At 42.5% G+C, this 72,089-nt stretch overlaps 2 pseudogenes; both read right to left on the bottom strand.

Annotated features, from left to right (window-relative positions):
- Positions 1-49,617: 49,617 nt before the first annotated feature.
- LOC148509364 (5S ribosomal RNA) lies at positions 49,618-49,735 on the bottom strand (annotated as a pseudogene).
- A 5,252-nt stretch (positions 49,736-54,987) lies between these two features.
- On the bottom strand, positions 54,988-55,105 carry LOC148509363 (5S ribosomal RNA; annotated as a pseudogene).
- Between the last annotated feature and the right edge of the window lie 16,984 nt (positions 55,106-72,089).

The raw sequence follows: 72,089 nt of genomic DNA, 5'->3' as shown, positions 1-72,089 counted from the left end.
CACTGTAGCTGTCCTGACATGCAGAGAGCTCTCATACTTTGAATGCAATCTCTATGGCTAATTTATGCATGTTGGCTGGGTCCTCAGACTCCTCATTAATCCGGTTTTAGTCACCTGTAGGAGGGGGACCTTGTGTGATATCAGGGCCGGGTTAGACCAAGTAGAGCCCAGGGTGAAAATTCCTTTTGGTGCCCCACTTAAAAGGACAAAAAAATCAATACTGTATTTGTGTGTACTAAATAAAAACTCACCTTACCTATATGGTGGTTTCTCAGCAATGGGGAACCTCTGAAGAAATTGATCCTCCGTGGGCAGACAATGTCTCAATCAGTAGTCACTGTTCACGTTGAAGATCACATGGTCCGGAGGATGCCTGTTTGTGTAGGAATATAACCAATGTCATCATCGTACAACAGAAGTTCAACCAAAAATGTGCCCCGTGTCCCCTCCAGCCTCCTGCCCCATGTTCCTACCAGCTTCCACCCCTCTATGTCCCCTCCAGTCCCCTGTCATTCCAGCCTCCAGTCCTCTGTGTACCCTCCAGCCTCCCATCATTCCAGCCTCCAACCGCTTGTCAATCCAGCCTTCAGCCGTGTCCCCTCCAGCCTCCTGTCCCCTCCAGCCCCTCATCATTCCAGCCTTCAGCCCTCTGTGTCCTGTCCAGCCACATGTCATTCCAGCCTCCAGTCCTTTGTGTACCCTCCAGCCCCCCATCATTCCAGTCTCCAACCACTTGTCATTCCAACCTTCAGCCCTGTGTCCCCTCCAGCTTCCTGTCCCCTACAGCCCCTCATCATTCCAGTCTTCAGCCCTCTGTGTCCCTCCAGCCTCCTGTCCCCTCCAGCCCCTCATCATTCCAGCCTTCAACCCTCTGTGTCCCCTCCAGGCACCTGTCATTCCAGCTTCCTGTCCCCTCATCATTCCAGCCTTCAGTCCTCTGTGTCCCCTCCAGCCCCCTGTCATTCAGCTTTCAGCCCTCTATGTCCCCTAGAGCCACCTGTCATTCAGCTTTCAGCCCTCTGTGTCCCCTCCAGCCACCTGTCATTCCAGCCCCGTGTCCCTTCCAGCCCCACCACATTCAGGCCTCCTGTCTCCCCTCCAGGCCCTGTCATCCTGTCTCCCTTCCAGGCTCCTGTCATTCCAGCCTCCAGCCCCATGTCCCTTCCAGCCCCACAACATTCCGGTCTCCTGTCTCCCCTCCAGGTCCTGTCATCCTGTCTCCCCTCCAGGCCCTGTCATCCTGTCTCCCCTCCAGGCTCCTGTCATTCCAGCCCGTGTCCCTTCCAGCCCCACAACAGTCCGGCCTTCTGTCTCCCCTCCAGGCCCTGTCATCCTGTCTCCCTTCCAGGCTCCTTCATTCCAGCCTCCAGCCCCATGTCCCTTCCAGCCCCACAACATTCCGGCCTCCTGTCTCCCCTCCAGGCCCTGTCATCTTGTCTCCCCTCCAGGCTCCTGTCATTCCAGCCTCCAGCCCCGAGTAACCTCAACAACCAACCAGCTCCCCGGCCACCTCCAACTTACCTTCATTTTGGCAGCTGGACTGCTCCTTTTTCTTTGAGTTCGGCGTCCTGCTGCTCCAACCACGGCAGCCTGTGTGCTCTGCCTGCTCCTCAGGCTCTTCCTCTTCCTGAGCACTTCTCCCTGTAGAGAGCCGTCTGGATATAGGGGGCATGGCCTAATCGCGGGATCCGTGGCCATGCCCTTATGGGGAAAAAACTTTTTTCTTCTTCTTTTTTTCAGTTGTGTTACGGGGGGCAATTGCCCGGATCGCCCCCCCTTGGATCAGCCACTGGGTGAGGAGGAGACGCAGAGGAGGCACAGCCACAGGCAGTGATCAGCCCAGGAGGCAGAAACAGGAAGAGGACGGCTGCTCCATTCAGCCCACTTAGAGCCCGGCGATAGTTTGGCTGGTCCCTGGGGAGGGGCCAGCCAGTGTAAACCAATGTCTGACCGGCCGGCCCCTGTCCCCGATATGGCTGCCGCTGGGACATTCGCTTTGTGGGAGCCCGCCCACGGCACACAGGCAGCGCGGCTGCCTGGCAGCACCGTTGTTCACCGCGGCTCCGGCTTGAGCTTCTGCGCATTTGCAGAAGCTCTTATCAAAGCAGCCAGCTGCAGTTACAGTCCTCGGCCAGGCATGGGGGAAGGGAGCGCAACGGCACAGCCACTGAGGGGAGCGTGGGGCCCGGCCCAGCGGGAAATGGCCCGGCATCCCGGTGGCCCAATCCGCCCCTGCTCTGGGGTCTGTCTGGGACCTTTTTATTAAGCCCAAAAATACTCAACTGCAGTTTTCTGAGAATTGCTGCATTTTTGGGCTTTTGTGCTATTTAACAAGGAGACATCTGCTTCAGTCCCCCTCTTTTAGTTTGTAATTAAAGTCCCCATAGGTTCCTATGGGGACTGAGAAAATGTCCAATTTACCAAGCTTCGTAAAAAGCTTAGCTTTGCGACCTTGGTCGTTTCAGCTAACGCCATCTTTCCTATCGCTCTCTGGTAGCTGCGCTGTGCGGCCCACTGACTGAGCTGCACAGTATCATAGCCAGGTCTGAAGTGATCACTTTTTACTCTTTAACATTACAGGGACAGGCTTCTTACCGGACCGGGAGCAGGATGTACTAATGCTTACCGCCAGTGGTCTAGGCTCTGAAGTTGCAGCGGTGACTTCATCGGGTTTCTTTCAATAAAGTAAACGTGAGCGTCATTGAACTCCCGCGATGCTACATACACAGCTGATGGGACATGCAGCCGCGCGTATGTAACATGGGAGGCAACGGAAGTGCGGAAGTTACCGCTGCAACTTCAGAGCCTAGACCACGGCGGTAAGCATTAATACATCTCGCCCCCTGTGTCCCTGCAGCTATTTCTTGATAAATAGCATTGAAAATGCATTTCTGATTGCTGCGATGTGGGACGATAAGGAACACTGATTTCCGGTTCTTTGACAGAACGTTTCATTATATGCCCCTTAATGCTGATTCAAAGCAAGTGTGAAAGTGTGAGATTGCCCAACAGTGTAGAGCAGGGGTAGGCAACTGTGGCACTCCAGCTGCTGTGGAACTACACATTCCAGCATGCCCTGCCAGTGTTCCTGTGTGCCACAGGTTGCCTACCCATGTTGTAGATACAGTATATGGGGGTCTATTCATGAAGCAGAGAAGAGCCCTGTTTAGCTGAAATCAGGGCTCTTCTATGCTTCGTGCTATTCATGGAGCTAGTTTACCGTGGAGAGGTGTATTACTTCTCCAGTGGCACCCCACTCCATGCCAGCAGGCCCCCTTTTTCCCAGCGTCCTTTGCAGCAGGTCTGACCTGACCTGCTGCACTCGGATGCCAGGGCATACGCAGTGAGGAGCAGGCATATCGGGGTCCGATATGTCTGTCTTCTCACTGCGTACAGGGATCGCTGAGGGGCCGGATACTGCAGGAAGATGTCAGACAGGTAAGTCTACATGAACGGCTACTAAACTCACTATATATCGCATCAATGTGATGTAATATATACAGTGATATCTTTCAGTAGCCACTTCATGTTCTACATGAAAAGAACTCATGATGAGCAGCCGAGTGACAGCCTGAGAGAGAGAGAGAACATCTCATGATGAACCAATGTCTACATGTATATTGTAATAAAGAACTATGCGGAGAGAGAAAAGAGATGTAACCAAACCGTGTAGGCACCAAGACAGCTAACAGCCATGATTGTGTCTGCTACTACAACTGGGTCAGCAGCTCACCAACTAATTTGTTACAGAGCCTAGCTAGTGTATGGAGCAGCACCTGTTCAATTTAAGATAGGGATGTGCAGGCTCGGATCATTTTGGATTTTCCCGCCAAATTCAGATTTTTTCCCACCAAAAAATCGGGTCAAAGAGAGAGGCAAAACATCATCTTTCATGGACAAACATCATCATTCCTGGACAAAAGTCCACTTTTTGCCTCTTTCTGAGACCCGATTTTTGTCGGGAAAAAAAAATCTGAATTTGGCGGGAAAATCAGAACTAATCCGAGCCTGCACATCCCTAATTTAAACCCACCAGAGCTTGAGATGAGTAGGACAGAGAGTGGCTGATCCAGGCGTAGATGCCAGGGCAATGCACCTGCATCACACTGCCAGCCAGCAGGGGTCTAAACGAAGAAAAGTATTAGTTTAACAATTATTGACATGATAGTAGTAACTGTATCCTTCCAGTGATGGAAGCGGAGAAAGTGAACACATCTACAATAGTTCATGTAAACCAGCAATGAGTGCTTGCATTGATCTAATGCAGCAGGAGTAGGATAAATTTACAGTTAATCATTTGTCAGTGACCGAGCGTATTGACTGCTTTTATTAAGGAAAAAAATGTTTAGAGGGAGGAATCACTCACAGCAAATTGAGAAATGATTTCTTATGCTTTAGAACTCAATACATTTCAAAATAATATATCAAAGTGCTCATAAGGAATTGTGAGGACAATATATACCTATATATTATAGGTTCTGAAAAGAGCGATACTTCCAATTAAACACTATTTCACCTTCCCTAAAACACCGGTCTGGATAAATATATAATTTTTTAAACTGTAGTGGTTGGACAATAAATGCAGAATGAGGGCGATTTTGTAGACTGATGAAATAGCCAAAATAAATCAATCACAGAGATATTGTTCATGAATGAGGGATAACATATTGAACGTCCTATAATTGTCTACATCACAAGATATAGTCTGGACGGTTCAATATATCAACTAGGTAATTTAGTAAATTATATCACAAAGCGTAATGCCCTTCTTAAATAAATGTCTTATATTCCTATATATTCGGAAAAAAATTGATCTAATTTATGTGCCTGTAAAACTGATATAATGACTCATTGGGGTCATGGGGAAGATTTACTAACCGTCAGTTTGACCGATAGATTTAAAATGGCAAATGTAATAAATACAAAATCAGGCTTGTTTAGCATTTAATACAGTTGGCGTTTTAAATCTATCAGTCAAAGCCGCTGAGCATCAAGGGTTTCATAAACCAACAGTTATTACCCCAGTGTGTCACAACAAAATGAGTCCATCATGTTAATTTGCCATCTCTTCTTAATAGGAGAATCACCCGTCCCAATCATTTTGACTTTGAAAAATATTCCTAGTGGCACTTGTTAAACTTTTTAAATTGAGACCTGTAGTGGTATTTCTAATGGTAATAGCATGTTCCTGTTATTTGCACTACCTCTTTAGAAGTCATACCTAAGTACAATTTGCCACCCCTAAGCCATATAAGATACTGGGGTGCCTACTGTTTATTTCTATTCTAATAGCAAATTACTTTACACCTTGTCTATCAATATGCCTATGTATCTGTCAGTTCAGACCTGTATGTGGATTCAGTATGATTTACCGCCCGACAGCGGCATCCCGGCAGCAGTGAAAATCCCGATCGTCGAAAGGTAAGTATTCTCTAACCTATTCTACCCCCTAACCCTCCCTTAGGGGTGTCTAACCCTAACCTCCCCCCCAAGTGCCCAACCCTAATCCCCCCTCTAAGTGCCTAAACCTAACCCCCCCTCCCCGCCACCTAAACCTAAGTCCCCCGGGGGGAGGTGCCTAACCCTAACCCTCGCTTCCCCTAGCCTAAACCTAACCTCCCGGGGGGGTGCCTAACCCTAAGTCCCCCCCGGGAACACTAAACCTAACCCTCCCCCACCCCTGTGGCTGTCCGCGCCCGTCGCCCGTCTTACCTTCGATCGGTAAGCCAGGTGTCGGGCTCCCGGCATAGGGAAAGTGACAGGCGTCGGGATTTCGACGCCTGTCATTTAACCCTTGCCAGGATTATACAGTGGGGAGGCCAACGGCCGGGATTCTGTCCATCGGCTTCCTGGCTACTTCCCCTGTATGTACCATTTGTGATTGGTAACATGATTGTGTGTGGGGGGGGGGGGGGGGGAGAGAGAGAGAGTACACAGGTAACCAAGTACAAACATACAGCAGCCCAATGTATGCACATGTAACAATAGTAGATGTAGCAAGGAAAAATCAGGGGTTCATACCTCAATGATCAGTCCAGCAAAAAAAAAGCGGCTGGTGTATAACTTTTCCACCAAAATTTAACAAGGCGGAATATAACTTCTCCAGAGCTTTGCAGTAAATTTCACTCCTTAGTCAGAAGCTTCTTCACCTGTAATACCACGGAGAGAACACACTTCTTGTATCACCAAATCAGCTGCTTATTCAGTTGCATGGAGAGTGCAGCGCTAGTAGGGAATCGGTATGTAATGCCGCCAGATGTTTACCGTCAGCGGCAGCCCGACGGGTCGGAATCCCGAGTGCAGGAGGTAAGAACTCTAACCCTCCCCTCTCCCTACCCTAACCCTCCCTTAGTGGTGCCTAACCCTAACCTCCCCCCAGTACCTAACCCTAACCCCCCCTAGTGCCTAACCCTAACTTCCCCCCATTAGTGCCTAAACTTAACCCTCCCGGGTGGTTGCCTAACCCTAACCCTCCCTAGTGGTGCCTAACCCTAACTCCCCCCCTTCCCTACCCTAACCCTAACCTTTCCGCGGGGGTGCTTAACCCTAAGTCCCCCCAGGGGTCCCTAAAGCTAAGCCTCTCCCCCGCGGCTACATGCTAAAACACCCGGCTTACCTTTGTTCGGTAAGCAGAGTGTCAGGATTTAGTTGTGGGGCTAATGATAGGCGTCAGGATTTCGACGCCTATCTTTAGTCCCATGTCAGGATGCGGGTGTTGGGATATCAGTGAGTGGGATAGCGCCCGCCGGTATCATGACCGCATCCCGCTAGTAGTAAACCATTTTTGTAGAACAGTCTATAATGGGTTCAGTAAGATTGTTTGACAGTTATGCTGTTGACAGTCAAAAGTTAGACAGTGCAATGTTGACGGGAGACTGACATAGCGCTAGTAATGATATACAGGGGCCTATTCATCATTACTAAAAAAATCGATGGAGGTAATTAGGTTTAGAACTCGCATGGAGTTCTACCTAATTGCCGGAGGAATTCATCATTCCTCCTCTCCATAACTATCTATTCCGAAAAGCTGTCATTTTTGCAATGACAGCTCTTCGGAAAATAGATACTTTTTTCTATCTGCTGTAACTTACCGCAGCTGTAATCAGTGCTCCGCATGCGCCGATACGTTCACAAAAGCGGCGTATGAGCAGCTCTACTTACAACTGCGGTAATTCTGTGTCTGTCCGCCCCCCTCCCCCACCTACCTGGCCGCCTGTCACAGGCTGCTGCCGTGGACCCTGACCGCGTGCCCTGGTCTGCAGAGGACAGTACAACCAGGCAGAGGGGGCGGGAGGTTATTTTTTAAACTTTACTGTGTTCTGCGGGGAGAACACACAGTCTGTGTCAGAGCAGCAGCCGGAGCCGAAGGAGGGACCAGGGAGCGACGGAGGGAGCCAAGGAAAGGGAGGGAGCTCACGCTGAAAGCAGGTAAGTATATCCCGCTGTACGCCTCCTGAGAGTGGCGTATAGTAACACCATCAAATTCTGAAAATACATAATTTTCGGAATTTGATGAATAGCCTAATTTCTACATCCCCATACTAATGTACTAATGTATGGGCAGATGGACTTAACCAGGAGATATAAGTGATATCTCCAGTGTTAATGAATACTAAAAAAAGAGTCATTAAGGAAAATGTCCTTAAAACTGTTATTTTAGTGTTGATGAATAGGCCCCTTAGTGCATTTTTTAAACTTCGTAAAGCCTCATATGTAAGGTTATAATGCTGACATGGTTAAAATACTTTAAATAACATTACTACAGCATCGACAGCCTCCTATCGAAATTACACTGTCGGCATTTTGACTGTCGACATCATAACTGTTGACTTTTTAACAACCTCTTATCAAATGTTCTCTGGAATTGGGAAGTTCAGCAAATAAAACCAATTAAATTGACCCCCAAGGTCGTGAGGTTTTGAGGTACTTTATCTCTCTCTACTTTATCTCTCTCAAAGGCTTTAGTACATCCACCCCTATGGGTGATAGCTTATTCCACCTTCCCGGGAAATGATGCACTTGAGAAATTGGATTTGTGTCTTCTCAAATTAACACTCATCTAACTGAATAGACAATTAACGTTGTCAGACTCACTAAGACACATTTTACTCATGGCGTTGGTCTCTAATGAACCCTGGAGGGATAAGTGGATTTCCTGAGGGACTATAGGAGAGGCAGCAGAATATATAGTGTATGATATTCTCTAATATGCTATTGTACATTGATGATTTCATCTTTTATAGTTTCTCCAGAAAAGTAAATATTTCTGTTAAATGTAAATTCTTTTCCCTGATTATTATTTATTCTATCTGGGATCAGTGAAAGAGTCTGATGGAGACAATGAAGAATAAGCCATGGTCAGTGCAGGCTGAAGGGGAGCCACGGTCAGTACATGGGTTATCATGCAGAGACATAGTCAAGGACCAGCCATGTAACTGGTAGTGGTTGTACTAGTAGCAGCATTATGTGAACCCTAATATTCAGGCAAGAGAACCAGGAAGCTGCTGAGTTTATATAGCCCAGTGCATCTCCCTAACCCAGTGCCCTGGAAAGCTATTTTAGATGTGTGGCCTGATCTTTGTAAGCCTATAGCTGTGTATTAAAGGGGCCATTTTGGAGTTATAGTGTGTGCTTTGTTAGTTTTTTGGTGTCGGCTTTATTTGTGGTGGGAAAGAACGATAGCAGTTTCTCTCTGTCTTTAGAGCTCGAGGTTCTCTCCCCACCAATACACGGGTTAGGCAGGTTCTGACCTACTGGGGTTAGTGTCATCACCGGTCCTGGTGGGCCTTTGTGTCATTGGGATGGGAGTTGGATAACTTCAGTTGAGGTGAAGGGCTGGTTGTTGGTCCTCCATCTAGGCCTATGTGGAGTTATTGATCAAATGTCAAGATTGTTTAGTGTGGCATTCTTTCTTCACCACCGTACTTTATCTGTCCTCTTTTCCTTTTTGCCTTTTGTTTAATAATAAAGCTAACCCATTTTTTTCCCCACAAATAAACCTCTGTGTCATTATTATAAGGTTATTGTGACATTGTTTCCTTGCACACAGGAGTGGTCTGACATCAGACAATATGGTGTTTTAGGATCAGAGTGGGAGTGCACTGGAAACGGATAGTGTAGACAGTGAACAAGAGTCTTGAGAGCTTTACTCATGGGAACGTACAGACTACGGGAGTTGGGGAATAACCAGGGGTGTAGGGAGGGCGGAGAGACCAGAGCACGCACTCTGTGCACCGGCTGTAGTGAAGGGCGCCTCCCGGAGTCCGAGCGGGTAAGGTATATTGCCCCTTCAGATTTTGTACCTGAAAATGACGTTAGTGATGGCGGAAGGGCAGTTTTCTGCCCATACTGTCAGCCAAAAGAAGAGAGTTGTCCCCTTGCGGACTCACTTCGCTCGCCACGCTTCGGGCCTGGTGGCTCGCTTAGCTCGCCACAAGATTATATTCCCCCTCTATGCCCACGTGGATGGTAGGGAATGATGTTGGACTGATGATGTCAGGGTACATCTTCGGAAGGGGATATATCTGTAACCATCTGAGCGGGCGCAGACCACACATACACTGACTGCTGTCAGTGTATGTCACTGAAAGGTCGCGTGACTCGCGCCATGGTGATCCCAGTGGGCTCCCCTTCAGAGTCTTATAGGATGCCGGCCGCCGGGATCACCCCGGAATGAGATGAGCTACTTTCAGAAAGTGTCACACACTGACAACACCCTGCTGCAGCCTTTGGGGGCTAGAGAAGAGGCCGGCAGCCGGGCTGCTATACCAGGGGCTGATGAACACCATCCACTTCTACCTCTACTGCCAGGTGGAAGATGCGGGCCTGACCGGCCTACTCGACGAGTGCCGCTGCATATGGATGGATGTATCTATCTTATCTATCTATCTATCTATATACATACACCTGTGTACACTCTGTGCTGTGCTTTTTTATACTGTGCTACTATTTGGGGCACTGTGGGGAGTCGGACCAACCTGGTGAGCAGTAAGCCCTCCTATATGTGAGTGACTTGGGCCAGCCACTGGTCTCCTGGTGGCTGGAGTCATTTGCTGGCTGGGTCGGCACTGGTTTGGAGCTTTTTGCAGCATAGTTTGGCTTAGCTCATCTGGTGGTGAGACAGAATTGCAGTGACAGCATTCCAGCATCATTAGTAAAGGGAACCCTAAAATGAGTGCAGGGACTGGAAGGAGCTGGGCGTGGGTGCCAGGCACAGTAGGCTAGAGGTTTGGGGCTAGGCTAGATGGTGTAGAGAGGTGGGTTACAGGTGGCATAGAGAGGATAGGGGTGGGGAGAGAGAGCCATAGAGTGAACGGTTAGACTAATAATCCAGATCATTCAGGCTGCTCCTCAATGTCTGGATGTGAACCGATCTCTGTAGACCATTAACTATTTTTTTGTTCTTAGTTTCAAATTAACTTCACATGCTGCCCCCCCCAATTCAGTGTTGGTGGGTGGGGGCGTCGTAACGTAGGCATGATCCAGGCACCATTGTTCCACACTACACCTCTGGGTATAACTAGGTGGTAAACTTGGAAGAGATGGGGAGGGAAGGCAGTGTTCAGAGTTAAGAATATCCGGAAAGATGATGCACATTAATGAACAGGTATGATTTTGGGACACATGTGACATAGTGCAGACTGGCAGACAGTCTGATAGGGCAGAGGAATGAGTTCCTGAGGAGGTGAGCAGCCCTGGAGAAATATGAGATCAGGGAGTGGGAAGATATGCTGAGGCAAAGGCAACAGTCAGAGGAAGAGCTGGGGGGTGAGAGGGGGTCAGCACGTCAGGCCCATACCATTAACAGATATCTATCTATCTATCTATCTATCTATCTATCTATCTATCTATCTATCTATCTATCTATCTATCTATCTATCTATCTATCTAATAATGGCATCTAAACAATAGGATTAATAAAGGAGCACAGAGTGTTCCACTAAAGAAATGGCTAGAATTGTTACTCTGAAACATGTAACATGGTTTATTTTTCTTAACCCATGTGACACCAGAGCTTGCCCAATCACTGCTCAGCTGCGAAGAACCGTTCAGTGCATTTCGGATGATTTTTACCAAAGAAGATCCAAATTGCATTTGATCTATTGGAGGTTCCATAATATTTCTGTAATTCTTCAGCCTCCAGCAGAGCCTACATCCCCATACTATAAATACTGTAATGTATACCCTTATTTATCCTAATGTTTAAATTTGCTCATGATCTATTGGAGTTATTGTCCCTCTCTCAGGCACTCTCCAAACTGCTTACAATGGAGCAGCAGTGGGTACTGCATCATTCCGCCCACTGATTTTACCCCGGCAGCCCTAACAGTGGTGTGAGGGTGGTGGCTATAGGTGTCCTGCTGCAGTGCATGTGTAGTCGTGTGCTTACCTCACACCACTCGTTACTCACCTTCTGGCAGCCTGGATGGGCACGGACGTAGACTCCCTTCTGGCTCCTATAAAGAAAGGAACAAGCTTAATGGGGGTGACCAGTGATGTGCAGTCAGGGGAGGCAGAGCCTTTCATGTTATACTTAGGTATACTCCAGTGTTTTGACTATAAATATTAGAAGAACAATTTTAAGAAAATATTATAAATATGTTCTTTGAATTATTCTAATCATAATTGTATAGTCAAAACTCTGGAGCAAAAAGTGTATGGCAGGTGAGGCACTGCCTCCCCTGTCGACCTTTTCCGCACATCCCTGATCAAAACTCACCAAATTTCCAGCACTATATGCTGCTGCACCTTTATATAATGCCCACATGAAGCCTCGGTTTATATATGTATCTGTAAATCTGGCTCTGATACTAGCCAGTGCCTCCCCAGCCATTTACCTCACCGCACGTCACTGGGGGTGACCTACACTGGCATCAATGTGTGGTCATCATTGTATGAGCGATCGGGAAGCGTACGCTCGCTATGCATAGACAGCCCGGCAGAATGAGTGGCAGGACAAGCTGTTTGTGGGTGGTGACAGGAGCTGGCCATTAAAAACGGGGGAGTGGAGGTGCGAACACAAGCATGCCTGAGCATCTTAACGCCATTTCAGAGGAGTGCATAATTAACAGGCAGCGTCATAGTACACGTCACCTGGCTGGTTTTTACACTGAAGTGCTCACAGTGCTTGCGGTAGGGTATAGTCGACCTCAAGCACTGCGAATGCATTCGATGGTACCGATGGTTGCATACACTTCCTGGAGATGACATCCGCAAGTGGGCACACCTTGCCGTCACTTAGCCGAATCTGCATACGCAGCGAGCGAGCGTACGCATCTAGTGAGCGGGTCTGAATCAGGTCCCTAGTCCCAAGCACTCAGTGCAACCAGGACGAAAACACCTGAAGGGAAGTGGGGGGAATGGGGTACGCCCATAACAAATATTGCACTTACCAATTTTGTACTAGTCCCCTTTATGGACGAATGGTCCCACTCTGGGGATCCGAGTCTTTCACTGGGCCAGTGAGTCACACCAGGTTCTGCTGCATCGGTGACCTGGAACCCTCCGACTTGGGGCCTGGCCTAACAGTCATCATTAGTATTGGCAACTGCACCGGTCCCATGCTATGTGCCAGAGATCTGTCAGAAACAAGTTTCCCTTCGCCATATGCACGGCTCAGAATTGCACTGATATTCAGATACATGCCCACGACACCCCCATGACATTCCCACAAGTGGTTACTTGTGATCATATTGTCAACACTCAGTTCCTGCCCCAAAATGCCCTAATTCACAGAAAGACAGATTCGGACAAGTTGAGCCTGACTCAGAATAGAACGGACATAGACACAAATATGTAAATTGGCATCTACGCATGCACTCTATACAAGGACTGTCCATTTGCATCCGTGTTAAGACATCAGTCTGTCTCAGAATCAGCCCCAAAATGTTTCATACAAATATACATACTGCTGTTCTCACATCTAACAGCAGGGGGCTGTAGCTGCCTTCTAGCAAGCAGTAATGATTGCAAAGAAAGTGAGGCTGGAGAAAAAAACTTGTACAGTACAATATACATAATATATAACAGCTGCTCCACTTGTGCATCATATAATAAGGAGCAACTATATACCCAGGCACACCGGTAGCCTGCTAATTGATACATAACACCTTTAGTATTTGCTACATTTTGTATTTAGCAAACAGTGGTAAGATTAGCTTATCTCTGTTTGTGGGTTGGGTTGGGTTGCTGAGGACTCCCGGACTCACCTTGTTTGGTCCGGCATCCATCGGCATTCAGGCATCGGTATTAAGATAGGTGTCAGTATTTCGACGCCTATCTTAAGTCCCATGTTGGGGTTCCACAGTCGCGATACAGACCGGCGGAATTTAGTCGAGGAGGACGCTGCTGGTGATCATTATCGGTGTATAGAGATACTCAGCATCATTATACAGTGCAGCGTGATCATTATCAGTGAATAGAGATACTCAGCATCATTATACAGTGCTGTGTGATCATTATCAGTGTATAGAGATACTCAGCATCATTATATAGTACAGTGTGATCATTATCAGTGTATAGAGATACTCAGCATCATTATACAGTGCTGTGTGATCATTAGTGGTGTATAGAGAAACTCAGCGTCATTATACAGTGCAGCGTGATCATTATCGGTGTATAGAGATACTCAGCATCATTATACAGTGCAGTGTGATCATTATCGGTGTATAGAGAGACTCAGCATCATTATACAGTGCAGTGTGATCATTATCGGTGTATAGAGAGACTCAGCGTCATTATACAGTGCAGCGTGATCATTATCAGTGTATAGAGATGCTCAGCATCATTATACAAAGCAGTGTGATCATTATCAGTGTATAGAGAGACTCAGCATCATTATACAGTGCAGCTTGATCATTATCAGTGTATAGATACTCAGCATCATTATACAGTGTAGCGTGATCATTATCGGTGTATAGAGAGACTAAGGGCTCTATTTATTAACATTATTTTTACTAAAATAAAGTGAAAAAGGGTGTTTTCACAGCCTTTTCACATTATTTTAGTTTCACCTGTATTTATTACAGGGCAATTGGAGTAGAATTAGTAAAATTCTACTCCAACCCCCAGTATCACTTATTTTTAGTAAAGCAGATCGCATTTCCCATAATTGTAATGGGAAATGTAATCTGTGTGCAAGTTACTAAAAATAAATTGTAAAAAAATACCGGGGGAAGCACTGTGATAGATAATAACGCCACCTGGAGGTGGCGTTATCCAGGGTCTCCCCCGGTTACCGGGCTCCCACTCTGCTCTAACGGGGAGAGCAGAGGCGGGAGCCGGTACCAATAATCAGCTATGTGGTCTAAAGAGACCGCAAGCTGATTGCTGTAAAAAAAAGAAAAAAAAAATTAAACATTTTTTTTTTCACTTACCTGAATCCAGGGACCGGTGATCGGGCCTCCGGTGATGGCTCCTCTCCGATCAGCTGGTCTCCTACAGTGCACTGGGGCCCGGTCATCAGGTGATCGGGCCCCAGTGCAGTAAGGGAGATCACCTGATCGGGAAGCCCGGAGAAGACCACCGGAGGCCAGGAGGATGCAGGTAAGTGTAATGAAGGGAGGGGGTTCGTGGGGGGGGAGGGGGGGTCGCGGGGGTCCGCGATCGCGGGGGGCGGGGCTTAGCGTCGGTGGGGGGGTAGTAGCGGTGGTCGGTCGGCGCATGCGCGGGCTCTTAGTCGCGGTATTTTTTCCGAAAATACCGTGACTAGAGTGCGGATGGGATCCGCAGGGACAGAGCTTTATCGCAAGCTCTGTCCCTGCAAGGGATTTATAGCAAATCCCTGTGATATTACCTGAATTCGCAATGCGAATTCACTCGGTAATATCACACTACAATCCGCATTCAATATGCGGATTGTAGTAAATAGAGCCCTAAGCATCATTATACAGTGCAGTGTGATCATTATCAGTGTATAGAGATACTCAGCATCATAATAGAGTGCAGCGTGATCATTATCAGTTTATAGAGCATCATTATACAGAGCAATGTGATCATTATCAGTGTATAGAGATACTCAGCATCATTATACAGTGCAGAGTGATCATTATCAGTGTATAGAGAGACTCAGCATCATTATACAGAGCAGTGTGATAATTATCAGTGTATAGAGATACTCAGCATCAGTATACAGCGCAGTGTAATCATTATCAGTGTATAGAGATACTCAGCATCATTATACAGTGCAGTGTGATCATTATCAGTGTATAGAGATACTCAGCATCATTATACAGTGCAATGTGATCAATATCAGTGTATAGAGATACTCAGCATCATAATAGAGTGCAGCGTGATCATTATCAGTTTATAGAGCATCATTATACAGAGCAGTGTGATCATTATCAGTGTATAGAGAGACTCAGCATCATTATACAGTGCAGAGTGATCATTATCAGTGTATAGAGAGACTCAGCATCATTATACAGAGCAGTGTAATAATTATCAGTGTATAGAGATACTCAGCATCAGTATACAGTGCAGTGTAATCATTATCAGTGTATAGAGATACTCAGCATCATTATACAGTGCAGTGTGATCATTATCAGTGTATAGAGAGACTCAGCATCATTATACAGTGCAATGTGATCATTATCAGTGTATATAGATAGTCAGCATCATTACACAGTGCAGTGTGATCATTATTAGTGTATAGAGGTACTCAGCATCATTTTACAGCGCAGTGTGAACATTATCAGTGTATGGAGATACTCAGCATCATTATACAGTGCAGTGTATAGAGATACTCAGCATTATCATACAGTGCAGTGTGATCATTATCAGTGTATAGAGATACTCAGCATCAGTATACAGTGCAGTGTAATCATTATCAGTGTATAGAGATACTCAGCATCATTATACAGTGCAGTGTGATCATTATCAGTGTATAGAGAGACTCAGCATCATTATACAGTGCAATGTGATCATTATCAGTGTATATAGATAGTCAGCATCATTACACAGTGCAGTGTGATCATTATTAGTGTATAGAGGTACTCAGCATCATTTTACAGCGCAGTGTGAACATTATCAGTGTATGGAGATACTCAGCATCATTATACAGTGCAGTGTATAGAGATACTCAGCATTATCATACAGTGCAGTGTGATCATTATCAGTGTATAGAGATACTCAGCATCATTATACAGTGCAGTGTGATCATTATCAGTGTATAGAGATACTCAGCATCATTATATAGTGCCGTGTGATCATTATCAGTGTATACAGATACTCAGCATCATTATACAGTGCAGCGTGATCATTATCAGTGTATATAGATACTCAGAATAATTATACAGTGTAGCGTGATCATTATCGGTGTATAGAGAGACTCAGCATCATTATACAGTGCAGTGTGATCATTATCAGTGTATAGAGATACTCAGCATCATTATACAGTGCAGAGTGATCATTATCAGTGTATAGAGAGACTCAGCATCATTATACAGTGCAGTGTGATCATTATCAGTGTATAGATACTGAGCATCATTATACAGTGCAGTGTGATCATTATCAGTATATAGAGAGATTCAGCATCATTGTACAGTGCAGTGTGATCATTATCAGTTTATATAGATACTCAGCATCAGTATACAGTGCAGTGTGATCATTATCAGTGTATATAGATACTCAGCATCATTACACAGTGCAGTGTGATCATTATTAGTGTATAGAGATACTCAGCATCATTTTACAGTGCAGTGTGATCATTATCAGTGTATAGAGATACTCGGCATCATTATGCAGTGCAGCATGATCATTATTGGTGTATAGAGATACTCAGCATTATTATACAGTGCAGTGTGATCATTATCAGTCTATAGAGATACTCAGCATTATTATACAATGCAGTGTGATCATTATCAGTGTATAGAGATACTCAGCATCATTATACAGTGCAGCATGATCATTATCGGTGTATAGAGATACTCAGCATTATTATACAGTGCAGCGTGATCATTATCAGTGTATAGAGATAGTGAGCATCATTATACAGTGCAGCGTGATCATTATCGGTGTATAGAGAGACTCAGCATCATTATACAGTGCAGTGTGGTCAGTATCAGTGTATAGAGATACTCAGCATCATTATACAGTGCAGCGTGATCATTATCGGTGTATAGAGAGACTCAGCATCATTATACAGTGCAGCATGGTCAGTATCAGTGTATAGAGATACTCAGCATCATTATACAGTGCAGTGTGATCATTATTAGTGTATAGAGATACTCAGCATCATTTTACAGTGCAGTGTGATCATTATCAGTGTATAGAGATACTCAGCATCATTATACAGTGCAGCGTGGTCAGTATCAGTGTATAGAGATACTCAGCATCATTATACAGTGCAGCGTGGTCAGTATCAGTGTATTGAGATACTCAGCATCATTATACAGTGCAGTGTGATCATTATCAGTGTATAGAGATACTCAGCATCATTACACAGTGCAGTGTGATCATTATTAGTGTATAGAGATACTCAGCATCATTATACAGTGGAGTGTGATCATTATCAGTGTATAGAGATACTCAGCATCATTATACAGTGCAGCGTGGTCAGTATCAGTGTATAGAGATACTCAGCATCATTATACAGTGCAGTGTGATCATTATCAGTTTATATAGATACTCAGCATCATTACACAGTGCAGTGTGATCATTATTAGTGTATAGAGATACTCAGCATCATTATACAGTGGAGTGTGATCATTATTAGTGTATAGAGATACTCAGCATCATTATACAGTGCAGTGTGATCATTATCAGTGTATAGAGATACTCAGCATCATTATACAGCATACTTGCCTACTTTTGAAAAAGCATTTCAGGGAGATTGTGAAAGCAGCACCTATGAGCGGGTGTTACAGTGGGCGTGTACTGATAAATCTGAGAGGCGTGTCCTAAACCTGACTTACATCCAAATGTAAACCAGCCCAAAAGCAGTTAGTAAGATCTGTTTGTTGGTGAAACACACTAATACTTTTCAGAAATTCATAGGGATCATTGTGCCTTATAATAACCAATGCAAGGAAGTGACACTAATGATCTCATTTGAATGTATATATCTCTGTTTTTTAATATAACAGCTTCATAATGGGGGTAAGGATGAAACGAGGGAGATTGCTAGACTCTTCAGGGAGACAGGGAGATTGCTACTATTTCAGGGAGTCTCCCTGACAATGAGGGAGAGTTGGCAAGTATGTTATACAGTGCAGTGTGATCATTATCGGTGTATAGAGAGACTCAGCATCATTATACAGAGCAGTGTGATCATTATCAGTGTATACAGATACTCAGCATCATTATACAGTGCAGCGTGATCATTATCGGTGTATATAGATACTCAGAATAATTATACAGTGTAGCGTGATCATTATCGGTGTATAGAGAGACTCAGCATCATTATACAGTGCAGTGTGATCATTATCAGTGTATACAGATACTCAGCATCATTATACAGTGCAGCGTGATCATTATCGGTGTATATAGATACTCAGAATAATTATACAGTGTAGCGTGATCATTATCAGTGTATAGAGATACTCAGCATCATTATACAGTGCAGCGTGGTCAGTATCAGTGTATAGAGATACTCAGCATCATTATACAGTGCAGCGTGGTCAGTATCAGTGTATAGAGATACTCAGCATCATTATACAGTGCAGTGTGATCATTATCAGTGTATAGAGATACTCAGCATCATTACACAGTGCAGTGTGATCATTATTAGTGTATAAGGATACTCAGCATCATTATACAGTGGAGTGTGATCATTATCAGTGTATAGAGATACTCAGCATCATTATACAGTGCAGCGTGGTCAGTATCAGTGTATAGAGATACTCAGCATCATTATACAGTGCAGTGTGATCATTATCAGTTTATATAGATACTCAGCATCATTACACAGTGCAGTGTGATCATTATTAGTGTATAGAGATACTCAGCATCATTATACAGTGGAGTGTGATCATTATTAGTGTATAGAGATACTCAGCATCATTATACAGTGGAGTGTGATCATTATTAGTGTATAGAGATACTCAGCATCATTATACAGTGCAGTGTGATCATTATCAGTGTATAGAGATACTCAGCATCATTATACAGCATACTTGCCTACTTTTGAAAAAGCATTTCAGGGAGATTGTGAAAGCAGCACCTATGAGCGGGTGTTACAGTGGGCGTGTACTGATAAATCTGAGAGGCGTGTCCTAAACCTGACTTACATCCAAATGTAAACCAGCCCAAAAGCAGTTAGTAAGATCTGTTTGTTGGTGAAACACACTAATACTTTTCAGAAATTCATAGGGATCATTGTGCCTTATAATAACCAATGCAAGGAAGTGACACTAATGATCTCATTTGAATGTATATATCTCTGTTTTTTAATATAACAGCTTCATAATGGGGGTAAGGATGAAACGAGGGAGATTGCTAGACTCTTCAGGGAGACAGGGAGATTGCTACTATTTCAGGGAGTCTCCCTGACAATGAGGGAGAGTTGGCAAGTATGTTATACAGTGCAGTGTGATCATTATCGGTGTATAGAGAGACTCAGCATCATTATACAGAGCAGTGTGATCATTATCAGTGTATACAGATACTCAGCATCATTATACAGTGCAGCGTGATCATTATCGGTGTATATAGATACTCAGAATAATTATACAGTGTAGCGTGATCATTATCGGTGTATAGAGAGACTCAGCATCATTATACAGTGCAGTGTGATCATTATCAGTGTATAGAGAGACTCAGCATCATTATACAGTGCAGTGTGATCATTATCAGTGTATAGATACTGAGCATCATTATACAGTGCAGTGTTATCATTATCAGTATATAGGGCTCTATTTACTACAATCCGCATATTGAATGCGGATTGTAGTGTGATATTACCGAGTGAATTTGCATTGCGACTTCAGGCAATATCACAGGGATTTACTATAAATCCCTTGCAGGGACAGAGCTTGTGATAAAGCTCTGTCCCTGCGGATCCCATCCGCACTCTAGTCGTGGTATTTTCGGAAAAAATACCGCGACTAAGAGGCCGCGCAGGCGCCGACCGACCACCGCTACTACCCCCCCACCGAAGCTATGCCCCACCCCCTGGCGCTAAGCCCCTGCCCCCACGATCGCGGACCCCCGCGACCCCCCCCTCCTTTCATTACACTTACCTGCATCCTCCTGGCCTCCGGTGATCTTCTCCTGGCTTCCCGATCAGGTGATCTCCCATACTGCACTGGGGCCCGATCACCTGATGACCGGGCCCCAGTGTACTATGGGAGACCAGCTGACCGGAGAGGAGCCATCACTGGAGTCCCGATCACCGGTCCCTGGATTCAGGTAAGTAAAAAAAAAAATGTATAATTTTTTTTTTCTTTTTTTTACAGCAATCAGCATGCGGTCTGCTTAGACCACATAGCTGATTACTGGTACCGGCTTCCGCCTCTGCTCTCCCCATTAGAGCAAAGTGGTAGCCCGGTAACTGGGAGAGATCCTGAAAAACGCCACCTCCAGGTGGCGTTATTATCACATGGCTTCCCCCGGTATTTTTTTACAATTTATTTTTAGTAACTATGGTCGGATCACATTTCCCATTACAATTATGGGAAATGCGATCTGCTTTACTAAAAATAAGTGATACTGGGGGTTGGAGTAGAATTTTACTAATTCTACTCCAATTGCCCTGTAATAACTACAGGTGAAATTTAAATAATGTGAAAAGGGTGTGAAAACACCCTTTTGCACTTTATTTTAGTAAAAATAATGTTAATAAATAGAGCCCATAGAGAGACTCAGCATCATTGTACAGTGCAGTGTGATCATTATCAGTTTATATAGATACTCAGCATTAGTATACAGTGCAGTGTGATCATTATCAGTGTATATAGATACTCAGCATCATTACACAGTGCAGTGTGATCATTATTAGTGTATACTGTATAGAGATACTCAGCATCATTTTACAGTGCAGTGTTATCATTATCAGTGAATAGAGATACTCAGCATCATTATACAGTGGAGTGTATAGAGATACTCAGCATTATTATACTGTGCAGTGTGATCATTATCAGAGTATAGAGATACTCAGCATCATTATACAATGCAGTGTGATCATTATCAGTGTATAGAGATACTCAGCATCATTATACAGTGCAAAATGATCATTATCGGTGTATAGAGATACTCAGCATCATTATACAGTGCAGCATGATCATTATCAGTGTATAGAGATACTCAGCATCATTATACAGTGCAGTGTGATCATTATCAGTGTACAGAGAGACTCAGCATCATTATACAGTGCAGTGTGATCATTATCAGTGTATAGAGATACTCAGCATCATTATACAGTGCAGTGTGATCATTATCAGTGTATAGAGATACTCAGCATCATTATACAGTGCAGTGTGATCATTATCAGTGTATAGATACTAAGCATCATTATACAGTGCAGTGTGATCATTATCAGAGTATAGAGATACTCAGCATCATTATACAGAGCAGTGTGATCATTATCAGTGTATAGAGATACTCAGCATCATTATACAGTGCAGCGTGATCATTATCAGTGCATAGACACTCAGCATTATTATACAGTGCAGCGTGATCATTATCAGTTTATAGATACTCAGCATCATTATACAGTGTAGTGTGATCATTATCAGTGTATAGAGATACTCATTACCATTATACAGTGCAGTGTGATCATTATCAGTGTATAGAGATACTCATCATCATTATACAGTGCACTGTGATCATTATCAGTGTACAGAGATACTCATCATCATTATACAGTGCAGTGTGATCATTATCAGTGTATAGATACTGAGCATCATTATACAGTGCAGTGTGATCATTATCAGTGTATAGAGATACTCAGCATCATTATACAGTGCAGTGTATAGAGATAATCAGCATCATTATACAGTGCAGTGTGATCTTTATCAGTGTATTGAGAGACTCAGCATCATTATACGGTGCACTGCGATCATTATCAGTGTATATAGTTACTCAGCATCAGTATACAGTGCAGTTTGATCATTATCAGTGTGTATAGATACATAGCATCATTACACAGTGCAGTGTGATCATTATCAGTGTATAGAGATACTCAGCATCATTATACAGTGCAGTGTGATCATTATCGGTGTATTGAGATACTCAGCATCATTATACAGAGCAGTGTGATCATTATTGGTGTATAGAGATACTCAGCATCATTATACAGTGCAGTGTGATCTTTATCAGTGTATAGAAAGACTCAGCATTATTATACAGTGCAGTGTATAGAGATACTCAGCATCATTATACAGTGCAGTGTGATCATTATCAGTGTATATAGATACTCAGCATCAGTATACAGTGCAGTGTGATCATTATCAGTGTAAATAGATTCTCAGCATCATTATACAGTGCAGTGTGATCATTATCTGTGTATATAGATACTCAGCATCAGTATTCAGTGCAGTGTGATCATTATCAGTGTATAGAGATACTCATTACCATTATACAGTGCAGTGTGATCATTATCAGTGTATAGAGATGCTCAGCATCATTATACAGTGCAGTGTGATCATTATCAGTGTATATAGATACTCAGCATCAGTATACAGTGCAGTGTGATCATTATCAGTGTATAGAGATACTCAGCATCATTATACAGTGCAGTGTGATCATTATCAGTGTATAGAGATACTCATTACCATTATACAGTGCAGTGTGATCATTATCAGTGTATAGAGATACTCATCATCATTATACAGTGCAGTGTGATCATTATCAGTGTATATAGATACTCAGCATCAGTATACAGTGCAGTGTGATCATTATCAGTGTAAATAGATTCTCAGCATCATTGTACAGTGCAGTGTGATCATTATCTGTGTATATAGATACTCAGCATCAGTATTCAGTGCAGTGTGATCTTTATCAGTGTATAGAGAGACTCAGCATCATTATACAGTGCAGTGTATGGAGATACTCAGCATCAGTATTCAGTGCAGTGTGATCATTATCAGTGTATAGAGATACTGAGCATCATTATACAGTGCAGCGTGATCATTATCGGTGTACAGAGAGGCTCAGCATCATTATACAGTGCAGCATGGTCAGTATCAGTGTATAGAGATACTCAGCATCATTATACAGTGCCGTGTGATCACTACCAGTGTATAGAGATACTCATCACCATTATACAGTGCAGTGTGATCATTATCAGAGTATAGAGATACTCATCATCATTATACAGTGCAGTGTGATCATTATTAGTGTATAGAGATACTGATCATCATTATACAGTGCAGTGTGATCATTATCAGTGTATAGATACTGAGCATCATTATACAGTGCAGTGTGATCATTATCAGTGTATATAGATACTCAGCTTCATTACACAGTGCAGCGTGATCATTATCAGTGTATATAGATACTCAGAATAATTATACAGTGTACCGTGATCATTATCGGTGTATAGAGAGACTCAGCATCATTATACAGTGCAGTGTGATCATTATCAGTGTATAGTGATACTCAGCATAATTATACAGTGCAGCATGATCACTATCAGTCTATAGAGATACTCAGCATCATTATACAGAGCAGTGTGATCATTATCAGTGTATACAGATACTCAGCATCATTATACAGTGCAGCGTGATCATTATCAGTGTATATAGATACTCAGAATAATTATACAGTGTAGCGTGATCATTATCGGTGTATAGAGAGACTCAGCATCATTATACAGTGCAGTGTGATCATTATCAGTGTATATAGATTCTCAGCATCATTACACAGTGCAGTGTGGTCATTATTAGTGTATAGAGATACTCAGCATCATTTTACAGTGCAGTGTGATCATTATCAGTGTATAGAGATACTCAGCATCATTATACAGTGCAGTGTATAGAGATACTCAGCATTATTATACAGTGCAGTGTGATCATTATCAGTGTATAGAGATACTCAGCATCATTATACAATGCAGTGTGATCATTATCAGTGTATAGAGATACTCAGCATCATTATACAGTGCAGTGTGATCATTATCAGTGTATATAGATACTCAGCATCAGTATAGAGTGTAGTGTGATCATTATCAGTGTATATAGGTACTCAGCATCACTACACAGTGCAGTGTGATCATTATCGGTGTATTGAGATACTCAGCATCATTATACAGTGCAGTGTGATCATTATCAGTGTATAGAGATACTCAGCATCATTACACAGTGCCATGTGATCATTACCAGTGTATAGAGATACTCATCACCATTATACAGTGCAGTGTAATCATTATCAGTGTAGAGATACTGAGCATCATTATACAGTGCAGTGTGATCATTATCAGTGTATAGAGATACTCAGCATCATTATACAGTGCAGTGTAATCATTATGAGTGAATAGAGATACTCAGCATCATTATACAGTGCAGTGTGATCATTATCAGTGTATAGATACTGAGCATCATTATACAGTGCAGTGTGATCATTATCAGTATATAGAGATACTCAGCATCATTATACAGAGCAGTGTGATCATTATCAGTGTATAGAGATACTCAGCATCATTATACAGTGCAGCGTGATCATTATCAGTGTATAGACACTCAGCATTATTATACAGTGCAGCGTGATCATTATCAGTTTATAGATACTCAGCATCATTATACAGTGTAGTGTGATCATTATCGGTGTATAGATACTCAACACCATTATACAGTGCAGCATGATCATTATCAGTGTATAGAGATACTGAGCATCATTATACAGTGCAGCGTGATCATTATCGGTGTATGGAGAGACTCAGCATCATTATACAGTGCAGCATGGTCAGTATCAGTGTATAGAGATACTCAGCATCATTATACAGTGCCGTGTGATCATTACCAGTGTATAGAGATACTCATCACCATTATACAGTGCAGTGTGATCATTATCAGTGTATAGAGATACTCATCATCATTATACAGTGCAGTGTGATCATTATTAGTGTATAGAGATACTGATCATCTTTATACAGTGCAGTGTGATCATTATCAGTGTATAGATACTGATCATCATTATACAGTGCAGTATGATCATTATCAGTGTATATAGATACTCAGCATCATTACACAGTGCAGTGTGATCATTATCAGTGTATAGTGATACTCACCATAATTATACAGTGTAGCATGATCAGTATCAGTCTATAGAGATACTCACCATCATTATACAGAGCAGTGTGATCATTATCAGTGTATACAGATACTCAGCATCATTATACAGTGCAGCGTGATCATTATCAGTGTATATAGATACTCAGAATAATTATACAGTGTAGCGTGATCATTATCGGTGTATAGAGAGACTCAGCATCATTATACAGTGCAGAGTGATCATTATCAGTGTATATAGATACTCAGCATCATTACACAGTGCAGTGTGATCATTATTAGTGTATAGAGATACTCAGCATCATTTTACAGTGCAGTGTGATCATTATCAGTGTATAGAGATACTCAGCATCATTATACAGTGCAGTGTATAGAGATACTCAGCATTATTATACAGTGCAGTGTGATCATTATCAGTGTATAGAGATACTCAGCATTATTATACAGTGCCGTGTGATTATTATCAGTGTATAGATACTGAGCATCATTATACAGTGCAGTGTGATCATTATCAGTGTATAGAGATACTCAGCATCATTATACAGTGCAGTGTAATCATTATGAGTGAATAGAAATACTCAGCATCATTATACAGTGCAGTGTGATCATTATCAGTGTATAGATACTGAGCATCATTATACAGTGCAGTGTGATCATTATCAGTCTATAGAGATACTCAGCATCATTATACAGAGCAGTTTGATCATTATCAGTGTATAGAGATACTCAGCATCATTATACAGTGCAGCGTGATCATTATCAGTGTATAGACACTCAGCATTATTATACAGTGCAGCGTGATCATTATCAGTTTATAGATACTCAGCATCATTATACAGTGTAGTGTGATCATTATCGGTGTATAGATACTCAACACCATTATACAGTGCAGCATGATCATTATCAGTGTATAGAGATACTGAGCATCATTATACAGTGCAGCGTGATCATTATCGGTGTATGGAGAGACTCAGCATCATTATACAGTGCAGCATGGTCAGTATCAGTGTATAGAGATACTCAGCATCATTATACAGTGCCATGTGATCATTACCAGTGTATAGAGATACTCATCACCATTATACAGTGCAGTGTGATCATTATCAGTGTATAGAGATACTCATCATCATTATACAGTGCAGTGTGATCATTATTAGTGTATAGAGATACTGATCATCATTATACAGTGCAGTGTGATCATTATCAGTGTATAGATACTGAGCATCATTATACAGTGCAGGGTGATCATTATAAGTGTATATAGATACTCAGCATCATTACACAGTGCAGTGTGATCATTATCAGTGTATAGTGATACTCACCATAATTATACAGTGTAGCATGATCACTATCAGTCTATAGAGATACTCACCATCATTATACAGAGCAGTGTGATCATTATCAGTGTATACAGATACTCAGCATCATTATACAGTGCAGCGTGATCATTATCAGTGTATATAGATACTCAGAATAATTATACAGTGTAGCGTGATCATTATCGGTGTATAGAGAGACTCAGCATCATTATACAGTGCAGAGTGATCATTGTCAGTGTATATAGATACTCAGCATCATTACACAGTGCAGTGTGATCATTATTAGTGTATAGAGATACTCAGCATCATTTTACTGTGCAGTGTGATCATTATCAGTGTATAGAGATACTCAGCATCATTATACAGTGCAGTGTATAGAGATACTCAGCATTATTATACAGTGCAGTGTGATCATTATCAGTGTATAGAGATACTCAGCATCATTATACAGTGCAGCGTGATCATTATCAGTGTATATAGATACTCAGAATAATTATACAGTGTAGCGTGATCATTATCGGTGTATAGAGAGACTCAGCATCATTATACAGTGCAGAGTGATCATTATCAGTGTATATAGATACTCAGCATCATTACACAGTGCAGTGTGATCATTATTAGTGTATAGAGATACTCAGCATCATTTTACAGTGCAGTGTGATCATTATCAGTGTATAGAGATACTCAGCATCATTATACAGTGCAGTGTTTAGAGATACTCAGTATTATTATACAGTGCAGTGTGATCATTATCAGTGTATAGAGATACTCAGCATCATTATACAGTGCCGTGTGATCATTACCAGTGTATAGAGATACTCATCACCATTATACAGTGCAGTGTGATCATTATCAGTGTAGAGATACTGAGCATCATTATACAGTGCAGAGTGATCATTATCAGTGTATAGAGATACTCAGCATCATTATACAGTGCAGTGTAATCATTATGAGTGAATAGAGATACTCAGCATCATTATACAGTGCAGTGTGATCATTATCAGTGTATAGATACTGAGCATCATTATACAGTGCAGTGTGATCATTATCAGTATATAGAGATACTCAGCATCATTATACAGAGCAGTGTGATCATTATCAGTGTATAGAGATACTCAGCATCATTATACAGTGCAGCGTGATCATTATCAGTGTATAGACACTCAGCATTATTATACAGTGCAGCGTGATCATTATCAGTTTATAGATACTCAGCATCATTATACAGTGTAGTGTGATCATTATCGGTGTATAGATACTCAACACCATTATACAGTGCATCATGATCATTATCAGTGCATAGAGATACTGAGCATCATTATACAGTGCAGCGTGATCATTATCGGTGTATAGAGAGACTCAGCATCATTATACAGTGCAGCGTGGTCAGTATCAGTGTATAGAGATACTCAGCATCATTATACAGTGCCGTGTGATCATTACCAGTGTATAGAGGTACTCATCACTATTATACAGTGCAGTGTGATCATTATCAGTGTATAGAGATACTCATCATCATTATACAGTGCAGTGTGATCATTATTAGTGTATAGAGATACTGATCATCATTATACAGTGCAGTGTGATCATTATCAGTGTATAGATACTGAGCATCATTATACAGTGCAGTGTGATCATTATCAGTGTATATAGATACTCAGCATCATTACACAGTGCAGTGTGATCATTATCAGTGTATAGTGATACTCAGCAAAATTATACAGTGCAGCATGATCACTATCAGTCTATAGAGATACTCAGCATCATTATACAGAGCAGTGTGATCATTATCAGTGTATAGAGATACTCAGCATCATTATACAGTGCAGCGTGATCATTATCAGTGTATATAGATACTCAGAATAATTATACAGTGTAGCGTGATCATTATCGGTCTATAGAGAGACTCAGCATCATTATACAGTGCAGTGTGATCATTATCAGTGTATATAGATACTCAGCATCATTACACAGTGCAGTGTGATCATTATTAGTGTATAGAGATACTCAGCATCATTTTACAGTGCAGTGTGATCATTATCAGTGTATAGAGATACTCAGCATCATTATACAGTGCAGTGTATAGAGATACTCAGCATTATTATACAGTGCAGTGTGATCACTATCAGTCTATAGAGATACTCAGCATCATTATACAATGCAGTGTGATCATTATCAGTGTATGCAGATACTCACCATCATTATACAGAGCAGTGTGATCATTATCAGTGTATACAGATACTCAGCATCATTATACAGTGCAGCGTGATCATTATCAGTGTATATAGGTACTCAGAATAATTATACAGTGTAGCGTGATCATTATCGGTGTATAGAGAGACTCAGCATCATTATACAGTGCAGTGTGATCATTATCAGTGTATATAGATACTCAGCATCATTACACAGTGCAGTGTGATCATTATTAGTGTATAGAGATACTCAGCATAATTTTACAGTGCAGTGTGATCATTATCAGTGTATAGAGATACTCAGCATCATTATACAGTGCAGTGTATAGAGATACTCAGCATTATTATACAGTGCAGTGTGATCATTATCAGTGTATAGAGATACTCAGCATCATTATACAGTGCCATGTGATCATTACCAGTGTATAGAGATACTCATCACCATTATACAGTGCAGTGTGATCATTATCAGTGTAGAGATACTGAGCATCATTATACAGTGCAGTGTGATTATTATCAGTGTATAGAGATACTCAGCATCATTATACAGTGCAGTGTGATCATTATGAGTGTATAGAGATACTCAGCATCATTATACAGTGCAGTGTGATCATTATCAGTGTATAGATACTGAGCATCATTATACAGTGCAGTGTGATCATTATCAGTATATAGAGATACTCAGCATCATTATACAGAGCAGTGTGATCATTATCAGTGTATAGAGATACTCAGCATCATTATACAGTGCAGCGTGATCATTATCAGTGTATATACACTCAGCATTATTATACAGTGCAGCGTGATCATTATCAGTTTATAGATACTCAGCATCATTATACAGTGTAGTGTGATCATTATCGGTGTATAGATACTCAACACCATTATACAGTGCATCATGATCATTATCAGTGCATAGAGATACTGAGCATCATTATACAGTGCAGCGTGATCATTATCGGTGTATAGAGAGACTCAGCATCATTATACAGTGCAGCGTGGTCAGTATCAGTGTATAGAGATACTCAGCATCATTATACAGTGCCGTGTGATCATTACCAGTGTATAGAGATACTCATCACCATTATACAGTGCAGTGTGATCATTATCAGTGTATAGAGATACTCATCATCATTATACAGTGCAGTGTGATCATTATTAGTGTATAGAGATACTGATCATCATTATACAGTGCAGTGTGATCATTATCAGTGTATAGATACTGAGCATCATTATACAGAGCAGTGTGATCATTATCAGTGTATACAGATACTCAGCATCATTATACAGTGCAGCGTGATCATTATCAGTGTATATAGATACTCAGAATAATTATACAGTGTAGTGTGATCATTATCGGTCTATAGAGAGACTCAGCATCATTATACAGTGCAGTGTGATCATTATCAGTGTATATAGATACTCAGCATCATTACACAGTGCAGTGTGATCATTATTAGTGTATAGAGATACTCAGCATCATTTTACAGTGCAGTGTGATCATTATCAGTGTATAGAGATACTCAGCATCATTATACAGTGCAGTGTATAGAGATACTCAGCATTATTATACAGTGCAGTGTGATCATTATCAGTGTATAGAGATACTCAGCATCATTATACAATGCAGTGTGATCATTATCAGTGTACAGAGAGACTCAGCATCATTACACAGTGCAGTGTGATCATTATCAGTGTATAGAGATCAGGGCTGCCATCAGAAGTTGTGGGGCCCGGGACACTCAAAATAGGCAGGGCCCACCCCTTCCCATACATTACAAAAACCGTGAGGCGGAGAAGGGCGCGGGCTGCAGCCGATGGCAGGTACGGCTAGTACACCCTCCTTACACCATGTATATAGAAATGCAGCATGTTCCTGTTTTGCTGCTGCTAGATGCCAATGTTATGTCCCCAAACAGATAAATAAAACCACATTTTATTTATATGTACACCCATATATATATATACACACACACACACACACACACACACACACACACACACACACACACACACACACACACACACACACACACACACACACACACACACACACACTATGTATATATTATACACACACTATATATATATATATATATATATACACACATACATATATACACACACATACATATATATATATATATATATATTATATATATATATATATATATATACACACACACTATATAAATACATACACTATATACACACACATATACAAATACTATATATATATACATATATATATATATATATATACACACTGTATACACACACACTATATATATATATATATATATATATATATATACATAGAGTGTATACACACATATATATTAACACATTTTTTTTATTAATTCTATATGATCATTATCAGTGTATAGAGATACTCAGCATCAGTATACAGTGCAGTGTGATCATTATCAGTGTATATAGATACTCAGCATCAGTATTCAGTGCAGTGTGATCATTATCAGTGTATAGAGATACTCAGCATCATTATACATTGCAGTGTGATCATTATCAGTGTATAGAGATACTCAGCATCATTATACAGTGCAGTGTGATCATTATCAGTGTATATAGATACTCAGCATCAGTATACAGTGTAGTGTGATCATTATCCGTGTATATAGGTACTCAGCATCACTACACAGTGCAGTGTGATCATTATCAGTGTATAGAGATACTCAGCATCATTGTACAGTGCAGTGTGATCATTATCGGTGTATTGAGATACTCAGCATCATTATACAGTGCAGTGTGATCATTATCGGTGAATAGAGATACTCAGCATCATTATACAGTGCAGTATGATAATTTTCAGTGTATAGAGATACTCAGCATCATTATACAGTGCAGTGTGATCATTATCGGTGTATTGAGATACTCAGCATCATTATACAGTGCAGTGTGATCATTATCGGTGAATAGAGATACTCAGCATCATTATACAGTGCAGCATGATCATTTTCAGTGTATAGAGATACTCAGCATCATTATACAGTGCAGTGTGATCATTATTGGTGTATAGAGATACTCAGCATCATTATACAGTGCAGTGTGATCATTATCGGTGAATAGAGATACTCAGCATCATTATACAGTGCAGCATGATAATTTTCTGTGTATAGAGATACTCAGCATCATTATACAGTGCAGCATGCTCATTATCAGTGTATAGAGATACTCATCATCATTATACAGTGCAGCATGATCATTATCGGTGTATAGAGATACTCAGCATCATTATACAGTGCAGCATGATCATTATCAGTGTATAGATACTGAGCATCATTATTCAGTGCAGTGTGATCATTATCAGTGTATAGAGATACTCAGCATCATTATACAGAGCAGTGTGATCATTATCGGTGTATAGATACTGAGCATCATTATACAGTGCAGCGTGGTCAGTATCAGTGTATAGAGATACTCAGCATCATTATACAGTGCCGTGTGATCACTTTCAGTGTATAGATATACTCATTACCATTATACAGTGCAGTGTGATCATTATCAGTGTATAGAGAAACTCATCATCATTATACAGTGCAGTGTGATCATTATCAGTGTACAGAGATACTCATCATCATTATACAGTGAAGTGTATAGAGATACTCAGCATCATTATACAGTGCAGTGTGATCTTTATCAGTGTATAGAGAGACTCAGCATCATTATACAGTGCAATGTATAGAGAGACTCAGCATCATTATACAGTGCAGTGTGATCTTTATCAGTGTATAGAGAGACTCAGCATCATTATACAGTGCACTGTGATCATTATCAGTGTATATAGTTACTCAGCATCAGTATACAGTGCATTGTGATCATTATCAGTGTATATAGATACTCAGCATCATTACACAGTGCAGTGTGATCATTATCAGTGTATAGAGATACTCAGCATCATTATACAGTGCAGTGTGATCATTATCGGTGTATTGAGATACTCAGCATCATTATACAGTGCAGTGTGATCATTATCGGTGTATTGAGATACTTAGCATCATTATACAGTGCAGTGTGATCATTATTGGTGTATAGAGATACTCAGCATCATTATACAGTGCAGTGTGATCATTATCGGTGAATAGAGATACTCAGCATCATTATACAGTGCAGCATGATCATTTTCTGTGTATAGAGATACTCAGCATCATTATACAGTGCAGCATGCTCATTATCAGTGTATATAGATACTCAGCATCAGTATACAGTGCAGTGTGATCATTATCAGTGTAAATAGATACTCAGCATCATTATACAGTGCAGTGTGATCATTATCTGTGTATATAGATACTCAGCATCAGTATTCAGTGCAGTGTGATCATTATCAGTGTATAGAGATACTCAGCATCATTATACAGTGCAGTGTGATCATTATCAGTGTATATAGATACTCAGCATCAGTATACAGTGCAGTGTGATCATTATCAGTGTATATAGGTACTCAGCATCACTACACCGGGCAGTGTGATCATTATCAGTGTATAGAGATACTCAGCATCATTGTACAGTGCAGTGTGATCATTATCAGTGTATATAGATACTCAGCATCATTATACAGTGCATTGTGATCATTATCAGTGTATATAGATAGATACTCAGCATCATTACACAGTGCAGTGTGATCATTATTAGTGTATAGAGATACTCAGCATCATTATACAGTGCAGTGTACCCATTATCATTGTATAGAGATACTCAGCATCATTATACAGTGCAGTGTATAGAGAGACTCAGCATCATTAGAGAAACCGAAAGATTGCATAAGAAAAGAGGTGTTTTAAACCTCTAGGATGGGGGCAGGCATGTATGTAAATTACTTGTGGGAGTTAGCCTATGGCAAGCAGGGGCGGGTTTGTAACAGGAACATTATATAGTGGGATAAAAGTGTGGGCCAAAGCCTCTTTGTTCCAGATTCCTCCAGGACAGGGAAGTGCATTTTGTCAGTTGTCATTTTCCTTAATAAAACTCTCTTAGTGCTTCTCCTTCTTCTCTTCTTCTCTCCTCCTTTTCCTTATTGTATTTAGTCATTCTTTTCATTTACTTCATATCATTGCTTTTACTTTTCCTTTCTGTCCTCAATCACTGTCTTTTCTGATTTCTTGTTCTGCTGGGGGGTGGGGTGGCTATGTCCTGCCTAGTAATGAGCCTCCCCAGACCCTGGTCCCTGGCTCCACAGTGCCCCCATGTTATTAGGAGCTGCAGGTGTGGTTCCCCTATTGATAGTTCTATCCCCCCTCAGGCTGCTGCAGCAGCTTTGTGGAAGGTGTGCCAGTGTGGGGGAGGGGTACTTCCCTTCAGTCCTTAATGCCCCTGGTCAATATCATCTTTGTGGCTGCAGTGGCCAGCACCATAGGCAAATGCAGGAGGGGTTTATGAGTGCCTTGCCTGAACCCCCCCTCAGCCCACACCATGATGACTACAATAGAAATAGCATATAATACTAAAGTTGCATGTTTTTTAGGATCCCCTCAGTGTCACAAATGAAATAACTAGCACTACAGTCCCTGTTGATCTTTTAAATGTGTCAGCCAGTAGAAAAAGTTAAAAAGCCAGTAATGAATATTGTTGTGCACCAACTAGATCTGGAAAACATGCACTGTACGGGGTGCACTGATATGGATCACCTATTGGATCAATTATTAATACTGGATAATACACCATCCAGTACATAACAGGACCAATCTGTGCATCTATGTCCAGGACAGTGCATGGTTTCTTTTTCTGCCCTCTCCCAGATTCCCCAACTTGCTCATATGATCTGTAAAGGAGCCTGCACATGAAATAAAAAGATTCAGCTCAGACAGGATGGCTCTACTTCTACATATAATTGCTTACTGTGTTTGCTGGTCCTGTATATGCCAGAATTATATCATTCAGTACATTCGTATGATGTATTTTATAGCTGGTCTGTGCTGATTATGCCCTCTTAATGGTAGAAAACAGTTGCAGCAAACAGTGTCAGTATTATGCTGGGCATTGAGGTATCATTGGGGGAATAGAATGCTTTAGTGATGCATTATCTGACAGTAAGGGGTAATGGCTTTGACACTGCTTTATTTATGTATGGCACCTTAGATCTAGCTTTTATCTCCTTTGAATCATATTATCAGTCAATAGAGGAGATTGTATTATATACTGTATTCTGAGCATTTAACTTACAAAATAGACAGAATACATGTGCTACAGTGAATTTCTACAGTGTGCACAGCTTATTATTGCAATCCCTGCCCCAAGCAGCTATCACCGGGAAGCTCCATTCTCAGCTATGCTCCTACTTTGACAAATATACATTGCTGGAGGTCACGCAGCCTTCGCGTCCTGCCTATGAGGGGTACAACGCGAGCAAAGCAGCTAGTTCAGTTCGTCAGGGCTAACAGCAGGCGTCTGGGGAAAATGCTTCGCCTTTAATAATTCCACCTGTACGCAGGGACGAAAATGTCATTTTCGTCACCTCTGCTTGCGATGTGGTGGCAATCACCCAGTTGCCAAGTGTTTCAAGGGGGGTGCCCAGCAGCAGCCTGCACAGCCAGCAAAAGGCACAAGTGCTAAGTAAAGTTCCATCCCCTGTCCGTGTCACAGCGATAGCAAAATGGTTGAGTTGGTACCCGGTTCTGCAGGACGCAGAATTTTCGTTAAAAGGCTTCAGTTTTGGTTTTCGTTTACCTATTTGCAGGGATGTCGACACATATTCGCCTAGAAATTTGAAGTCTGCCTTTGAATTGCCTCACATTCTTAGGGAAAAAGTGGCTGGCGAGGTTAGCGTCAGGCGCATTGCAGGGTCTTTTGCAGAACCCCCATTAGGGATCTTGTGAATTCCCCGGTGGGAGTGGTTCCCAAGAAAATTCCAGGAAAATACAGGCTCATGCAACATCTGTCTTATCCGCCAGGCTCGTCAGTAAATTATGCCATACCAGTTGAGGTTTCCTCGGTGGTGTACCAGTCTTTTGACGATGCTTTGGACGTCATTAGGTGTTATGGTCCGGGCGCACTGATGGCTAAGATAGATGTTGAGTCAGCTTTTCGTCTACTTCCTTTGCACCCAGAGTCATTCCAGTTTATGGGTTTTTAGCTTGGACAACGGATATTGCATAGACAAATGCTTGCCTATGGGGTGTTCTGTGTCCTGTGCGTTTTTCGAGCATTTTAGCACCTTCCTACACTGGTGCGCGGAATTTATTTATTTAATTTTTGCGGTAGTCATGGAATAGCCCACTATCTCGATGACTTTCTGTGTGTCGGCCCTTCCGGTTCAGGCAGATGCAGTTATCTTTTGTTTTCTTTACGAGCGCTGTTTTTTCATTTGGAGTTCCCGTTGCTGCGGACAAAACGGAGGGCCCTTCCCCTTGTCATTCCTGGGTATCGAGATCTGTACCTCGGCGGGTTCTTGTCGCATTCCTCTCGATAAGCCTGTCAAGTTGCGTAATGCCATAGCGAAATGCACGGCTTCCAGTAGAATTACCCTGCGGCAGGCGCAATCCCTCCTGGGCCTGTAAAGTAATTCCAATGGGCAGAGCTTTTTCACGTAAATTGGAAAGGGCCACGGCTGGTGTCACTAACCGAGACATTTGCTACGTTTATCCTCAGAGTTTAAGCAGGACCTCTCTGTCTGGGTCTCGTTTCTTCGGGATTTTAATGGCGTTCGGTTGTGGATGTCTCCAGCCGCTGACAATTTGCAGCTGCAGCTGTTCACCGACGCAGCAGGCACCACAGGGTTCGGATGTTACCTTGATGGCTCCTGGTGCGTTGGCCGTTGGCTGGAAGAATGGGTGGGAAAGGGTTTGACTAAGGACTTACTCCTTCTCAAACTCTTTCCCATAATGGTTTCCTTGGAAATCTGGGGGGAATGGTTACGCAATCGCAGCATCATTATCAGGTGGGACAACCTGGGCATGGTCCATGCGATACAATCAGCAACATGCGGCTTCCCTGCTGGTTTTGCGCTTGCTAGCGCAGCTGTGCTCACATGTTTGCGCTGTAACATCATGTTTAAGGCAAGACACGTTCCTGGGGTGGAGAATGAGATAGACGATGCGTTATCACGTTTCCAGTGGGCTAGGTCCCGATCTGTGGCCCTGGTGCTGACGTTGTGCTTTGCCCCTCTTATGTTTGGCAGGTGATCGAGCCGGCATGGAGGGCTAAGCAGAACAGTCTTTAGCCCCCTCCACATTGCGAGCATATCGGCAGGCATGGAATGAATGGGAAGATTATTCCCGTAGCAGCAAACAGGCAGGTAAGAGTCAGCATCGTTCGATGCTTTCTTTTATTTGGAGTCTCCGTTTGGCTGGCAGATCCAGGGCTTCTGTTGCGCGCTCTTTGGGGGGCATTGCATTTTATTGTAAATTGAAGGGCCAACCTGACTTTACTAAAAGTTTTCTGATAGTGAAGGCTTTAAAGGGTTGGGCACGGGTCTCCCGGCCAGTAGCTGACCGTAGGAGACCTGTGGACGCTCATCTGCTTCCGGCAGTATTAGGGGCGGTTCTCGGAGTGGCTCTTACTGCGTATGAGGCGGTCCTGATTCAAGTGGTGTTTTCGGAGGCTTTTCACGGCACCTTGAGGGTATCGGAGCTGGTGGCATCATCCAAATGGGTTGATGCCGCCATGCTCCTCTCGGATATCCTGGTCAGTGAGAGGTCTGTTCTCTGTAGGATTCGGCAGTCGGAGACCGACCAGACTGGTAGGGGTAGGTGGATCTCGTTGGGTCCATCTAGGGACGAACAGATCTGCCCCGTGGCACTAGCTATGCGGTATGAGTTATTGCGGCCGGATGTTCCTGGTTCATGACTCATGCATATGGACAGGACTCCGCTTACCAAATACCAGTTTGGTTGGTTTTTGAAGAGGTGTGTATCAGTTTTAGGCCTCCCGCCTCAAGATTTTGGTACACACTCGTTTCTGATCGGAGCCGCAACTTCGGCGGCAGCTGCGGGTTTCTCGGCATCAGAAATTAAGGCCCTAGGACATTGGAAATCGGATAGTTATAAAGGTTACATTCGACCTAGGCATGAAGGCCCTTTGTTTAAAGTCATTTCACAGTCTGTTCCGGTTACGTTTATATTTTATGCTTGCCTGGTTTTTGTCTTGTCTCATGTACTGTCCTGTCTTGTCTGTTACCCCTGTCCGTCCTACTCGGGATTAGCTACTCGCCATTGCTAGCAATGGGAGTCTTGAGGGATTTTACAATTTTTACCTGAACTGACGGATTCAATTCGGCTATTCTCAATCATTTAATTAGGCCATAGTCCATCCCTCAGCAGGTTTTTATTTTACCTCTTGCCGAGTTCACCTGTTTTTTCCCAATTCCCCCCCACCCATTCTTCCCCTTTGTGTCTTCTGTTTGTCTCAGCCACTTCAAATAGTAAAGTCGGCGACCAATAGAAAATTTTTCTTTTTGGCAGATACTCACTTATGTTCTATCAGATCCCACTAATACACCATAAAATTTTATTGTTTTATGACAATTACTAATTTTTTATTTACTGCTTTCCTCCACCTTTAGGATTGCTCTTTGACACGCAGGACATTTGGGTTATAGGCCACTCACATATTTTCTGGGCTGCTAGGTTTGAGTTCAGATCAAGCTCCAATTTTTGAATATTCAGCTAGGGTCCGTTGGATAGGTTCCAGAGGTATGAGATGGCATTCCTTTTGTCCTAAACTGTTAGAGTATGCAAGGCTTTTTGGTAGGCCACGTATTTTGGTGGCTTATTTAGGAGGCAACGACTTAGGGCAGATGTCCACTGTAGAATTACGAGTTGATATTGTCAACGATTTGGCGAGGGTGCTATCGGCCTGGCCCTTGTGTAAATTAATTTGGTCTTGCATTGTACCTCGACAGGTCTGGCGTGGGGTTAGGAGTTTTCCTGCTAATGACGAAGCTAGGAAGAAACTTAATTTCGCAGTTGCCAAATTTGTGATGGCCAATTATGGCCGTTTCATTTACCATAAGAACATTCAATTTCGATTTAGTTATATGTATAGACCTGATGGAGTTCATTTAACAGAGGAGGGTTTGTCATTGTTTATTGGGGATCTTTTTGAGGAGTTGGCGTTATTGGGGTAGTACTTGGTATGGTGGCGGTGCAGCGGTTCTATAAGCAGAACCTTGCTGTGGCGGGAAAGAACGGCAGGTCGCCAGTCCGGGTGCAATTATGATTTAAGGGCGCTCCCTTCGTTGACTGGTAGTTGGCTGTACCAACCTAACGGGGGGCAGTATCACCACCTAAACGGGTGGGAAGTCAAGATGGGGGTGAGCGTTACCTTTTGTTGATGATATGAGTTACATGGTTATGTGTATGCACTCTGGGCGATCTACGCCTGCTATGCCTTTTGTTGTTTGTGTGTGGGCATAGCAGATCTGGCTGATTTCTGGCCGTCCTTTCTTTGCCACCATACATCCTTAAATAAATAATAATTATTATTGCTCCAATAAATCGCCATCAAGTTATCTGCCAAATCCACGTCTCAGTGTCTTTATTTTATGTTAGTATGATAAGTGGTTTGCACACATGACAACACCTCATCCGATAGAAGGTTTAGAGAAACCGAAAGATTGCATAAGAAAAGAGGTGTTTTAAACCTCTAGGATGGGGGCAGGCATGTATGCAAATTACTTGTGGGAGTTAGCCTATGGCAAGCAGGGGCGGGTTTGTAACAGGAACATTATATAGTGGGATAAAAGTGTGGGCCAAAGCCTCTTTGTTCCAGATTCCCCACCCTCCCTCCCCTATAAATTTTGGTATGTTGTGGGTTTGGTTTTGGGTGGCGGGAAAGAACGGCAGGTCGCCAGTCCGGGTGCAATTATGATTTAAGGGCGCTCCCTTCGTTGACTGGTAGTTGGCTGTACCAACCTAACGGGGGGCAGTATCACCACCTAAACGGGTGGGAAGTCAAGATGGGGGTGAGCGTTACCTTTTGTTGATGATATGAGTTACATGGTTATGTGTATGCACTCTGGGCGATCTACGCCTGCTATGCCTTTTGTTGTTTGTGTGTGGGCATAGCAGATCTGGCTGATTTCTGGCCGTCCTTTCTTTGCCACCATACATCCTTAAATAAATAATAATTATTATTGCTCCAATAAATCGCCATCAAGTTATCTGCCAAATCCACGTCTCAGTGTCTTTATTTTATGTTAGTATGATAAGTGGTTTGCACACATGACAACACCTCATCCGATAGAAGGTTTATACAGTGCAGTGTGATCATTATCAGTGTATAGAGAGACTCAGCATCATTATGCAGTGCAGTGTGATCATTATCAGTGTATAGAGAGACTCAGCATCATTATACAGTGCAGTGTGATCATTATCAGTGTATAGAGAGACTCAGCATCATTATACAGTGCAGTGTGATCATTATCAGTGTATAGAGATACTCAGCATCATTATACTGTGCAGTGTGATCATTATCAGTGTATAGAGAGACTCAGCATCATTATACAGTGCAGTGTGATCATTATCAGTGTATATAGATACTCAGCATCATTATACAGTGTAGTGTGATCATTATCAGTGTATAGAGATACTCAGCATCATTATATAGTGCAGTGTGATCATTATCAGTGTATAGAGATACTCAGCATCATTATATAGTGCAGTGTGATCATTATCAGTGTATAGAGATACTCAGCATCATTATACAGTGTAGTGTGATCATTATCGGTGTATAGAGATACTCAGCATCATTATACAGTGCAGTGTGATCATTATCAGTGTATAGAGAGACTCAGCATCATTATACAGTGCAGTGTGAGCATTATCAGTGTATAGAGATACTCAGCATCATTATACAGCGCAGTGTGATCATTATCAGTGTATAGAGAGACTCAGAATCATTATACAGTGCAGTGTGATCATTATCAGTGTATAGAGATACTCAGCATCATTATACAGCGCAGTGTGATCATTATCAGTGTATATAGAGATACTCAGCATCATTATACAGTGCAGTGTGATCATTATCAGTGTATAGAGATACTCAGCATCATTATACAGTGTAGTGTGATGATTATCAGTGTATACAGAGACTCAGCATCATTATACAGTGCAGTGGATAGAGATACTCAGCATCATTATACAGTGCAGTGTGATCATTATCAGTGTATATAGATACTCAGCATCAGTATACAGTGCAGTGTGATCATTATCAGTGTAAATAGATTATCAGCATCATTATACAGTGCAGTGTGATCATTATCTGTGTATATAGATACTCAGCATCAGTATTCAGTGCAGTGTGATCATTATCAGTGTATAGAGATACTCAGCATCATTATACAGTGTAGTGTGATGATTATCAGTGTATACAGAGACTCAGCATCATTATACAGTGCAGTGTGATCATTATCAGTGTATAGAGATACTCTGCATCATTATACAGGGAAAATTTGATTTTTAGGGTCCTATTCATGATCTGAGGCCGTATGGCCCCCGATGAGAAAGGAATGATCTCGCTGTGAGGGATACTTAAGTAAACTTTACACATTTGCTCTGGTGCAGGGGCAGCTGCTCTGAAAAGCAGCTATCCCCTCTGTTAGTATCGCTGGTTACGCTTGCGCAAAGCCGCCCAGGAGGTAATGAGGAGGCGTCGGAGGGCTCCGCCAGGATCCCTCTTCGCATCCCTGGAACTCCTTCCCATAGGATGGAGCGGGGATGCGGGAGCATGTGCCGTCTAAAGCAAACTGCTGAATCTCAGGTGGTCCATTCGGGACCACTGATGATGAATAGCCCGTTAACCTACATATGCGAAACTAGCATTTCCGCATGGTTACCGGGTCATTTATCAGTTAATGAATAGGCCCCTTAGTGTGTGGATTAACCCAAGGATATTAAATAGTACAGTATTTAGTGTAGTATATACAGTTTATATGTAACAGTGAGAAGTTCATCGTTGCAGTTAGTATCACTCAGTATCATTATAGAGAGCAGCATGTCCATTATATGTCTAAGGAAAGTGTGTTCACCTTTATGCATTTCATTATCATCAACAGGCCAGCACCATGCTGGTTACTCCCAGCTCCTGGAGACTCTTGGCGTAACTATTCAGCCTCGGGGAGTGGATAAGACACTGTCCCAGGATACAGCAGTAGAACAAACTGGTGAATGGTGAATATTTTACAAGCTGTGAATATTTCAAGTGGGTTTTCTTTGCTGTGAATAATTGAAAATCAGGGGCTTTGGGGCTATCTAGGCAGAGCCCCTGTGCCCCCCATACGTGCAGAGCAGTGCATCACACCAGGGATAAGGGGTTTGTGATCACAGTATAAGCTTGGAAGAGAGAATGTTACTGTTTATATTCCAGATATGATGGTGTCACGTTTAGTGATGTCACTATAAGTAGGTATGACATAGAGTTATGATGTCATTCTGTGCAGAGAGACAGGGGACACACACAATTTCATGATATGAATTATGTCATTGGATTGTAAGCCCTATGGCCCAAGATAAACTGCTGTGCCAAGATCTGTTTTCCTTGTTCAGCATTAAGTCCATTAAATAAGAATAAGACATAAATAATAATACAATGGTCCACTCAGACTTCCCCAGGGACCACTCAGCAAAATGCAATGAGAGCCCCACTGTATTGCGACGTTGGCTGATTGATAGGTGAAACCGGCCATTTATCCAGGGATCAGCTCTTTGGAAATCAATTATGTGCAGAGAGATCGGGAGAGGAACGAGAGTGCTGTGTGTATTTGTGTGAGAGTGAGAGAGAGATACAGATAGATAGATAGATAGATAGATAGATAGATATAGATAGATAGACAGATAGATATAGATAGATAGATAGATAGATAGATAGATAGATAGATAGATAGATAGATAAGGACAGAGAGAGAGACAAAGAGACAGACAGAAGGGGAGATGTACTAAGCATTGAAGAGAGAAAGTGGAGAGAGATAAAGTACCATCCAATCAGCTCCTAACTGTTATTTTACAGGCTGGATTTGAAAAGTGACAGTTAGGAACTGATTGGTTAGTACTTTAACTCACTCCACTTTCAGGTACATCTACCCCAGTGAGAGAGAGAGAGAGAGACAGAGAAAGAGAGAGAGTGAGGGGCCTATTCATCATAACTAAAATTTCCCTGGAGGTAATTAGGTTTAGAACTGGCATGGAGTTCTACCTAATTACCGGAGGAATTCATCATTCCTCCTCTCCATAACTATCTATTCCGAAAAGCTGTTATTTTTGCAATGACAGCTCTTTGGATAATAGATACTTTTTTCTATCTGCTGTAACTTACCGCAGCTGTAATCAGCGCTCCGCATGCGCCGATACGTTCACAAAAGCGGTGTATGAGCAGCACTGATTACAAATGCGGTAATTCTGTGTCTGTTCAGGAAATAGATACTATTCCCTCTCTACTCTAACTTACCACAGCTGGAATCAGTACTGTGCATGCGCTGTTACATCCCTAAAACCAGCGCATGCGCAGCACTGCCTACAGCTGCGGTAACTCTGTGTCCCCCCACCCCACCCTCCGCTCACATCCCCCCATCCCCAACTTACCTGCCCGCTGCAGCCGCCTCCGGCTCCGTCTGCTGTTCTTTTTCTGTGTTCTCCAGGCAGAACACAGTAAAGTTTAGAAAACTTTACTGTGTTCTGCCTGGAGAACACATATCAGAGCAGCCACCGGAGCCAGAGGAGAGACCAGGGAGCGCCGGAGGGAGCTGCGGAGGACCTGCCCACGCTGACACAGGTAAGTGACCTGCTATACGCCACCTCACAGTGGCGGATAGTACCTCCATCAAATTCCGAAAATACATAATTTTCGGAATTTGATGAATAGCATAATTTCCACATCCCAGTACTAATGTACTAATGTACTAATGTATGGGGAGTATGGAAATGAATGCAGGGGAACTTTACCAGGAGATATCAGTGATATCTCCTTTGTTACGTGTCTTCATGAATACTAAAATAACAGTAATTAAGGAAAATGTCCTTAAAAACGTTATTTTAGTGTTGATGAGAGAGAGACAGAGAGTGAGAGAGACAGACAGAGAGATAGGGACAGAGGGCGGGATAAACTAACCTTGCGGTGTACATCCTGCCAGTCACTGCAAAATTACTAATCGCATATGTGCTAACATATGAGATTAGTATCGCAAAGTACAGCTCTTGCGGTAAGAGCTGCCCTTTGCGAAGCAGCAGACGGCGGATGAGGGGGTCTCCGTGGGTCACCACCCCCTCCGAGCCCCGAGAGCTTCCTGCTGGTGACCCCTTCAGGAAGTACTGGGCTCCTCCTCCTCCTCCCTGCACCCAGAAGAAGATTAGGATTAGAAGGAGGTGAGGACCCAAGAGGAGACTGAGGTGAGTGGGGGCCAGTGCTGGGCGAGTGCGCGGCGGCGAAGCATTGGGAGCATGATGCGGTAAGAAGCCCATAGACTTCAATAGAGTAATGCCAGGTTTTTCTGGTGTTACCCTCTGCACTGAAAACAGGGCTGCCGGGGCATAGTACATATGAAAATGCGGTAAAAACTCAGAAAACTGGGTGTTTACCGCATTTTTACTTTAGTACATCCCACCCAGAGAGAGAAAGAGAGAGAGAGTGACAGGGGCAGAGAGCGGGATACATCAACACCAAAAATGTGGTCAAACCTCCGAAAATGCCTTTTCCAGAGCTTGGACCAGCCAGGCAACACAGTCTATAAATGGAATTGCCTAATAGAAGCCTATGAGCTTCTCTTCGCATAATTCCCAGAGAAAGTTCCAATAGGATCCCTCCCAGTGTCCAAGGTGGCTGATGGTCGCTCATGTGCAGAAGGACTCATAGGTCATAAACTCGGAACTCCTTACTTTGCACAGGACAGCGCTTATTGGAAGAGCTGTCCTTTGTGAGTTTAGCTGCAATTGTACAAGTATACGGCTTTACTAAACGCTACTATGCTTCAGGGACGTGCATCTGCTTTCTTTATTGTAAACATTTTTATTATTAACACTCACCAACTTTGTGAAGGTCCTTGGAACTGCAGGGAGACGTGAGATGAGGCAACAATAGCTCAGCCTCGCTTCTGTATAGTCAGACACTGCTGGCAGAGCTTGGGGCAGGGCCACAACATGAGCAATAAGCTGCACAGAAAGAGAGCTAATAGAGGCATGCCTCTGAGCATGGAGGGTGTGCTTGAGCACTGATGGACACCTTGGATGCGTCATGTGACTAGGAAGTGCACTGCAGTGTTTAAAGATCGTAGCCTAGTCAGCAGCAGCAAGAGAAGACACAGTGATGCAGGTAAGAAAATCAATGGACACTGAATCTTAGTGTAGTGAGGGGAGAGTTACAGTGAGTAGGGGGTGAAACAGGATCCCAGCATTCTGACCCATCTACATATGTGTCTCCCCAGCCATTGACATCACCACACGTCACTGCTATGCTTGTGATCAGTGGTGGGATGCATCGCCTGCAAGATGTGATGCTTGCTGAATCCCACCCAGATAGAGAAAGAGACTGAGAGAGAGAGACAGAGAAAGAGACGAATACATATTTTTTTAGGTATATATTTGGTAGTAGTAACATTTGTTTGTTACAAGGTCTGGGGCCATATTGGGCAAGGATCTGGACATTCTCTGGAATTAAGGTTGGATTATAAGTTTATTAGGCACAGTAGCACCTACTGTAACCGCATGTCTCAAATTCCTATGCCCCCTATGGATTGTGTGTGAGACCATGGCCCCCTTACCTATCTGATTCTATTTTATTATTACCCTGTCTCTTTTATTACTATGGGGCTGATTCAGAGTTGTTCGCAAACTCGATGGTTTGCGTACAACCCCTATGAGGCCAGTGTCCGCGTCTGCCGGTGCATATTTACTGGCCTCGCAAGCGGGGCAGGAGGTGGTCATTCTGAGTAAGTTTAGGCTTACTCAGATGCTGCAATGTTGATCCAATCCTGCGTTTTTGGACGCAGGCAACGGATCTGAGATGCTTCAGAATTTGCTGGTGCTATATAAGTAAATGTTAATATATATATTCAAATAAATAGGCTTACCATTCTATACCTTTAAATGGGACACTCATGAATGATACAGGTTCTGTGGCTGGCTGTCTTCAAGCCTGAATTTCACATGGTCTTAAGCTGGCCACACACTAGACCAACTTACATCCAACCAGCCAACTAGTTGATTGGTTGGAATGAAACGAACGAATTGTTTAGATCAAACATTTAACAAACTTGTCTAATGTCCATTTTTATCTGTTTTCTGGCATTTAGGAGCAAATTGCTGATCATCAGTTACTTCCATACGTTACCAGATTTTTATTCCAACCAATCAACTAGTTGGATGGTTGCATGAAAGTTGGTCTAGTGTGTGGCCAGCTTTAATGAGCCACACAACCTGTGTAATCCATGAGTGTCCCAGTTTAAAGGGACGATATGGTAAGCCTATGCATCAGAGGTTCCCAATCTCTGTCCTCAAGGCATCCTAACATTCCAGGTTTTAAGGATATCCATAACAAAAAAAAACAAAAAAAATGTGTCTGCACCAGGGGTCACTGTTCTATCAAACCAAGAATGAATCATATAATACATTTATTAAAACAGCAACAGTGTACCTAAAGAACTGCAGTTCTCATACAATATTTAACCCATACAATAAGGACAATAAAACAGAATGTAACCGCACACTAATAAGGGCATGAAGCAATATAAAATCCAAATGACCTACACATTACAGTCACTGATGGAAATATGTGAGTTCCTTGATCAATGGTGAAGCTCCATAAAAAAGATGGTAATCATGGATAATTTAATAAATACCAAATAGCAAGGATATCCATGCTTGACCACAGGTGAGTTAATTAGTACAGCAGTCAATTTGATTTAACCACCTGTGCTCAACCATAGATATCTCTAATACCTGAACTATTGGAGTGCGTTTGGGAACCTCTGCTATAAATAAATAGCTGCACACCTTTAAATAATACTATGGGGCCTATTCATCAACACTAAAATAACGGATTTTCCTTAATTACCGTTTTTTTAGTATTCATGAACACACTTAACACAGGAGATATCACTTATATCTCCTGGTTAAGTCTGCCTGCATTAATTTCCAAACTCCCCATACATTAGTATGGGGATCTATAAATTTGGCTATTCATCAAATTCCAAAAATTATGTATATTTGGAATTTGATGGTGTTACTATACACCATTTTCAGGTGGTTTACAGCGGGTTATACTTACCTGCTTTCAGCTGGGCAGGTCCTCCGCCGGCTCCATTCGGCGCTCCCTGGTCCCTCCTCTGGCTTCAGCTGCTTCTATGACACTGTGTTCTCCCATTAGAACACAGGTAAGTTTAGAAAAAAAAAAAAACGTTTTAACCTAAACAGGTTACATTAAATTGACTTAGGTACTTATTAAGTCACCTGTGCTCAAGCATGGCTGTCCTTAAAACGTGGACTGTAATGGTGGAGTTTGGGAACCTCTGTTCTAGATAATTATTACTAAAGCATTACTATGCACTAATGTGAAGTTTTTATGGAGCAATTTTCTGCAGGGAGGGTTATATTGGAGCAACGATCTGACAGCCTGTTAGCCAGGGGTAGAGCTATATTGAAGCAGGGTCTGTAAGATGAAGGCATAACACAACAATGATCTGCTGGATGTTGAAAGAAAAGGGTTAAGCAAGTGGTCTCTGGTGGGACAAGGGTAATATACTGATTTTCTGCAGACCTCTGACAGTGGACACAGTTAATGCAGAGACACTGTGCAGGTCTCTATGTCTGTCCTATGGTTCCTGATGACAGCCAGTCCCTGGGGACACACACTCATTTCCAGATTAGGATCCTGTCAGCGCTCTGCAAATCTGTACACACAGGTTTATTTGTGCTGGTGCATGTAGGTTTTTATGCTTAACTCATAACCTGTTGTTGGCGTTTATCTTAAACAAGTGTACATGACCGTCGTGGTAAAAGGTGATCTGAAAGATTGTCAGGTTGTTTCAAATATAAGTAATATATAGTGCAAACAATCTAATGTCAGAAGCTCAGAATCCATTATATTAGACATTTATGTATATATATATATATATATATATATATATATATATATATAGTATATATAAAAGAAAAAGTGTCTTTACGCACCTAAAGTTAGAAATACTGTATGTATATGTATGTATGTGTTAGAAATACTGTATATATATATATATGAAAACACTGAATCTGTTCAAAGCGCCTGTGTGCTAAACAAAGTGCTGTGCATACATAAATTTTATTAATAAAATAAATATTAATAAATATTATTGATAAACTTCAGAAAAATCAATATTAAATATCTGTGGTCTTTTAACCAATAAAGTGCAAAGTGCAATTGTGAAGCAAGTTCCTTAGTAACACATATAAAACAATAGTACCATCTAAGAAAGTGCGAGTGAGAATAAAATAGTACTCTGACTATAATATACGTAAAATGGACACACAAAATTTATTTTAAGACAAGAAACGTAATATAAATACAAAATGAAACAATAAAAAATAAATAATAAGTTTATGCAGAAATGGATGTGCTATACACAGCAATTAGATAGTTGTTATTGACCAGTATATGAGGGTATGCACAAATAGATAAATATTATAAAAAAGACATAACAATCAATATAATTTTAAAAAGGAATTCTGTGGCTTATCTGATAAGTCTGGTAGTAAAGTTCATGAGAGGTAAGTGGAGCATCCAACGCGTTTCATCTGCCAATCAGACTTCTTCAAGGAATGAAAAGCTCCTGTGGGGTGTCTGGTTTATAAACCCCCTTAATAGGGACAAACTAGCCTCAATTTGGAATCGATTAGGTCACTTCCGGTTTCTGTGTAATAATTGATTCAGTGACCAAAGTTCTAAGAGCCAAATAAATAAATCAATAGTAGTGTGGATGAAATAAAAAGCGATATTGCGCTATTAGTTCAATAAAAAATGCATATATAAAGCCTTCTATTTCTACAAGTTGCGAAATGAGTCCTGCACGTTATGTTACTTCCGCCAATCTTACGATCTCTCCGAGCGGCACTTCCGCCCTTCTCCTCGGGTCAATCTATGGAACGTCATCATTGGCTGGTTATGACATCCGCCTTTGAGGTGCGTCACTTCCGTTCATGTATTCATCCTGGTAGCGGCCATCTTGGTCCTCGCTTAGGTGCATCGCGGCCATCTTTGTCCACCCCGTGGTGTCCTGTCATCTGCGTTTCTCCATGATATTCATCATCTTTGTTCAACGTGTAGCTTCCGCCCTTACTGTGAATATTGTGGATTTTAGTCATCACGCAGCTTCCGCCCTTAGTGGCAGAATAATCTTCAGCCATCTTTCTCCTCACATATGAACGGTGTTGCCATCTTGGTCCACCCATGGATTCAGGCCATATTATTCTAATAATAGAAATAGAATGATTATAGGCATCTTTTTAGTATAAAACGTGGGATCTGGCATCATATAAAAGGCAGGGATAATATGATCCTTCCACAATTAGAAGACTTCAATAAAGCATTGATAAATATCAGTATTAAAGTGGTTTACAACTATAACCTATTTAATAAGGTATTCAGTGATCAGAAAGTCAACCAGAGTTTTAATAATGTTATTAAAAATAGTATAACACCTATTGAGGAATATTCAAACACTAAATAGTTATCAATTGGAACAAACAGGGGGTATCCAAAAATCCAACATAGTCAGTATAAAGGGAGGGGAATGTCCTAGAGAGAGGCCTCTTAGAGGGAGACATTAGAAAGTATATTCATAAAATCCATAAATATGAATTCTTCGTCATTCATAAGGATGTTTTCAATGTATAAATTAGCAATGAATCTTCTCCAAAGGTATATTCGCCCATCTTTTGCTTGTCCTTAGTACATGAGTCTTCAAATTCTTGGAATATGATGCAAGTGTCCTGTCTATACACTGATGGGGGATACACATATATGTCCAAAGTGCATCTACTGCACCTGGTCTTCCCCAGCGGTCCCCCTTCTGGGTACTGTCCAGGCCCCAAATGCTTAGCTTCCAAGATCAGATGAGATTGGGCGCTTAAACATGGGTATGGCCGTAGATAATTAGGACAAAAGACATCCACCCATACAGTGCTAGCCTTGGTAATTAGATGAAAGGAGCTATCTCATAGCCCTCGTTGAAGCCTCGGGGAGTCATGGTGTCCAATTCAAAGATCCAGTACATCTCACGTCTTGAAAGTTTATTTGCTAAGTCTCCCCCTCTCTCTCCTAATTCAACATGCTCAATTGCCTTAAAGGTAAGATCCTCTGGATCGGAGTTGTGATGTGAAGTGAAGTGTCTAGCAACCATATGTCCTTCAACCTTATTTTTAAAGTTGCGCACATGCTCTTGAATCCGTAATTTCAATGTTCTTTTAGTCTTTCCCACGTACTTCATCCCACAACTGCATTCTAGTAAATAGATTACAGAAGTGGAGTTACAATTCATATGATGTTTAATCTTGTACTCTTTAGTGTTGTCAGCATTCATAAAGGTCCTTCTTTGTCGATGCACAAATTTGCATACATTGCATTTTCCACATTTATAGGAACCTGGACAATTATGGAAAGGGGTGTCTTTCATAGGATTGCCTAACCTTAACATACTTGGGGCCAATGTATCCTTCAGGCTTTTGGCTTTTCTAAACATGACTGGAGGTTTAGGAGGAATGACATCTTTCAGAATTGGATCCATTAACAAGAGTCTCCAATGTTTACTGAGTATGGTCTTTATCTTTCTTTCCTGTGCATTGTATGTGGTAATAAATGGAATGATATTGTTCTCTTGTTTCTTATGATCTTTATACTTAAGTAGGTCACATCTGTTAAGTTGATTGGTCTTATTTTCTGCTTCCAATATGATATTGGCAGGGTATTCCTTTTCCAGGAACCTATCGGTGTACAGGCGTATCTGTTCCTCACATGTATCTTGCTTACTACAATTTCTTTTTATTCTGTGGAATTGAGAATGAGGTATATTCTTTTTCCATTTTTGTAGGTGTCCACTCTTGTAGTGCAGATAGCTATTGGTATCAACATCTTTTATGTAATTCTTAGTAACTATCTGATTGCCTACACCAATTAAAACCAAATCTAAAAATTCAATGGAAACCGCGTTGATTTTGTATGTGAATTTAAGATTCATATTGTTATCAGTGATAAAATCCAGAAATGACTTAAAAAGATCCTCCGTGCCTTCCCATATTATAAGGATAGCATCTATATAGCGTTTATATAATACAACATTGTTCTTAAATGGGTTATTGTTGTATATATAATTATTCTCCCAGCACCCCATAAAAAGGTTGGCGAAGCTTGGGGCAAAAATTGTCCCCATTGCAGTCCCACAAATTTGTCTATAAAATTTATTTAAAAATTTTAAATAGTTGTGGTTCAGAATAAAAGCCATAATATCACATAAAAACTCTCTATGTGGGGTGCTGATAGATGAGTCCATGTCCAAAAATTCTCTGCAAGCATTAATTCCTTTATCATGTTCTATGCACGTATACAGTGATTGTACATCAATTGTTATCCATGAGTAGGATGCTCTCCACTCAATTCCTTCTATGATTTGTAGGACATTAGTAGTATCCTTGATGTATGATTGTAACTGTATGACATATTTCCTTAGGAATATGTCCACATACTCCGATAAATGCGATGTTAGGGAATCAATCCCTGCAATAATAGGTCTCCCCGGTGGACTAGTCATTGATTTATGGACTGGGAAGAAAGTAAAAAATGGGGGTAGTTGGATTGGTTACCAGGAGGTATTGAAATTCGTCTTTTGTAATAATACCATTGTGTAGTCCATAGACAAGTAACGTTCTCAGTTCATCAATATACTCCTCTAGGGGATCTCCATTCAATACAGCGTATGAGTTTGTATCTCCTAAGAGCCTATTGGATTCTTCAAGATAATAAGAACGATCCATTATTACCAATCCCCCCCCTTTATCAGCTTGTTTGATGATTATTTCTTGATTCTTCTGAAGATTCTTGAGTGCTTCTTTCTCTCTATTTTTCAAGTTTTGTTCAGTAGGGATTTCAATGTTTTCATCACAAAAGTCTTTCTTCACCAGTTCATAAAAAATGCTGAGGTAATTACCTTTAGATTCTATTGGATAATACTTAGATTTATTTTTCAAACCCGATTTTGACTCGTTTCCAGTGTAATTCATGATAACCGCATTATCTTTTTTCAAAATATGACGTTTTAGGGTTAGATTCCTCACAAATTTATTCAGGTCAATGAAGGTTTGGAATTTATTCATATTACTGGAAGGTGCAAAAGATAATCCTTTACTCAGAAGAGATACTTCGGATTGTGTTAAAACGTGTTTAGATAGATTAAAAATCCCCTTCTCCTTAGGGTCTATTGCACATTCCTTCTTTTGTAATTTCTTCCTGTTGCCCCCTCTAGTTCCTCTTCTTCTCTTGTTCTTCTTTTCATAGGTGACGCTAATCTTGTTGTTTCTTTGAAGAAGGTTTTCCTCGGGTTCGTCCTGTTGTACTCTGGGCCTGGGGATAAAAAATCAGTGTCGCTGTTAGACTCATAACGTTGAAGTGTAAAGAAACGATTCTTCGTGTGATAGGTGTTAAATTGGTTGGATTCTGCATGATCATCATCCCTTCTGAAACTCTGTCTTCTTTTGTATGGCGCCATTCTCCATGGAGTTCTTGCTTGACCAGGACGGTGTATTTTCACTTGTCCTGAAGTTTTGGGAAATCTACTCCAATTCTTTACTTTATTTAGTTCGTAATCTTGTTTGTCCCTGATGAACTTTTTTTCTTTACCTTTCATGACATCTTCTTCTATCCGTTCTAGTTTACGTACTAGTACCGCATCATTAGTTCTGTAGTCCTCTTTATCTTTAAAAGCCTCCATTTTAATCTCTTTATTATTGATTTCTGTCTCCAGTTCAGAGAGAATTAATTTCTTCTCATTTATAATCAATTTCATGAGGTCTATGGAACATTTGTGTAGAGTGTTGTCCCATTTTTCCATGAACACTGGATCATCCACCCCAAATATAGGATTTTTCAGGAGTCTTAGACCCCTTGGTACCCTATTTACCGAGATATAGTGCTCCAATCCTTTTATATCCCACCATGCTTTTATTTCTTTGGTAATAAGTTTTTCAAGTTCCCAAAACATATTGTCTAAATTCTCGGTGGGGACATTAGTATTAATTTGTGTTATATCTTCATTAAAGATTTTTTGGCATAGATCACTCCTTCTGTTTTTGCGTTCATTATTTTGATACATAATTTAAATAATAGGGTAAATAAATATCAGAAGGCTGCCGTGAAAAATAACCAGAGGGTTTATGTAGAAATGAGAGAACACGGCGCCAAAGGATAATAAACACCCTATTTCAGTAGAATAGGAAGAAGTCCTACTCCTTAGAACCAGTCGTATTCAAGTTATATATGTCTTTTAAAATATAAAAAGTATAGTATATAGCACTCCCCTATAGTATGGGTGTCAGCTCAAACAGAAGAAGTATAGCAGTGGTGATATGCTGTTATTAAATTTATGAAAACATTGAATCTGTTCAAAGCGCCTGTGTGCTAAACAAAGTGCTGTGCATACATAAATATTATTAATAAAATAAATATTAATAAATATTATTGAGAAACTTCAGAAAAATCAATATTAAATATCTGTGGTCTTTTAACCAATAAAGTGCAAAGTGCAATTGTGAAGCAAGTTCCTTAGTAACACATATAAAACAATAGTACCATCTAAGAAAGTGCGAGTGAGAATAAAATAGTACTCTGACTATAATATACGTAAAATGGACACACAAAATTTATTTTAAGACAAGAAATGTAATATAAATATAAAATGAAACAATAAAAAATAAATAATAAGTTTATGCAGAAATGGATGTGCTATACACAGCAATTAGATAGTTGTTATTGACCAGTATATGAGGGTATGCACAAATAGATAAATATTATAAAAAAGACATAACAATCAATATAATTTTAAAAAGGAATTCTGTGGCTTATCTGATAAGTCTGGTAGTAAAGTTCATGAGAGGTAAGTGGAGCATCCAACGCGTTTCATCTGCCAATCAGACTTCTTCAAGGAATGAAAAGCTCCTGTGGGGTGTCTGGTTTATAAACCCCCTTAATAGGGACAAACTAGCCTCAATTTGGAATCGATTAGGTCACTTCCGGTTTCTGTGTAATAATTGATTCAGTGACCAAAGTTCTAAGAGCCAAATAAATAAATCAATAGTAGTGTGGATGAAATAAAAAGCGATATCGCGCTATTAGTTCAATAAAAAATGCATATATAAAGCCTTCTATTTCTACAAGTTGCGAAATGAGTCCTGCACGTTGCTACTTCCGCCAATCTTACGATCTCTCCGAGCGGCACTTCCGCCCTTCTCCTCGGGTCAATCTATGGAACGTCATCATTGGCTGGTTACGACATCCGCCTTTGAGGTGCGTCACTTCCGTTGATGTATTCATCCCGGTAGCGGCCATCTTGGTCCTCGCTTAGGTGCATCGGGGCCATCTTTGTCCACCCCGTGGTGTCCTGTCATCTGCGTTTCTCCATGATATTCATCATCTTTGTTCAACGTGTAGCTTCCGCCCTTACTGTGAATATTGTGGCTTTTAGTCATCACGCAGCTTCCGCCCTTAGTGGCAGAATAATCTTCAGCCATCTTTCTCCTCACATATGAACGGTGTTGCCATCTTGGTCCACCCATGGATTCAGGCCATATTATTCTAATAATAGAAATAGAATGATTATAGGCATCTTTTTAGTATAAAACGTGGGATCTGGCATCATATAAAAGGCAGGGATAATATGATCCTTCCACAATTAGAAGACTTCAATAAAGTATTGATAAATATCAGTATTAAAGTGGTTTACAACTATAACCTATTTAATAAGGTATTCAGTGATCAGAAAATCAACCAGAGTTTTAATAATGTTATTAAAAATAGTATAACACCTATTGAGGAATATTCAAACACTAAATAGTTATCAATTGGAACAAAAATGGGGTATCCAAAAAGCCAACATAGTCAGTATAAAGGGAGGGGAATGTCCTAGAGAGAGGCCTCTTAGAGGGAGACATTAGAATGTATATTCATAAAATCCATAAATATGAATTCTTCATCATTCATAAGGATGTTTTCAATGTATAAATTAGCAATGAATCTTCTCCAAAGGTATATTCGCCCATCTTTTGCTTGTCCTTAGTACATGAGTCTTCAAATTCTTGGAATATGATGCAAGTGTCCTGTCTATACACTGATGGGGGATACACATATATGTCCAAAGTGCATCTACCGCACCTGGTCTTCCCCAGCGGTCCCCCTTCTGGGTACTGTCCAGGCCCCAAATGCTTAGTTTCCAAGATCAGACGAGATTGGGCGCTTAAACATGGGTATGGCCGTAGATAATTAGGACAAAAGACATCCACCCATACAGTGCTAGCCTTGGTAATTAGATGAAAGGAGCTATCTCATAGCCCTCGTTGAAGCCTCGGGGAGTCATGGTGTCCAATTCAAAGATCCAGTACATCTCACGTCTTGAAAGTTTATTTGCTAAGTCTCCCCCTCTCTCTCCTAATTCAACATGCTCAATTGCCTTAAAGGTAAGATCCTCTGGATCGGAGTTGTGATGTGAAGTGAAGTGTCTAGCAACCATATGTCCTTCAACCTTATTTTTAATGTTGCGCACATGCTCTTGAATCCGCAATTTCAATGTTCTTTTAGTTTTTCCCACGTACTTCATCCCACAACTGCATTCTAGTATATAGATTACAGAAGTGGAGTTACAATTCATATGATGTTTAATCTTGTACTCTTTAGTGTTGTCAGCATTCATAAAGGTCCTTCTTTGTCGATGCACAAATTTGCATACATTGCATTTTCCACATGTATAGGAGCCTGGACAATTATGGAAAGGGGTGTCTTTCATAGGATTGCCTAACCTTAACATACTTGGGGCCAATGTATCCTTCAGGCTTTTGGCTTTTCTAAACACGACTGGAGGTTTAGGAGGAATGACATCTTTCAGAATTGGATCCATTAACAAGAGTCTCCAATGTTTACTGAGTATGGTCTTTATCTTTCTTTCCTGTGCATTGTATGTGGTAATAAATGGAATGATATTGTTCTCTTGTTTCTTATGATCTTTATACTTAAGTAGGTCACATCTGTTAAGTTGATTGGTCTTATTTTCTGCTTCCAACATGATATTGGCAGGGTATTCCTTTTCCAGGAACCTATCGGTGTACAGGCGTATCTGTTCCTCACATGTATCTTGCTTACTACAATTTCTTTTTATTCTGTGGAATTGAGAACGAGGTATATTCTTTTTCCATTTTTGTAGGTGTCCACTCTTGTAGTGCAGATAGCTATTGGTATCAACATCTTTTATGTAATTCTTAGTAATTATCTGATTGCCTTCACCAATTAAAACCAAATCTAAAAATTCAATGGAAGCCGCGTTGATGTTGGATGTGAATTTAAGATTCATATTGTTATCAGTGATTAAATCCAGAAATGACTTAAAAAGATCCTCCGTGCCTTCCCATATTATAAGGATATCATCTATATAGCGTTTATATAATACAACATTGTTCTTAAATGGGTTATTGTTGTATATATAATTATGTATATATATATATGCAAATGCAGCAAGAGGTGTTCTACACCCCCTGCTGCATCTGCGATCCCAGCACTACGACCGAGGTTGCATCGCGACCATCAGTGGATGGCGCCGGGCCACTGTCCAGCTGAGTAAGCCGCACTTACGCAGGCTGGCCGGCTTGTGTGGACAGGAAACTGTCCGTGGACGCAGCCCCTGGCCTTGCCACCCCTGGAAAATGGGACCGACGCCCCCGTTTCCGGGATTGGCGGCTGATCCCCACACCACCCCTTAAATGCCTTTACATGCCAGTCAGGCAGAGACATAGCAGGGGCTGCGTGTGATCACACAGGTCCCATTCTGGACATTAGCAGAACTGGTCCTGTGCACGATTCCCGATAATTGGACTAGCGTACAATACTGAATTAGCCCCTAAGAGCATAAATAAACCACTGAAAACTCAAGTGTCAGATGCATCTGACCTATGGGAACAATGTGAATTTTTTCCTATGTTGGTTGCTGGGCAATGTGTTTTTTCCTGTGGGGGCAATGTGTTTTTTTCCTGTGGGGGCAATGTGTTTGAATTTTTTCCTGTGGGGGCAATGTACTTTATTACTGTGGAGGCCAATGTGTGATTTCAGGCGAGACAGTCCATACGCTCCATGCAGCGAGGCCACACCATTTTTTGGGCGCGTGCAAGTGTGCCACCCTGGTAGATCACAAAAGCTTTCAGAGTAGATAACCGACTCCAAAAGTCTGGCCACCACTGCTCTACACCGTCCTCCCCAATATTGGGTGGTATGCTTTTGTGTATGTTGGGAAGGAGGACCCAAAACATATTGTTGTACCTGTGCCCCACACTTGCTAATTCCGCCACTGCCGCTGGACTCTGGAGGACTGCTGCACATTCCCAGCCGCAGCAGCTACTCCTCCCATGGGCTTTGCGGAGTCCAGCAGGCTGCACTGACTGCCTGCAGCCTGCCAGCCACCAAGCACAGGAAGGACTAGGAGCCACGATACAAGTGCAGGGGCGGACGCACGGCAGCTGCATTCTTATATAGTCTATCCACTGAAGTACCTGTGACCATAAGCAGTGCAGCACTGGTTATAAAGATAACTTGTAAGAAAATCTTCCAACACCCTCACAGCTTATGCTTATATTCTCCAGTTGTGAGACAGACAGAGTTGACTGATGCACACGATAGACTAGGCACAAAAGACGTGATCTGGCATGTCAGTTTCCATATGTTTAAGACATATCATAAATGCTGGAATGAATGCTGATGGTATTTCATTAACACTCCTGTTATTGCAGAATACACACTCCGGCTGGTGGGCTTACTGTAAATCCTTGTCATAATGGAAAAGCCTGAAGATACGCTGACCACCCACCTTACCCACCAACATTAGACCTTCTTATAGACCGACAAAAGTATCCTGTGGGCTATATATCAAGCATGTGCAGTGGGCTGCCTGAGGTCCCACATTGCAAAGTAAAGTGATCGCATCAGCGATCACTTTACTTTATACATTGCAGGTACTGGTTCCTATTGGGTTGGGTACAGGATGCCAGCGCTCGGGATCAGAATTCCATTGCCGGCATCCCGACAGGGTTAGGATACTGACAGCTGTCGGTCTGTATCCTAATCCTCCCCCTCTCCCTACCCTGTCCCTAACTCTCCCTCCTCGGTGCCCGAACCTAACCTCCCCCTCGTGTACCCTAAACCTAACCCTCCTCCTAGTACCTAAGCCCTAACCCAAACGCTAACCCTCCCCCTAACCCCGCTACTTACCTTCAGGATTCCGGGGTCGGGATGCCGGTGTCTGGATTCTGACAGGTGTCGGGATTCTAGCTCCAGCATTTCAGCCCCATTCTGAGCCCCATAATCCCTGCGGTCAGAATTATGACCGCATCCTGTTCCTGGATGTGATGTTCAGTACATCCAGGCAGTACAAAATTTGTTATTGACACAAAAAACGGTGTTAAGAAATTCTTCTTATTGGGTCTTGAACCCGACAGTTAATAAATGGGCCCCTAAGTGTGTGTAATAATTTGTTGAGAGAAGAAATCCCTGCAGATCTGACCTGGAAGAATAAAGAGCCAGATGGATCAACTACTGTGGGATTATGGTGCAACATAATATTTTCATCCCTTGAGGAAGGAGGTAAAGTGGAAAACCATTTGGACTAGTAGAATTCTGAGAAGTGACCTGATGGTGATATTGCAGAAACCTAATTCCAAAACACTTGCTTTCCATTGCAGAACAGGCTAAGACTATACGGACTAAAATGCAAGACCCCAGTTTTTATTAGACTAGAATCATACACAAGCTAGTCGGACATATGAACTTTGTCTCACTGAGGACATCATTTACTGTATAAAGTTCAGAAGAAACCACTGCTAGTTAGAAGTGCACCTAGGTGTGTGTAGAGGTGGATGAATCGGAAGACACCATAGTTCAAACTTCTACCACCTAAGGTCCATCCCTTTCATTCAATCAAACTTTAATGTCTCTCTTAAAATAGTGCTATGTCTAGCATAATTTATATATTAAATTACCCAGGAGAGTGAGAGGACATGGGTACTGTCTTTACTATATGTGGCACTTCTTTGTGTTTGAAGTTTTTCATCCTATAGACAAAATACACCTAAAAATATGCTTCTCTGTCTAATTTCATCTGGAAGGTGCAAAATGTGTCCAGTAAAAGAATAGGATGAGACCAAATCTCCTTCAGCTCAGAAATGGTGCAAAATCAAGTTATTTTGTGGAGTGGAAATGGCCCCACAAGCCATACTGTAGTTGCCAACCCTCTCTGAATGTCCCTGAATAATGGTAGGTCTTCCGCTACCTTTGGAATTCTAAATCCCAGGATGGTGGATGGAAATCATGGGATTCAGAATCAGAATGCCCCCCTCAGCTAATTGACAGGTTGCACATGTGTGAGCAAGATGATGGGTCATGGGGCAGTGACGTGCAGGAGAGGATCCTCTGTAATCATGTGTGCCCGTAGGTGGGCAGCCAGATGGTGAGTGGAAGAGGAGGGGACTGATGTGAAGGACTTGCAGAACTTGAAGCAATCTTGCAGAACTCAGACTCATAGTGAAAAAACTGCAGCAGCCGTCTGGTCCTACGAGTATCGGATCCACTTAACCCAGGAAACTTAACAATATTATTCTTTTCTATGTTGTTGACTTATACAAGTGTTTTTCTCTCCACTTTTTGGGAAAATGTGAAGTATTTTACAACAAGTTAACTTAATGTTGCCACCTGTCCGGGATTGGTCCGGACAGTCCGTAAAACAGGATACCCGGAGGGTTAGTAATCTTGGACAGGCAGCATCCAGAATTCACACTGCCAGCCAACTGTCTCTGCTTCTTTCCACCATCTTTATATGGTGACACTTCCTCTGCTCCACCTTCTCTTTGCTGTTCCACCTCCTCTTCATGCCACCTCCTAAGTTCCCTCCTGGCTCTTAACCTCCATCCCACCAGCTCATCTGCTTAGTGCTCCCTCCTCCGCTCACCCCTGCCTCCTCTGCTGAGTCCTAATCCTGGTTGGGAGTAAAAGAAGGGATAGCAGAGGATCCAGAAAATATCAACATTTTACAACATAATAAGAGTTCCAGTGACACTTGTCCCATGTCGGAGAACATGAAAGTAAACTGGAGCATTTGCAGTTACAGATGGGTCCACATACATCTAGCTTCCTTGTGCGTTAAACAGACCTTCTAGTGACTGATTAAAATGATATGCAGCATAACTATGTTCTGTGAGCGAGTGCGGGTGTATCTGCATGCAAACCGCTACGTTACAGTGTCAGTGGCTGTAACACTGTAACATAGTGTTTAGCATGCAGATACAGTCACAGTAACACAGAGAACATAGGCATGCTGCATATCATTTTAATCAACAGAAGCTGCTTGTGCTATCTAGTAGCATCGTTGTGCGAATAAGACACATTTGAAGGTGAAAATGTGCACAAACAGATGCTCAGCACTACCGAGTCACTCTGAGCTTTGTAGCGCACGGAGGATAGATGTATGTGGGCACATCTGTAGGTGACATGAAGTGACAATGGATGTGATACAATAAGCATAGGGCTAGTGGTGTCTATTATAGTAAACAGTTAGGTACTAATTGAAACGTTTTGGTGGCTGTTTTTAAGGGTGATCAAATTTGGAGAGAGGGCTGAGATGCATCACCTATAATGATTTTAATCTGCTACTTTTGTTATTGTAGCTAGCACTCCAGTAACATTTTAACACACACAGGGGCCTATTCATCATCACTTAATTTTTACAAAAGCAGGTGTAAAAATTAGGGGTGAGCGGGTTCGGATTTCTGAAATCCGAACCCCCCCGATCCGAGGCCGATCCGAGTCAGGCTCGACTTTTCCCGCCTGACTCGGATCTGAAATCGAGGCAAAACGTCATCAACCCGCTTTCCGAGTCTCGCGGGTTTTGGATCCTATATAAGGTACCTGCGTCGGCGCCATTTTCTCACTCGGCTGTGGACAGTGAAGAGGGAGGGTGGGAGTTAGGGCTGGCTGGGCTGTGTAGTGTAGTGCAGAGTAGTGTTGTGCTGTGCTGCGCTGTGCTGCTGTTGTCCACTACTTCAAAGTCCATAGGGGCTGGCTGTGTTGTGCTGTGCTGCTGTTGTTAATAGGGGCTGTGTCCACTACTTCAAAGTCCATAGGGGCTGGCTGGACTGTGTTGTGCAGTCAGTTCTCCATAGGGGCTGTGTCCACTCCAAAGTCCTGTGCAGTGTCCCAGTCCTAAAGGGGTGCTGTAGTGTTGTCCAGGGGGTGCTCTGTCCATCAGGGGTGCTCCCCCCAAGTGCTAAAAAATAATATATTTTCTGTGTTTGTGAATTGTGTGCGCAGTAGCCGCACGTGCATCAACAAAGTAGTGCCAAGCGTGCGCCTGTGTCATAAGTAAAGGGCCGTCTGGCTTGACCGTTAAAGGGTGCTGTAACCCCCAAAGTACACTCCAGTCCAAACCAAAAAAAAAAATATTTTCTGTGTTTGTGAATTGTGTGCGCAGTAGCCGCACGTGCATCAACAAAGTAGTGCCAAGCGTGCGCCTGTGTCATAAGTAAAGGGCCAGCTGGCTTGACCGTTAAAGGGTGCTGTAACCCCCAAAGTACGCTCCAGTCCAAACCAAAAAAAAAATTATTTTCTGTGTTTGTGAATTGTGTGCGCAGTAGCCGCACGTGCATCAACAAAGTAGTGCCAAGCGTGCGCCTGTGTCATAAGTAAAGGGCCGGCTGGCTTGACCGTTAAAGGGTGCTGTAACCCCCAAAGTACACTCCAGTCCAAACCAAAAAAAAAATTATTTTCTGTGTTTGTGAATTGTGTGCGCAGTAGCCGCACGTGCATCAACAAAGTAGTGCCAAGCGTGCGCCTGTGTCATAAGTAAAGGGCCGGCTGGCTTGACCGTTAAAGGGTGCTGTAACCCCCAAAGTACACTCCAGTCCAAACCAAAAAAAAATATATTTTCTGTGTTTGTGAATTGTGTGCGCAGTAGCCGCACGTGCATCAACAAAGTAGTGCCAAGCGTGCGCCTGTGTCATAACTAAAGGGCCGGCTGGCTTGACCGTTAAAGGGTGCTGTAACCCCCAAAGTACACTCCAGTCCAAACCAAAAAAAAATTATTTTCTGTGTTTGTGAATTGTGTGCGCAGTAGCCGCACGTGCATCAACAAAGTAGTGCCAAGCGTGTGCCTGTGTCATAAGTAAAGGGCCAGCTGGCTTGACCGTTAAAGGGTGCTGTAACCCCCAAAGTACACTCCAGTCCAAACCAAAAAAAAAATTAGTTTCTGTGTTTGTGAATTGTGTGCGCAGTAGCCGCACGTGCATCAACAAAGTAGTGCCAAGCGTGCGCCTGTGTCATAAGTAAAGGGCCGGCTGGCTTGACCGTTAAAGGGTGCTGTAACCCCAAAGTACACTCCAGTCCAAACCAAAAAAAAATTTATTTTCTGTGTTTGTGAATTGTGTGCGCAATAGCCGCACGTGCATCAACAAAGTAGTGCCAAGCGTGCGCCTGTGTCATAAGTAAAGGGCCGGCTGGCTTGACCGTTAAAGGGTGCTGTAACCCCCAAAGTACACTCCAGTCCAAACCAAAAAAAAAATTATTTTCTGTGTTTGTGAATTGTGTGCGCAGTAGCCGCACGTGCATCAGCAAAGTAGTGCCAAGCGTGCGCCTGTGTCATAAGTAAAGGGCCGGCTGGCTTGACCGTTAAAGGGTGCTGTAACCCCCAAAGTACACTCCAGTCCAAACCAAAAAAATATATATTTTCTGTGTTTGTGAATTGTGTGCGCAGTAGCCGCACGTGCATCAACAAAGTAGTGCCAAGCGTGCGCCTGTGTCATAAGTAAAGGGCCGGCTGGCTTGACCGTTAAAGGGTGCTGTAACCCCTAAAGTACACTCCAGTCCAAACCAAAAAAAAAATTATTTTCTGTGTTTGTGAATTGTGTGCGCAGTACCCGCACGTGCATCAACAAAGTAGTGCCAAGCGTGCGCCTGTGTCATAAGTAAAGGGCCGGCTGGCTTGACCGTTAAAGGGTGCTGTAACCCCCAAAGTACACTCCAAACCAAAAAAAAAAAAATATTTTCTGTGTTTGTGACTTGTGTGCACTGTGGCTGCACGTGCATCAACAAAGGAGCAGCGCCAAGCGTGCGCCTGTGTCCCATAAGTAAAGAGCCGGCTGGCTCATTTCTTAAAGGGTGGTGTAACCCACAGAGTGCACTACTCTCCAGCAAAAATAAAAAAATATTTTCTGTGTTTGTGTGCGCTTTAGCCGCACGTATATATCAATATAACATAAATGGAGGACCAAACTTTCTCCGATAAAAATAAAATAGGGAAAGATCAAGAACCACTTCCTCCTAGTGCTATTGCTGCTGCTGGGAGTTGTTCATCATCCCAGAGAGGAAGTAGGAACATCACTACTTTTACTAAACAATTGACCCTCCAACAGTCCCTAGCGATGAGGATGAAGTACGACAGCAGTCATCCTGAAGCAAAACGTATAACTGAGGCCTTGACTGCTATGTTGGTGTTAGACGTGCGTCCGGTATCCGCCATTAGTGCAGTGGGATTTAGACAATTGATGGAGGTAGTGTGTCCCCGGTTCCAAATCCCGTCTAGATTCCACCTGCATCCTCAAAGCAGCAGCGACAAGCATGCGTCTGTCTGTTAAAGGGTGGTGACACCCTCAAAGTGTGCTACACAAACAATAAAAATATTCTTCTTCTTTTTTCTGTCTTTGTGAATTGTGTGGGCTGTAGCCGCACCTGCATCCTTAAAGCAGCAGCGACAAGCGTGCGTCTGTCTGTTAAAGGGTGGTGACACCCTCAAAGTGTGCTACACAAACAATTAAAATATTGTTCTTTTTTTTTCGGTCTTTGTGAAATGTGTGGGCTGTAGCTGCACCTGCATCCTTAAAGCAGCAGCGACAAGCGTGCGTCTGTCTGTTAAAGGGTGGTGACACCCTCAAAGTGTGCTACACAAACAATAAAAATATTCTTTTTTTTTTTCTGTCTTTGTGAATTGTGTGGGCTGTAGCCGCACTTGCATCCTCAAAGCAGCGTGCGTCTGTCTGTTAAAGGATTACATCGGTGACAGCATCCAAGTAGGCATGTCAGACAGTCCGTACCTGTACTGGCAGGAAAAAGAAGCAATTTGGAGGTCCCTGTACAAACTGGCTCTATTTTACCTGAGTTGCCCCCCCTCCAGTGTGTACTCTGAAAGAGTGTTTAGTGCAGCTGGGAACCTTGTCAGCGAAAGGCGTAGGAGGTTGCTTCCACAAAATGTGGAGAAGATGATGTTCATAAAATGAATTATCAACTCTTCCAGGGAGACCAGCCTCCAGAACGTACAGAGGGACCTGTGGTTCCAGCGGGGACGAATTAATACTCTGTGAGGATGAGGATGTACACACTGAAGAGGGTGAGGAATCGGTGGATGAGGAGGATGAGGATGACATCTTGCCTCCGTAGAGCCAGTTTGTGCAGGGACAGATTAATTGCCAGCTTGTTTTGTGGGGGCCCAAACGAACCAATCATTTCAGCCACAGTTGTGTGGCAGACCCTGGTGCTGAAATGATTGGTTTGTTAAAGTGTGCATGTCCTGTTTATACAACATAAGGGTGGGTGGGAGGGCCCAAGGACAATTCCATCTTGCACCTCTTTTTTTTCTTTGCATTATGTACAGTTTGGGGCCTAGTTTTTCAAACTGCCATCCTGTCTGCCACTGCAGTTTCACGCCTAGATGGGTCACGTGTTTGTGCCGCCCACTCGTGTCGCTTAGCATAGTCATCCAGCTACCACGGTGCAACCTTTTGGACATAAAAACACTATTGTGAGGTGTGAGGTGTTCAGAATAGACTGGAAATGAGTGGAAATTAAGGTTATTGAGGTTAATAATAGCATAGGAGCAGAAAAACCTACAAATTCTGTGATTTTAGCTGTTTTTATGCTTTTTTTCAAAAAAATACAGATCCAAAACCCAGAACCCAAAACACGGAAGGGTGGTTTTGGCAAAACCAATCCAGATCCAAAACACGAAGAAAGATCCAGATCCAAAACCAAAACACAAAACACGAAAAGTGGCCGGTGCACACCCCTAGTAAAAATTAAGTTATCGGGCCATTCATCAAGAAGGTAAAGCAGGAGTTATCCCAGATATCTCCTACTTACCTTCCTTTTCTGGAATGGCCTGCTGTCCCCATACACTAGTATAATATTTTCGGAGCTTGACTGCGGGAGCATTCACCATCTTCAGATGGTGAATGCTCCGGGCTCACAACCCGCTCCTTCCCTATGGGAAGGAGGTCCGGGTTGCGAAGAGGGATCCTACCCCTGGAGCCGTCCCTGGGTCTGATGACGCATAAAGGGGCATGTATAGATGTCTGGGGGCATATAAAGGCATGCAGAGAGGAGATGCAGGTGGGCAGATGTGGCTGAGTTGCGCGTCACGTGCGTCCTGATGCCTCTGCGATGACGCTCGCAGAGAGGATTAAGATGCAAACGATTGACAGTTATGGACCATTTGTGGGTGGTAATAGGAGGTGGTTAGAAAGACGCAGGCTTTTTGCAATCAATTCATAGGAGTGTCGGAGCCACTGACTGTGTCTTTGTATCCAGTATAAATGGCGGCAGTGTCTTAGTCCCATTGGCCGTTCTGAGTAACCATAGGGTTACCCAGAAGGCCGATAATCAACCGATCTGCATCCGATGCTGTTTCTTTGTATGCAGTTGCATTGCGAGGCTGCCAGTGGGAGTTTCAATACAAATCCCGCCGGCTGCGACATTTACATATTTTCGCACAGTATTTGCATACATAGACGCAGCGCCGGCAGCATTAGCCTACATGAATCCCGGCCCTATATTCCCTACACACAGACGCACACTATGGGTCTCATTCAGACCCACTCGCAAGCGCTGAGCGCTCGCAAGCGGGTCAATGTTGAGGCCTTGCGCAGGCGCAGCAGCCGCACTGCACGTGCGTAAGCCCCGGAGCGAGAGAGAAATTCTCTTGCTCCGGGGCTTACTACAAAAGAGACGGCTGTCGATGGTGATCGACAGCTCGCACCGTTTGTAGGCGGGGTGGGGAAGTGGCTTGCCAAATATAGGCATTCCCGAAGGAACGCCTGCCATTTGGGGGCGGCCCCACTGACATAATTCGTGATGTCAGTGGTGAGTTTCCGGCTCTATTAGAGTCGAAAGCTCACTGGGGCTTGCGGCAGACGAGACCCTACCACAAGGATCTCGTCACAAGCCCCAATGGTCGCTATAGTCTTGACCATCGCGACCATCAGCCTGGTCGCTCGCTAAAGCTGTGGGTGGTCACCCACAGATTAGCGAGCAGCCAGGAGGCCGGCTTTTAAAGAAGAAGCGGCCGCCCTCATTCAGAGCGAGCGCTCGCATTTTGCGAGCGGCTCTGAGTGAGGTCCCATGGGTCATATCATCAGAAGAATAGTAACCTACCAGTACATTTTTGGAGTATGCGAAAACACTGGAGCCATCAGCGGTAACTTAAGGTAATATAGGAAAAACGTACAAACTCTGCCACGGAACTGCCCGTGGTTGCAATGACCCCAGCACTGTGAGGCAGCAATATATACTTGTACAATATATAATATAGAATAACATAACATAATATAACAGTTTGTGCACTTATTAGCTGCAGCTTCCATTTGCCCCATCAACTTGTCATTTACAAATCTGACGTCTCTGAATAAAAAGGTGACTACAATGGGTGCACACAGCAATATGTGCCTAAAAATGAAAGGTCAGGGGGAACACAGGATAAAAGGCACTTAGAGCTGTGCTTAATATCATAACTTATTGAACTCTCCAAAAATATAAGTTCTGTGTGGTGTTATCTGATAAAAGACCTATGTATAGTCAAACTCCATTGGAAGTGATCAATAGAGTAATGCATGCTGACTAATACTAGTTGTACAATGTTTTGCTGACTGCTAACTGCTAAAACATCTAAAAGCAGCCATTACGGTTAGTAATATTTTAAAATAAAAGATGATGAGATGTCAGTAATTTGCTTTGGATGTTTATTCATTTTTTAAAACTTGTAATGGAGACGGGTAAAAAAAAATAAAAAAAAAATCTACAGAGAGCAAAATCTATTTTTGAGCAGACGGAACTATTCTGCTATGTGTGGAATAGTGATCAGGTGCACATGTGATATACTGAGCGTTTTAGGCTGTGAGCCCCTAGTGCAGCGTGCACACTAAACGATTCTTGGGCCAACGACCCCCATAGGTCTACCTATGCACCATGCAGTACCCCCTGTAGCAGTGCCCCTTATGCAATGCCCCTCCTGTGTTAGAGCTCTTTATGCAATGCCCCCTGAAGTTGTGCCCATTGTGCAATGCACCCTGTATTAGATACCATTATGCAATGCTCCCTGTATTAGAGCCCCTTATGTAATGCCACTGTAGTTGTGCCAATTATGCAGTGCCCCATGAATTAAAATGCCTTATGCAATGCCCCCTGTATTAGAGCCCCTTATGCAATGTCACTGTAGTTGTGCCAATTATGCAGTGCCCCCTGTATTATAGTGCCTTATGCAATGCCCCCTGTATTAGAGCCCCTTATGCAAAGTCACTGTAGTTGTGTCAACGTGGAACGCACCGCTGCCGGAAGTAACGTGGCGGACCACATGTAGGAAATGATGCAGACGGTTACCAAGCAACGCTGACAACAGACATGGCCAGCACCGTCACATACCCGGATATTTATTTATTTATTTTATTTATTAACAGTTTCTTATATAGCGCAGCATATTCCGTTGCGCTTTACAATTGGAAACATTGATAGAACAAAACAGGGTAATAACAGACAGACATAGAGGTAAGAGGGCCCTGCTTGCAAGCTTACAATCTATAGGGGATATTAAGACACACAGGGGAGACTGGGCAGTCGCTAGGTGACTAAGGGCTCTATTTACTACAATCCGCATTTGTAATGCAGATGGTAGTGTGATATTACGGACTGAATTTGCATTGCGAATTCAGGCAATATCACAGGGATTTACTACAAATCCCTTGCAGGGACAGAGCTTGCGAGAAAGCTCTGTCCCTGCGAATCCCATCCGCACACTAGTCACGGTATTTTTGAAAAAAAAAATACAGTGACCAGTGCCCCGCGCATGCGCCAACCGGCCGCCACTGCTACCCCCCCGGCGCTAAGCCCCGCCTCCGCCATTAAGTCCCGCCCCCGCGATCGCGGCCCCCCCCGCGACCCCCCTCTCCCTTAATTACACTTACCTGCATGATCCGGGCTCCGGTGATGTCTTCCATATCCTCCGGTCAGGTGATATCCCATACTGCACTGGGACCCGATCACCTGATGACCGGGCTGCAGTACAGCAAGCGAGACCAGCTGTCCGGAGGGGAGATATCACCGGAGCCTCGACCACCGGTCCGTGGAGTCAGGTCATTTTTTTTTAACTTTTTTATTAAACTTTTTTTTTACATTGTATCAGCGTGTGGTCTCTCCCTGTTAGAGCAGGGCAGGAGTCCGGTAACTGGGGCAGACCCTGGATAACGCCACCTCCAGGTGGCGTTATTATCACAGGGCTTTCCCCGGTATTTTTTTACAATTTATTTTTAGTAACTTTGGTCGGATCACATTTCCCATTACAATTATGGGAAATGCGATCTGATTACTAAAAATAAGTAATACTTAGGGGTTGGAGTAGAATTTTACGAATTCTAGTCCAATTGCCCTTTAGTAACTGTAGGTGATACTAAAATAATGTGAAATGGGTGTGAAAACACCCTTTTTCACATTATTTTAGTAAAATTTATTTTCACAATTTATTTTTAGTAACTACCAGGCAGATCACATCTAAAGCTCCGGTGATGTCTCCCCTCCAGTCAGCTGGTCTCCCATGCTGCAATGCGGCCGGTCATCAGGTGATCAGGTCCCAGTGCAGTATGGGATATCACCTGACCGGAGGACATGGAAGACATCACCGGAGGCCCGGGTCATGCAGGTAAATGTAATTAAGGGAGGGGAGGGTCGCGTGGGGGGAGGGGGGGTCAGCGATCGCAGGGAAGGGGCTTTGCGCTGGGGGACGGGGATTAGCGCTGGGGGGTAGCAGCGGCCTCTGAAATAGCCACATCAATTGCTCAAGTCCCGCCCCCCAGGTGTGGAATGCATGGCGGTGCGACAGGAGCTTTTATTTGTTTATACGTGCGGGCCAAGTGTGTGTGCCAGGCACTTATGTCTTTCTATGTCCTGAGTCTGTACTATTATAATATGAACACAGGCTGTGGTTCTTTGTTGTTTGTCCTGGTCTGGGTTGCACCTGGGGGGCGGGACTTGAGTAATTGATGTGGCTACTTCAGGAGGGCTGTGGGGTATTGGGTTGTGGGTCTCCTTGGTGGTGGCTTTGTGGTGGTTAATAATAATAATGATAAAGGTCTATTTGAGACCGAAACATCAACCATTACCATGTGAATCGTCAGTAATTAAGAAAGTGACGTCTACTGAGTGGTGAGTGCCCAATATTTTCTATATGTATCCTGCACGTGATTGTCTCTATTGGAGCACCCCTGATTACACACTCTGATATGACAGTGCAGCTTACTGGATTGATATATATATATATATACACAGCAGATCTTTGTGTGTATACTGAATTTATTAAAAATAACACCACACTGTATATAAGAATACATAAGATAACTTTGTACTGTTCTTTCCCCTCCTTCCTCCTTCATGTCCAGCTGCTCTCTGGCTTCTCTCAGCTCCTTCGTGTCCCTTGCCGCACTCCCTCCTTCTCCTTATAATAACCTCATGATTGTCTCAGCACTTCACTATATTACTGTGAGGGGGGTTATAAATTGATGGCATCAGCACTGGTCAGTGTAATCACTGCTGACCCTGCTCCCCCAGCCTTCACCCTCCTCCCTGTCCAATAATTGACAATCCAAAAATTGCTGGCAATGTTGCAGTCAGCATTCGAGTAAGGGGACATTGTTCATACAGAGCGGCTGGTGGGTGTGAGGTGTCTAAGAAAAAAATGAGACCTGGGGGGACGAGTCTCCATCCTGGAGCCTTACAGCATATTAAGTGCAGGGACCCAAATAAATGATAATCATTGTAATTGCCTGTAAAGAATTGTATACTGAAATTACACAGTGTGACATTAGGAAGGTTCTCAGCCCTGTGTTTAATATAAATACAGTGTAATATTGCATCATCATTATCATCATCAGAGAATACCTGAAGCTGCTCAAAAATGATATGCCTCTCAACCCACACATCTACGCTTATTTGCTGGTCTGAATGAGTAACATTTTTGTCAACTTTGCCCTTCCTGTACTTTGCATACATGAGATGCCTCTTTACACCACAATTCCGCATCTAAAGTTGTAAGTGTAGATATAATTAAAATGTGTATGTGTATGACTCTGCATGCCTAGGACTCTGCATGTCTGCGACTCTGCATGCCTAGGACTCTGCATGCCTAGGACTCTGCATGCCTAGGACTCTGCATGCCTAGGACTCTTCGCTGTGCTGAGGCCATTTTCTGATGTTAGCGCTCGTCATATTCCATCATCAATATAACTTTTTTTTTTATGCACACAGATTATACCTTGTTTATTCAGAAGACTTTGTATTTTCCAAAATTGTTATTAGGGCTATATTTATGAAGCGGCGACTTTTGTAAGCTGCCTCTTCTAGGCGGGTTGGAGGTGAGCATTTAAATCGGCACCAACATTAAGCAAGTTGGGCTTAGCACTGAATGTGAATTATGCCAAACATCAGTGCCCGCAAAATACATTATAATGCCACACATTGGTGTCCACAATACATAATTATGCCACACATCAGTGCGCACAATGCATATTTTTGCCACACATCAGTGTCCCAATACATATTTATACCACACATCAGTGCCCACAATACATAATTATTCCGCACATCAGTGTCCCAATACATAATTATACCACACATCAGTGCTCACAATACTTAATTATGCTGCACATCAGTGTCCACAATACATAATTAAGCCACATATCAGTGACCCAATACATAATTATACCACACATCAGTGCCCACAATACATAATTATACCACACATCAGTGCTCACAATACTTAATTATGCTGCACATCAGTGTCCACAATACATAATTAAGCCACATATCAGTGCTCCAATACATAATTATACCACACATCAGTGCCCCAATACATAATTATACCACACATCAGTGCCCACAATACATAATTATACCACACATCAGTGCCCACAATACATAATTAAGCCACATATCAGTGCCCCAATACATATTTTTGCAACATACAGAATATGCCACACATCAGTGCCCCAATGCATAATTATGCCACAAATCAGTGCCCATAACACATAATTATGCCACACATCAGTGCCGACAATACATAATTATCCCACACATCAGTGCGTGCAAAATACATAATGCCACACATCAGTGCCAAAATACACAATATGCCACACATCAGTGCCCCAATACATAATTATGCCATACATCTGTGCCCATAACACATAATTATGCCACACATCAGTGCCCACAATACATAATTATGCCACACATCAGTGCCCAAAATACATAATTATGCCACACATCAATGCCACAATACATAATTATGCTGCATATGAGTACCACAATACATAATTTTGCTGTACATCAGTGCCCACAATACATTATTATGCTACACATGTGCATACATTAGTTTACCTCAGGCCAGGTTGATGCAGAGGCAGACAGAGCGCATGTATTCATTCTGGCTGTGGAGCCGAGATTCCAAACAGATCTCGGAGGCAGAAAGCTGAGATCTTCATGGGAAGTGTGGCATCCAAGCTCCAGTCTCTCAGCACAGGAGGCGGCGTGGCACAACCAGAAATTGTGGCGCGCGGGGACTGACAAAACAGGCAGGGACCCCCAAGCTCCCCCACAATCCCCCCTTCCCTCGCTCCCGCCCACAACCCCATGGAGCAGGGACAGAGGTTCTCTCATCATGCTGAGCTCACAAAATAATGGAGGTACAGTATAGGTTTACAAGTGCACTCAAATAATCTTCCCATATCTTCTGAGAGAAACTCACAGCCAGAAATAAAAAAGTACAAGTAGGCAACATAGCTAACATAATTACATAACACTGTGAAGGATTATTTTACAGCTAAATTAATAAATATTATAATCAATGGGAGAAAGTAACCAAAGAACAAAGCAGCCCTAGCCAGTCTCACTCCTCACATCTGCAACATGACATCTGA

The sequence above is a fragment of the Taudactylus pleione genome, unplaced genomic scaffold (genome assembly GCF_031769625.1).
Source record: "Taudactylus pleione unplaced genomic scaffold, aTauple2 ptg000329l, whole genome shotgun sequence".
In the NCBI taxonomy this organism is placed as follows: domain Eukaryota; kingdom Metazoa; phylum Chordata; class Amphibia; order Anura; family Myobatrachidae; genus Taudactylus; species Taudactylus pleione.
This window is presented reverse-complemented; position numbering and strand designations above follow the sequence as displayed.